The following is a 72,089-nucleotide window of genomic DNA, read 5'->3' on the forward strand; positions in this document are numbered from 1 at the left end:
GTACCTTCACGCTATTGGTTGTAGCGTCCGCAGTAAAATTCTTTTTATTTCCGTGGTCATGGGAATCGAACCTGCGACCTCACCATACTCAGGCTTAATGAGGGTCTCAGTAACTAACCACCGAGATAGGGTGACCAACCCTTGTTTTATCCTTTTCCGATCACTGGCTGACGAGTTATTCAACAAAATGTTAAACATCGGCATTATAATATTTCTTGATTTACGTTTACTGCGCCATTTAACATTTTGCTAGATTTCTCAGTACCTAGTGATTGTAAAAAGACGATTTATAGCTCGTTGGAATCGCCTCATCGAGACGAATCGAATGGTGGTAAGCTCATCTCTCTGTGATCAATATTGACGGAGTTATTACTTAAAAACCATTTAAATTTTTTAATTTCGGAAATTGATCTAGTGATTGGATTTCGATGTATTTTATACCATTAGATTCGTCGCATCAAGACGAATCAAATGGTAGTAAGATCGTCTCTTTAGGATCAATATTAGCAGAGTTATTACACAAAAACCATTAATATTTTTTTAATTTCGGAAATTAATCTAGTGATTGGATTTCGACGTATTTTATACCATTAGAACCGTCTCATCAAGACGAATCGAATGGCAGTAAGATCATCTCTCTACGATTAATATTGGCGAAGTTACGATACAATAAAGTTTTAAGTATAATTCTGGCTAAAATTATGTTAATTTTTGGCCGGAATTATGATATACAAATATAAGAAATTTTTTATATAGTCACATCTCTTTATAATCACCAAATATGGACTGTCCCAAATGTGTGACTATAAAGAGAGTTGACTGTAATTAAAAATTTCTCACATTTTATTTTTCTATCAGATTTCTTTTAATTAATCATAAAAATTGTACAAATATTTTTTTAAAGTAATAAAATTTTAAAATTTTATGTGTTTAAAATGACTTTATTAATTTTATTTACAAATTATTTATTGATTTTCATTTACATATTTATTTAATAAGTCATTAACATTGTAATTCAATATACCCCTACCATTTGTATCATCAACAATCTCATCATCTATTAAAACAATATTTTCATCATTATTATTCTTTTCATTATCAATAAAATCATCATCTAAATCTTTAGGTATATTACCAATACCATTCAAAATTAAATCATTTGATAAATCAATTTCATTTTCAATCCAAATATTTTCAATTAATACAATAAAAAAGCTGATCTGATCTGATCCATTTTGGATCAGATCCGCGGATACGAATCAGATTGGATTTTTTTTGGAACACTACTTGAAGTGGTCCATCTAGTTATGCAATATGATTTAAGACCACCGCCTTTAATGCCAGATTCTTCAATCAATTTTCAAAATTTACCACCTATTTTATCAACAATTAATTAATGTAATTAATATTTAAATGTTGAATCTTTTGCTAATTCGCAAGATTAAAGTATATCTCTTACCAGCCATATGTGAATTGCGAAAAAAGGTGGTTAATATATTTACTCTACGAAGTAATCTATCTGCAAAATTGTAGCTAACTATATCACATGCAATTAAATTAATGCGGTGTGATATACACCGAATGCTCTCAATTTTTGGATACTTTTCATTAATAATCTTTCTTGCTTTTCTAATATTGGCTGCATTATCTGACACGATTGCAAAAATCCGTTCAAATCCCACTTTTTTGATAACTTCTTCAATTTGTACAGCCAAATACTCAGCTGTATGCGAATCTAATGATAGATCTGAAAGTTGGTACAGATACTCCTTTCGTGATGGCATGAAAAGTATAAAGTTCCAGATAAATTGGTAACGTCCAAAAGTCCATCCATCCAGAGCTTTACAATAAAAGAAATAAGAAAATTTAAAATTAATAATATAATATAATAGAAAAGGTAAAAGAATTATAATTTACTTACTGAGAGTCAAATTATGCTGATTCATAATATCCTCATTCATCTTTTTATAAACATTACATAACTCAGTTTCAAGTAAACGGCCAGATAAATATTCTCATGTTGGAGGATCGTAACCAGCGTTAAGTTCTTTCAAAAAATCAATAAAAAAAGGGTGCTCCACAATTCTATACGCTATCCCACAACAAATGAAAAATTTCACAAAAGCACAATTGATTCGATTTATCCTTGCTTCTGGAAGGTTAGTTGAATCATGAAAAGCCATTATAGTGGTTCAACTGACCACAGACTTATCAACCTTTCTTTTTTTGTTAGAAGTATTTCCCGATTTCTAACCTTCTCCATATATTCATGTAAAACAAGTTGCAGCACATTTGAGCAATGGTTCGCAAGATGTTCCTCTAAAATAGGTGTTTTGCCACGTTTTCATGTTTTTGAACAATATTTACACTCAGCTTCAAATTTTCCAGGAGAAACTGCGATTTTTTTGATGAAATGCTGCTAAATTGGTCCTAAGGGTCATCCACCTGCATGTTTTTCCTTTCCAGATCTTTGAGTTTCTAGATTAATAGGTGTTATTGAATCCATTTAAATAAATGTTTAATAAAAAATTAAAATTTGAAAAAAGAGATGCGAAAAAATTTTTTTTAATGAATAATATAATTTATAGTAATTTACACATTGTCACATTGATAACTTAGCTATTATTATTATATAGTATTGACTATTAAGATTTGGTTTGAATAATTTAAATTAGTAAATATAATACCAAATAAATGTGGCAAAATTATTTAACTAAAAATGTAAATACATACCTGCCATTGTACTAAATAAAGCTTTGGCCTTTGTGTTGTGACGGCAGAATTTCTTTTAAATTAATCAATAAAGAGGAATTATTCATTTTTGTTAAAGGGGATCTTTGTTTGACCGCAAGTCTTTGTGTATGAGCAGTTTTAACTGGTACAAAAGCAAGTGTATTAAACAATTTGCGTGCAGTACCTATTAATAGCTCACTCTCTTAGTCTCCTTAACTTACACAAAGTAAATATTGCTAACATAATTTTTGCTAATGTAATGTATTGCTAACGTAATATTACTAATGTATTGCTAGCAAAGAGCAACATTTTATTGAAAATGAGTTTTGGTAAATTAAAATATTCTGATCAATAGCACCTGATTATCAAGATCGTCACATTTTATTGGCTAAAACATTTCGCCACAGTTTCAACATTTCACATAATTTCAACATTTCGATATTGTCAAAACGTTTTGTTACCAGTTTAAACATCATTAAGTAAAGTTTCAACATTTTGCGAAATCTCAAATGAGTTTCGCCTGGCAACCTTAGTATAATCATTTTAATTGATTATAAAACAGTATGTAAAATTTGAGAATATGTTATTTATAGAATTATTGAATAAATATACTGTTACACAAAATGCAGATCATTTAGTTAAAACACTAAAAGATTTGTTGGTTGCCGATCGTACTAAAATAGAAAAGCTTGATTTGAAATGTATTTATATAATCAGCAAATCAATACCAAAGATGGGGGATCAGCATCTTAAAATGGAAATCACTCAAAAACTAATCTTATGTTAACGTTAAGTTAACGTTAACCTATCATGACATGTCAATCATTTCAAGTCATAACAATAACGTGACGCGCCACCCACCCACCCATAGGGTGATATTGCACTTATATAGAATGATCTTTCTTGCTTAAAAATTATGGGATAAAATTTTTAGCAAATCATGTGAAAACTGAATAATTTTTTTGTTAGCCAAAAATGATCAACAACCGGATGACAAATTTTAATATTATGTAAATAAACAATTTGTTTGTATTACTTATTTAAATATAGATACATTTTTTTTTTATTTTGAACCAAAAAATAAACAATAATCAAATGGTAAATTTTCATTATCGTCGTCATTACATTATCGTTATAATTAAAGTTCCCTGCCGAAATTAGGGAGTTTCGGCATGTCAAAATTGTCAAAACTATTTTGACATGTCAAAATTGTCGAAACCTAAAAATATTACATTTCACGTAATAACTCGGCGTCCAATGATCATAGAAAGATGCACCATAGCTCGTTGGAATCGTCTCATAACGACAAGTTGAATGGTGGCTAAATCGTCTTTCTACGATCATTGGACGCCGAGTTATTACGTGAAACGTAATATTTTTAGGTTTCGACAATTTTGACATGTCGAAACTATTTCGGCATTTCGGCATTTCTACAGGTTTTAGTTTCGACATTTCGACAATAGCCTGTAGAGTTTTGGCAGGCAACTTTAGTTATAATGCTATCATGAAAATTTTTTCAGGGTAGTAATTCTAAAAATGATTAACAATCAGATAATAAGATTGTTGTTTTATTATAATGTTATCATAAAATTTTTTTTTCTCAACAATTGGATGATAAAATTAAATAAATGTTATATCAAGTAATTTTTTATTTTGAAACAAAACAATAAACAACAACTAAATGGTAAAATTTCATTATCATTGTCTTATTATTATGATATTCAGTTATCATAATTTTCCAGAACTAAAAATGATCAACAATCGGATAGTAGAATTGTTTTATTACAATATAATCATGAAAAATTTTTTTCCAGAGCCGTAATTCCAAAAATGATGATAGTAAATATTAAATAAATGCTTTATCAAGTAATAAACAATCTTTCTGTATTGTTATTTAAAGTTAATCACATATTCTGATATATATATTTTTTTATTTTTAAACCAAAAAATAAACAACAATCAAGATAATTAACCTTAAAATGATTAACAAGTGAAATAACTAAGCCAAAAATGATTAACAAGCAAAATAAACCGAAAATGATCATCCTTTACCAAATGAGAAAAAAATTATGTTAATAGCTAGTTAAGAGTAATTTCTCATTTTTTTTTATAGATATGTTAAATATAATCAAAAATTTTGCAAATAAAGTGAAAGTTATGGTTTGGCTAGAAAAGCCCGGCGAGCGAAGCGAGCCAAATGAAATTGCATCATCATAATAAATCACATGAATATTTAATACACAATCACATGATCTACCAGTAATTTTTCCACCAGTTAAAATTTAGAAATTCTCTTTAAATCTTAAAAACTATTTATCATAATAATTATGATACTGTATGGTAGTATAAACCAACTTAATTAAAAAAAAAGTCAGAATTATTACAGTTCTAATTATACTATGACTATAGCTCCCTGCCATGTTTAATGTTAACTTGTTAATATGTAAAATACTAATTGATATTTTGAAATATTTTACATAATAATATATACTAAAATTTTACAGGCTATTTTATATTCTTTAAAAGTAATTATATATTAAATTATATTAAAATTGAATAGTTATTGAAATACTTTTACTATTAACAACTTTTAAAAATTAGTCAAATTATAAAATTTGTTAAATATTGTAATAAATATTTAAAATATTATTTTATTAAAACATGTAATTTGCAATTAAAATTGTATTTATACAAAAAAATTAGCAAATATTTATATAAATTTGTAAGTTTAATATTGGCTAATTTTTGCTAAAATTGTAAATTTAAATTTACCATTAATTTTATTAAGAAAATTACTTTTATTTATTAAGTAAACTGATTTCTCATAAAAATTTACATATATTTATATATTTAAAAGTAATATTTACCTTTTACCAATAAGTTGCATCTGGAGGTTGAAACTATAAAAGTTGGCTCAATATAAATTTTTTATAAAAGTATTATATTTAAAAAAAAAAGCATTTAAATAAGTAAATTAGTTCCTAAAGAACAAAAATATATAAAGTTTTTATAATATATAACTTAAGAAAATTTATGTTAATATAAATACAAAAAATTACTATTTATTAGTAATTATAAGAGAAATGAAATGACCACTGACTGATAGGTAAGTTTTGAAAATAATTTTTTAAACCTTTTAAAAAAATGTTTTTAATGTTTTTTTTTAATATTCAATTATAAGGAATTGGTTATGTTGAATTCCATAGCTAGGTAAGTTTTGAAAAAAAAATTTTCAAAACTTTAAAAAAACGTTTTTAACATTTTTTTTCTAATACACTATTATAGGGAATCGATTACAATGAATCCCATAGGTGAGTTTCAAAAAAATTTTTTGAAACTCCTTTTTTTTATTATTTAATTATAGGGAATCAGTTATAATAAATCCCATAAGTTCCCTATAAAAATAAGTATCACAGGTCAAAATCGAGGCTATCGGTTGCATATCGGTAGAATATGTATATGATATGTATATGATATGCAACAATTACACACATATCGGATACCTGATATCTGTAATATTTATGCAGAAGTTCAGTGATATATATTATAGATATCATGCACATATTACACATATATCGGGTAGTATAATATCGGGCACATATCTTATACATGTCATATAAATATCATATAGATATTGGTCAGTATAATATCAGATACATGTTATATAAATATCGGATAAATATAGGATACATATCGTACATTTATCTGACAATACGATAGATAATTTTTTCATATAATATTATAATTTAATCTGGGCAAAATTATAATTTCAGATTAATTTTTAATTTTAATTCGGGCTAAAGTAAAATTTTATTACACAAATTTTATTATTTTCAATTAAACTAAAAGTTTTATTGTTTTTTAATTAATAATAAAAAAAATTACAAAAAAATATATTATTCTATATAGCTATATAAATAATTAGATATCTGTTATCTACAAATAGTGCTTATTTTTATCTGTTTAATATTTAAAAGAAAGAAATAGTATTTTAGTAATAAAGATATTAGTATGAATAATGTATTCGTAAAAGAAAAAGAATAGTATTAAAAAAATGTTAGTAAAAAATGGTTAGTAATAGAAAATGTTATTAGTATGTTTAGTAGTAAAATATATTAGTAAAAACAAACGTTAGTACACTGGTCAAAATTGATGTTATCGGGCACATATCATCTACCCGATATGTGCCTGATATGTATGAGATATATGTGCGATATTTAACAATACTACACATATCAGGTACCCAATATGTGTAGTACAAATGTAGAAATTCGGACACATATATTATACATATCAGATACATATCGGGTATATATCAGGTAGTAAAATATCAGTTACATATAGTATACATATCAGATACCCGATAGATTCTAATAAATATCGGACAGATATTACATACTTATCGGGCACATGATATGTGTAGTACAATTGCAGAAATTCGGTGACATATAGCATAAATATCAGATAGATTTCGGATAGATATTATACATTTATCTGACTAGCATTCTATATATACCAATAACGTATAATACATATGGGCTGATTTGTCTACCTTTAATTAAAATATTGATTTTATTACATTTTTATTATACAAAATACTATATAATATACAGTAAATTGGGGATGAGTATTAAAAAATTTTTATTTAATGTTATTATACTATAATTTGGTAAATATTTCTTTTAAATTAATATAATTCTTAGCACTTACTATATATGTTAAAAATTTGTATTTCAACTTTAAACGTAAATATCTCCAGATCCAGTGATCCAATCGGCAAGCTCTTTTTTCGTTCATATTGCCCAGATCAAGGGCTTTCCAAAGAGCCTAAATTTATAAAAAATGGATTAGTGGATCCCAAGATATTTGCATTTAAGCATGTTAAAAAGTTCGTACCTCAACTTTAAATGTAAATATCTCTGGATCTAATGATTCAATCGGCGAGTTCTTTTTTCGCCTATAACGTCCAGAACAAGGGCTTTTCAACGAGCCTAAAATTATAGAAAACGGATCAGTGAATCTTGATATATTTGCATTTAAAGATAGTAATACAAACTCCGACATAAAATAATTATTTTTATTGTTTAAAAATATCTATTATGATACCATCTTTTATATGATATTTTTATTATATTTTTATAAACATTTATAGCTGCTAAGACTATATAAATTTTTATTTTACTTTATATTTTATTAAAATATACTTACTTTTTAATAATATATGTTAAAAATTCCATATATATAAGAAATGGGTTTTTTATTAGTGAAATGGGTTTTTTCACAGCTTTTTTACATTTAATAATTTAAGTTTCGCAAATTTAAATTTTTGTTCAACTTATTATTTAGTCAAGTGATCATCAATCAGATGATTTTTTGGTATTACAAAACAATTTTGAGTAACAAAAATTATGAAAATCAATTTAATAACTCCTTTTAATGCAGAGTAAACAAATCAGCCCATATGATACACATTTCAGATAGTAGTATTTATGCTAATTTAATAGATTTATAATTTAAATTCAATTGTTAAAAGTTTTATTTATATTTTTTAAAAATATTACAAAAAAAAATTATTATTTTATATAAATTCAATTAAAATTATGTAGATACTAATTTATAATTAATGTGTTCACTTGTTTGTTGCTTAGTATTTGTATTTTCATTTAATAATTTGATATTTAAATAATAATAAAAAATGTTAAAGAGAGTGAGAGATTAGTGTTAGAAAATATTAGTATAAATATTAGTAAATAGAAGTGTAGTAGAAAATGTTAGTAAAAACATTAGAAGTATTAATAAAAAATATTTAGTAGTAAAATATAAAAAGAAATGTTAGTAGAAGTGTTAAAAAAAGTTTAGTACGTAGCATAGTAATAGAAACATTAGTAGGAGAAAAACATATTAGTAAGAACATTAAGAAAAGAGATATAACAGAAAATGTTAGAAAAAAAATGGCAATAAAAAATATACCTTTGTATTTATTTTGGACAAAACAATAAAATAAAAATTTTTAAAAGAGAAAAGATTTTAAGAAAAAAAAAAAAAAAAAAAAAAAAAAACGCGAAAGACAAATAAATAAAAAAATCGTATTACCACGTGATTAACAATAATTATTAATTTTTATTGGCTATTTAGGTAATTATTGATTTTAAATTGGTTTGTGTAATGCATTTATACTAAAAGTACATTCAATTACACTCAATTGCACTGCAGTTAAACTCTTTATCACTTTAAATACAAAATCATACATTTCTACGCTGTATATACCAATTAGTCATCTATCGGTCACCTATCAGCACAGGTCAAAAAGTGAAAAATCAGGCACCAATCGGTCACCAATCAGGTAGCTGATTGGTGACTGATTGGTGACTGGTTGGTACCTGATTGGCATTTTCGCCAAATACCGTCACCAATCAGGCAGTTTGCTAACTTTTGATCCAGTGATCAGAAAAAGATGAAATATAGCTCATTGGAATCGTCTCAACAAGACGAATCTAATGGTAGTAAAATCGCATCTCTAGGATTGATAGTTAATAAAAAATTAAATAAAATATAAATGATACATTTTCATTTTTATATTTTACTTAATTTCTCATCAAGTATTAATCCTAGAAATGCGATTTTACTACCATTAGATTCGTCTTGTTGAGACGATTCCAATGAGCTATATTTCATCTTTTTCTGATCACTGGATCAAAAGTTAGCAAACTGCCTGATTGGTGACGGTATTTGGCGAAAATGCCAATCAGGCACCAATCGGTCACCAATCAGGTACCTGATTGGTGACCGATTGGTGACTGATTGATGCCTGATTTTTCACTTTTCGACCTGTGCAGTCACCTATCATGCATATACCCGATACCCGATTCATCCAAAATTCAAAAATAAAAGAAATATAATTTATGTTTCTTTAATATATTAAAAAATTCCTAAGCTTACAATTTCAAGTCTAGGTTCATCCAAAAGTCCGGCAACCTAAAAAAAGAAGAAAGAATCGTTTAGTAACATTTCTTAAAGAATAAAATAAAAAAACTACCCACCCTTTTTTTACCTAAATTCCAAAGTTCAGGTTGTATTATTCGTCCGGCAACCTAAAAAAAAGAAAAAGAGAAAAGAGAAGCATTAAAAACGTTTCTCTTAAAAAAAACAAAAAATATTACTCCGCTTATCTGGGTCATCTAAAAGTTTTTTGAAGGTAAATACCTTTGAATTTTCATTTCACCATCCCGGAGACCTAAAAATTAAACCAAAATGTTAATTACGTTTTGTTGAAAAACAAAAAAAAATAAATTTTTTCAAAGATAAATAAATACCTTTGAATTTTCATTTTACCATCCAGGAATCTGAATACCTATAAAAAAATAAAATCAAATATTAGTTACGTTTCATTGAAAAAAAAATAACAAAATTAGAAGAATTTTGAAGTATACTTTGAAATTCTATCCAAGGATCTAAGGATTCTGCTAACCTACGCCGATGCCTATAAAATAAATGAAAATAAGGTTGGTTAGTTAAATAAAAAAAAATTTGAAATAAAAAGTTTAGAAGCATTTATTCGCTTCAAAACTTACCAATCCAAAGCCTAAAGAGTAACTGAACCGATACCTAAAAAATAAAATAAGAAAATAAATTAAATTAACTTAAAAAAAAATAATAAATTTCAAAGCTTTTGCTTCGAAACTCACATATACAATGCCCATCACAAGGATATCCGATATCTACATACAAATAAAAAAAATTAATTAAATTAAAAAAAAATTATTTCAAATAAATTTCAAAGCAAAATGCTTTGAACTTTGAAGCTTACCTATCCAATGCCTATCCAAGGGTATCCGATGGAATTAATAACCTATAAAATAAAATAAAATAAAAATTATTAATTAATTAAAAAAAAATTATTTCAAAGTTTTCAAATTTACCTACATCAGGAAATTTGTTTAGGCGTAATTTAGTGTAATATTTTGAAGGTGGTGTAAAATTTCGAAATATTACACTAAAAACGTAATATTACAAAAGTTTACGCTCTTAAATTTGAATAATTATAGTAATTTAAGAATATCTCGCTATCTACTGATCCAATCAAGACGATCTATAGCTCATTGGAATCAGCTCATCAAGACGGATCGAATGGTAGTAAAATCGCATTTCTACAGTTGATAGAACGCTCTATAGTATGCAGTAAAGTTTTAAAGTAATAGAAAATCATCTATCGAACGTAAAGATACGATTTTACTACCATTCGATTCGTCTTGATGAGCTGATTCCAATGAGCTATAGATCGTCTTGATTGGATCAGTAGATAGCGAGATATTCTTAAATTACTATAATTATTCAAATTTAAGAGCGTAAACTTTTGTAATATTACGTTTTTAGTGTAATATTTCGAAATTTTACACCACCTTCGAAATATTACACTAAATTACGCCTAAACAAATTTCCTGATGTATATATCCAAAGCCCAAGAGCTAAAAGCCAAAACCTAACAAATAAAGAAAAAAAAATCAAAAAAAAAATCATTTTTTTGTTTTAATAAAAAGTTTCGAAGCTCTTCGAAACTCACATATCCAAAGCTGCTCATGTCAAGAGCTAAAAGCCGATCGTGAAACCTACAAAGAAAAAAATTAAAAAATAATTATTTTTTTTTTTAACAAAAGAATTTTTGAAGCTCTTCGGAACTCACTTATATCAGGACCCCAGAAAATGCTTATATATGTAAGGTACCAAGGTGCTTAGCCAACATAGAAAAATTTTATGATGTAAGAATTTTATAATGCTTAATTTTAAGAAAATTTTATACTATGTAAGATAATTAAATTGCATATTTTTGGTATTATTTTAAAATACTAAGAGTTTCTAGTTGCTTATTTTTCATATTTATAGAACTTTTTAAATTATTATATATTGAATTTATAATTAATTTTTATTTATTTTCACTAACGGTAAGTGTTAATTTTGTACTACATTTCACGATTTTATATAAATACATAAACAAAAATTTTTTTTGATGGAATTTCAGTTTTTTTTTTCAATGTTTTATTAATTATCTTTCAATAGTATCTTTTTAATTTTTATTAAACTCAGTGTATTATTTTTAATATAAAATTACTATATTATACATGTTTATTTTGTTAAATAAAATTACTGTAAATATGTTTTACTTTAAAATATAATTTCACTACTTACCACTTTGGTTATATCAAATTATCTTTTATGCTTAAGTAAGGTTATTCAGCAAGTTAAATCTACTTGTATTTTAATTTTCATAAGGCTAAGTATGATATTTATATAGAAAAGCATATTTTTTTTAACGGTAATAACTTTTAAATTTTTCACTTTTCGTTTATAACTTCAGAGCGTAATTACACCACTTCAGTCAAATGAAATCGACTTTCTAAATTAATTGAATGTTGTTCAGCAAGGTCGAAACTACTTATATATTAATTTTTATAAGTGTGGGTATAATACTTATGGAGAAAAGTGCATTTTTCATAACGGTACTAACTTCCGAATTTTTCATTTCTCCGTTTACAACTTCAGAGCGTAATTACACCCCTTTGGTCAAATGAAATCGACTTTCTAAATTAATTGATAATTGTTCAGCAAGGTCGAAACTACCTATATATTAATTTTTATGGGTGTAAGTATAATACTTATGGAGAAATTTACATTTTTTGTAATAGTATTAATTTCGAATTTTTCTCTTACTGTTTATTAACTTTATTAATTGAATATTATTAATCTACTTGTATATTATGTTTAGTTTTATAGCTTCACAACATATTTAAAATTGGATTTAATAAAATATATTAATTAATAAATATATTTTATAAATTATATGTGTTATAATAAAAATTTAATTAGGTTAGAAGATTGATTTGCTTATTTTTATATAATTTTTAAGGTTAGATATCAACAATGCTTAGCGATCATAGTAAAAACCTGTGCTTAGAGCTACTAATAAAAAATATTTTTGGGACCTTACCTATATAAGTATTTTCCGGGGTCCTCTTATATCCAAAGCCCAAAATAAAGAAAAAAATTAAAAAAAAAAAGTTTTTTTAATAAAAAGTTTCGAAACTTTCAAAACTCACCTATATCCAAAGTTCATGAGCCAGAAGCCAATATCTAATTAAATATAATATAAATTAAAAAAAATATTTTATAAAAAAGTTTTGAAGTGAATTTCACTTTGAAACTTACCATTCTAAAACTTAAAGACATCGTAACTAGTGCTCTGAACGAGTCGAGTTGAATCTGAGTCTAAATTGATACTCAACTTGACTCGAGTCAACCCAGTTCAGCCTGCTTAAAAATAATGCTTTAATAACTACGTTTTTAGTTGCAATGAATACACCTGCACACACCCATTTATCTCTATTCCTGATCACCGTTCTGAAAGAAGAGACCGTTCCTAAAAAAAATAAGAATAAGGTGAGTAAAAAAAAGAACAATAAAATCAAAGAAAAAAATGAAAAAAAAATGAAAATATACTAACCTCCTGCCTTCTTAGAAGTTTACCGAAATCACCGTTCTGAAAGAAGATACCATTCCTGCTGAAGAAATAAGAATAAGGTGAGTAAAGAAAGAATAATAAAATCAAAGAAAAAAATGAAAAAAAATGCAAATATACTAACCTTCCGCACCTCTTGCATTTTTAGAAGTTGCCATTCTAAAAGAAGAGACCATTTCTAAAGATATAAGAATAAAGTAAGCAAAAAAAGAAACCCGAAAAAAAATGAAAATGTACTAACCTTCCGCACCTTTTGCATTCTAGAAGTCCACCGAAATTAAAGTTGCAGCTCGAAAAAGCTCAAGCCGGCTCGCCTACAAAAAAAAATCAGTTTCGGACTTTCGGTCATATGACTTACCGAACTGATTTATCAGTTGATAATCTTTTTTTATTACAGTAAAAAAAAAGATTATTAAAAAACGGGTTTATTTTTTTTATAATGAACTCGGCCTTACACCCTTAAACTGAATGCGAAAGGTAAGCGGATTTATATTTTTTTTTTTAATTGATTTAAGAACGTTACTAACGTTCTTTTTCACCTTTTTCTTCTAGAAACACCTTCTGGGACTGGAATTTGGCGAAATGGTAGGTTGAGAAGACTGCTGAAAAGGGGGGGAGTGTTTTTTTTATTGTAGAAAAGCTACTAATGTTCTCTTTCACCTTTTTCTTTTAGGAAAACCTTCTGGAGTAGGATTTTGGCGAAATGGTAGGTTGAGAAGACTTCTGAAAAGGGGGGAGTGTTTTTATTTATTGTAGGAACGCTACTAACGTTCCTTTTCCTCTTTTTTCTTTAAGAATACTTCCCAGAACTAGAATTTGGCGAAATGGTAGGTTGGGAAGACTGCTGAAAAGGGGGGAAGTGTTTTTTATTGTAGAAAAGCTACTAACGTTCTCTTTCACCTTTTTCTTTTAGGAATACCTATCATTTCAGCGAAATGGTAGGTTGAGAAGACTTCGGGAGTGTTTTTTATTGTAGGAAAACTATTAATAGCGTTTCTTTTCCTTTTTTTTCTTTAAGAATACTTCCCGGAACTAGAATTTGACGGAATGGTAGGTTGGAGAGGAGGAGGAGTGTTTTTTTTGATCGTAAGAACGTAACTAATGTTCTTTTTTTCTTTTCTTTTTTTTTTATAGGAACGGATCTATCGGCACTATTTCTAAAGGTAATTTAGAGGGAAAGGGTCTTTTTTTATTTTGATAAGAACGTTACTAATGTTCTTTTTTCTTCTTTTTTTATAGGTGCCGTTAGAATTCGACCGGATAAGAGTTTCTATGATGAGATTGGTGGGAATTTTGGAAAAAAAATATAATTTACTATCGTATTATAAGATTGACCAAATTGTCCGGGAATATATATCTCTAAAATATAATGTATAATTATAAAGATATTGTAATAATTTATAAATTTATATTGTTGTTTCGGAAATTTGATGTATAAATTGTAATTATAATTTATTAAATTAAATCGAATAAATAAATAAATAAATAAATACGTTAAATAATTAATCAAAACAAATTAATAGCTCGAGCCCAGCTTGGCTTGAGCCGAAATCTATCAAAGCTTGACTCAGCTCATTTGTTTCGAGCTAAGAATTATTATAGCTCGACTCGTATCAAGCCGAATCATAGAAATTTTTGTGACTTGGTTCGGCTTGGCTCAATATAATCTTCAAGCCGAGCTCGAGCCAGACCCTGGCTCGACTCAAGTCAGCTCATGCGGAACTTTAACCAAAATTGCTGTTCTGAAAGAACCGTTTAGTCCGTTCCTGAAGAAATAAAAAAAAAACAAAAAAAAGATCAGATAATCAAATGATTCTATTTGAGTCGATCTTTTCCCGATTTGAGTCAATTCTGAATCAAAAATTTAATAAATAAAAAAAAATTTAAAATACCGGTACCACATATCATACAAATATCGGGTGCCTGGTATACATATCGGTGACTAATAGTTTAGCTATCGGGGTCTAGGCAATTTACAATTTTAGGAATTTTCTAAGATGTAACAAATTGGGTACCCGATATGTAAAAAAGCCCAATATGTACCCGATTAGTTACCGATATATAGGTACCCGATATGTACCCGATAGTATTGATTTTGACCAGTGGTAGGTTAGAAAAAAAGAAAAGAAGTGTATAATATAAATAAAAATTAGTAAAAAATATACCTTTGTATTTATTTCACCTCTTTTTTGAAGTTTGCTGTTTAAAGAGAAAATAGATCTTGTTAATTATTTTTCTTTAATAAATAAAAAAAATAAATATTTAAATTACCTTGATGTGCGTTACTCTCATATTCTTCTGAAGATATATGATTAGATCTTCTTTTTCTTGAGTTTACTATATATAAACTAAATTAATTTTTGATTAAATTTTTTTAAAAAAAATGCTTAGATTACCTTGATATGTGTTGCTTTCAAATTCTTTTGATTTAGAGTTTTTTTTCTTGAATTCGCAGATATAGGATTACCATCTTGACGCACAGTATCAAAAAATGTCCGCCCTTGATGTGGAAGGTACTTAGGAACCACCTCGTCTCCCGATTAATGAGACCCTAAGTCAGAGGAGGCTAGCCTATCGGGTACAAGTACCCTACAACTTCATCCCTAGTAGGTAGTCAAAAATCTCAGGTGGTTCCAGACCACAGCGTACTACATGATTAGTCTTTGGACATGTTGGGATTTGATAAGTGAGAGAAAAAATAACTCCAGCACCAGCGTTTTGTAAAGAATAATAAAATAATATTTTTAAGTTAGTTCTTTCTTTATTAAATTTTTGAAAAAGTTTTATTTCTTAAAATCGTAAAAAAATGCTGGTTGCTACAACTGATGGACAATGACAAATTGTCAGGCTACCCCGGACAAAGTAATTGGAAGGCAGAAAATGTCATAAAATATCCAGTCCTATTTCATAACATTTTCCTCCAGGCTAAAGCAAATATTACAAAAGAAATTGCAAATATATTTAACAAGCAATAGATACATGGCAGTTGAAAAATATATTCACACTTCATATTGTAATACCACAGTCTAACAAAGAAAGCAAATATATTTAACAAGCAATAGATACATGGCAGTTGAAAAATATATTCACACTTACATCAGCAAGTTTGAAAAGCGTTGATTCACACCAGTATACGCGTTGATCAACACCAGCTAGTTGTTCAACATGATTAACAATATTAATCAACACCCATATATTGGAGTATATCAGCGCATAATGTTAATATACGCGTCGTTCAACTCTAATTTGTAGTGCAACACATTATGCATTGTTGTTCAACGCACTGTATATTAACGCATATATATGATTACATGTGTATATTTTAATTAAATTATATTTATTTATTTATTTTTACTCACCTTAGGAACCGAACCGGTTACCTCAACTTACAATATCATATCTCACGATCTAACCACTGTACTATTTAATTTAAGTATAATATACATTTATTAAAATTAGTATTTAAAAAAAAATCATTTCGTCAATACTATAATGGCCGTACTCTATATCACATGTATCACGTGATACTGGATTACCGCTGCGGACTGTGGTATAGCAAAAAAAGAAATTAAGCTTTTTTTAGCAAAGCTTAATTTTTTTTTGCTTTTCTTCGTTCTCCCCTTCCCTTTCGTTTTCCCATTACCCCTTCGTTCTCCCCTTCGTTCTCCCCTTCCCTTTCATTTTCCCATTACCCTTTATTTCTCCCCTTCCCTTTCATTTCGTTCTTTTCCCTTTCGTTCTCCCCTTTCTCCCCTTTCCTTTATAAAAGTTTTATCCGTTATTTCTATAAAAACTCCGTAAAAATGAGCCTTCACGGATCCATTCACAGAAAATGTAATAAGTGGATAAATTCCGTAATATAAGGTCATTAATTCCGGAGATATGAGCCTTTTACGGAAAAAAGTTTGGTGAGTTTCACAACGAAACGTTGCGAAACTATTTATTCATTTTTTAACGAAACATTTTTTAACGTTTCGAAATATTTTTTTTAAAAATTCTTTTAATCGGAATGTTGGCTAACGTTCTGATTATTTTTTTTATTTCATTTTTAATAGGAACGTTGAAAAACGTTCCGAAATATTAATTTTTTTTTAAATTCTTTTAATCGGAACGTTGGCTAACGTTCCGATTAATTTTTTTACTTCATTTTTAATCGGAAGCGTTGAAAACGTTCTGAAATATTGTTTTTTAAAAAATTCTTTAATCGGAACGTTGGCTAACGTTCTGATTTTTCATTAAAAATATTTTCGAAACGTTTTTTAACGTTTCGAAATATTTGTTTTATTTTTTTAATCGGAACGTTGTCTAACGTTCCGAAATATTTGTTTTTTCATTTTTTTAATCGGAACGTTGCTAACGTTCCGATTTTTCATTAAAATTATTTTCGAAACATTTTTTAACGTTTCGAAATATTTGTTTTATTTTTTTTAATCGGAACGTTGGTTAACGTTCCGATTTTTCATTTTTAACGAAACATTTTTTAACGTTTCAAAAATATTTTTTTTTCTTTTTTTTAATCAGAACGTTTTTAACGTTCGAAACAATTTTTTTTAATTTTTTTAATCGGAACGTTGGCGTTCCGATTATTTTTTTATTTTACTTTTTTAACGAAACGTTGAAAAACGTTTCATTTATTCTTTTTTTTAACTTCTTTAATCGGAAGCGTTGTCTAACGTTCCGATTTTTTTATTTTTCATTTTTTTTAACGAAACGTTTTTTAACGTTTCGAAAATACATTTTTTTTTTATTTTTCTTAATCGGAACGTTGGCTAAGTCGTTGGGCTGGTAGTGTGCCTCGCTACGCTCATCCCATTTCGGCCTCAACGGCCTCGCAGTACCTACATCACCCCTCCGTGGGGCAGGTTTACCTGCCACAGTACCATGGTCTGCCACAGTATTTTTCCACTTATTTTTTTTTCTACATTTTTTCTTATATATAACTTACTATGACAACTATGGCAACTATGGCAGACTACTTAAAAACGGAATAAAAACGCGAATAAAGCCGAAATCAAACAGAATCTCCTGCCATAGTACCTGCCATAGTACGAAAAATCTTATAATAATACTATGGCAGCCTTAGTCAGCCCCTCAGACCCCAAAACCCGATTCACGCTATGATTACCCTTTATATACTCACCTAGACCCTCCAAGTATGATTCCCTATGTCCTGAACTATGGCACCCGAACTATGGCAGCCGAACTATGGCACCCGAACTATGACCACTTACCCCCGTCAGAAAAAATATATTCGGCAATTGAAGATTAGGTAACTATAAATTAGTACTCGATTTGATAGAACAAAAAATGGCCGCTCAAGTTCCAGCAATCTTTAACCCCAACAACCATTTCTTCTACGATGACCTTCTTAAAAAATGTGTAGGTACACACACGAAAGAAAGCGTCAATTCAGCAATCTTGGCTTCTGTGGCTTTCATCACCACAAAATCCGGCATGTGGATTAGAAAAAAGAAGGCTTACAATGGAAGCATATACTTCGAGTTCGCCGCAGATCTTAAGGGGATTTCTACTAAGCACAAGGTAATTATTCGGTCAGATACCGGAGAAGACAGTGACGTGACCACATCCATCAAATTAAAGGATCTTCTTCTCCAAGCATCAATCGCAAAGATCTGTTATACAGATGTAAACTTCATGCCTTATCCCCAAATGCGCCAAAGTATAATCCTGAATTCTTCAATCTCTTCCTAGGTTTCAGGGCCCAACCCGCTAAGCGCATCAAACCAAACCTAGTTAATCCAATCATCCGACACGTTCATGAGGTATGGTGTGCAGAGGACAAGCAATTAACTATATACATCCTCAACTGGCTCGCATTTCTAATTCAAAATCCAGACAAAAAACCCGGTACAGCAATTATCATGCGCAGTCCCCCCAGATGTGGTAAGAATATCTTAACCGATTTTATCGGAGAACGTATTCTCGGCCGTGAAAATTTCCTCTCCACTACTCGTCTTGAAGATGTAATGGGAAGGTTCAATGTGGCTGTTCGTGCCAAAAAACTTATCATCCTCAATGAATGCGATATGTCAGGCAAGGAATGGCACGGGGCAAACAACTGACTCAAGAGTTTAATCACCGAGCCTTACATCTCTATTGAGGAAAAGGGGATAGATGTGAAGGTTATTGATGACTTTGCTGGCTACATGATCCTCAGTAATCATGCTATGCCAATCCGCATAGAAATGGGAGATGAAAGATTTGTAGCTCTCAACGTCTCAGCCAAATATAAGGGCAATAGAGAATACTTCGGTTCTCTCGTAAAAGTATTAGAAAATCCGGATACAGCCAGTTCCTTCATGTCCTATCTACTTAGCCGAGACTTAACTGGCTTCAATCCCCGATCTATTCCTGATACTCAAATGAAATGGGAGTTAATTGAAGCAAGTATCCCGAATCCCCAGCGTTTTATACAATATTACCTTGAAATGATGTGGCCCGACAATTGCGACACACTTGAAATCCCGTGTACAAATTTCTATAGCACTTACCAGAATTGGTGCAGTGAGAAGGGTGAAAACAAAACACTAAGTGACAATAAATTCGGTATGGAGATTAAACAATTTGCCCCTAAAATGCGTGTAAGCCGCTCAGGTACCTGAATAAACTATTACATACTAGATAAAGCAAAAATCGTGGAGAATTTTAGTAAAGTAATCCAAGATGTACAAGACGTACAGGAAGCACCAGTAGAGGGAGTAGAGTTAGTTGCCGAGAAACCCGCTGAGGAAAAACCCGCTGAGAAAAAACCCGAACCTGCTGAGGAAAAACCCACTGAGAAAAAACCCGAACCCGCTGAGGAAAAACCCGCTGAGAAAAAACCCGAACCCGCTGAGGAAAAACCTGCACCTGTAATTCGCAAGACTCCTCCACCGCTTCCACCCAAGCCTGACCACTTAAAAGAACGTCCACAAGAGTTAAGAAAAGAACAACCAGATCCCGATGAAGATACTAATGAGTCAAACACCGATAAATCTATAGATAACTTCTCAGATTGTTATCTATCTGACGAGGAACCCGACCAAAAAGAATCTATCCCCGAGCCAGATAACTACGACGTTTTAGATGACTTGCTATCTGACTCAGATTTTACAACTGTGAACCCAGCTCCTGAACAACAACCCAAGTATCCCGCAGAATCTTCTGCATCTGTCACTAAGCCTGACCCAGAACCGGCTTCTGAAGAGCAATTTATCCCAGAACCCGACACAGAACCAGAAGTTGACCGGGATCCTGAACCAAAGGAAGGCACTCGAGCGCACTGGGCTTGGCAAGAAAGACACCGATGGGATCGCAAACCATGGGTTAAAAATTTAAAGGACCAGGTCTTCAATGATCTCTACAATACAGGTAAGGAATTATGGGCCAAGTACCAAGACGCGTCAGACGAATATGACTGGGAAATACTCGCGTTTGAAATAGAGGAATGTCCCACAACGCGTATTGAGGACGAGTACCAGTACTACCTTATGGAGGTAGTAGACCGCTTCAAGGACTGGATTGAATATAATGGATACTTACCTAAAATACCTAGCCGTAAAGAACTCGCAGATTTAATAAGAATATACAAGGAGAATCGTAATGCCGAGATTATTCCCATCCCCTCTGGTTATGAAACTATGAGGGCAGATAAAAGTAAAGCGCGAGAGATCCCCGAGGAATGTCCAAAAACTGATATGGAACGTGAATGGGAGGCCGCCAATGGAATCATTGATGACTGGGACGAAGAGGATACTGAGGGCGCTATCAACGACATATTGTAAGCGCTATTTGAGATTATTTCTTTTTTTTTTTTGTATATATATAGAAAGATATTATTTATAGTTGAAGACAAATCATATACATAAAAATGCAATACTCAAGAATTGCCCACACTTTACCAACACGACCTGACATCAAGGAACTTCAGTATTCCGGTGCTCGCTTTTCCAGAGGAGCTATCGCCAGACTCGGTCAGACTCTCCAGACGCGATTTCCAGATAGAAAGTTCCAGATCCTACTTCCCTATGAAAACTGGAAACCCGGTGGATGGACATCAGGAAACCAACCAGCCAGCCTCTTTTCACTATTAGACCATTATGATGAAGCACAACTACCGGATGACGCAGACCCTGATTATTTTGAACGATTCATAATTTATGCAAGAGATAGTCCACCGGCCACAGGAGGATGCAATGGGGAGCTAAATGATTGCCTGTATGAATGCCTAAAAAATATTTACGGCACATTCTCTAAAATGCCAAAGTCAATCGAAAAGCCCGAGTATATCAAAAAGGCATTAAGTCTCAATCGCGATGCTCCCATCCCAGTTTCATGCATGGACAAGGTTGAACAACTCGCAGGAAGTCTCGCAATTAATATTGTGGGGGACATTACCCGAATCTCTAAGAGTAAGTCTGATAGACGTGCGACTCTCATCCTATCAGAAGGCCATTACTCCCTCACGTTAAATCCTGGAAGACTCCACCCCAGTAAAATAGATAGAAAGCGTAATTTACCCATTGTATACTATGAAGATGGGACCAATAATGTAGTCACAATATACAACGGCAAAACAGTTAAGTCTTGCACAATTGCGCAGTTTCAAAAGACTAAGAATTCCAAGAGTTCTTTCATCCCCGTCGAGAAAAACTGTAAGACTGGAGTATATGAAACTCTTGAAGAAGCATATCAGAGAATCCACGAGGAGCGGGATGTCTTCTTACAAACTACAAAGAAGTTCAGTTTAGGAATCGACTTATCATACCATAACTGGTCTTACAAAAGAACGGCTCTCTGGTTATTCGAACGATTAAGTGTAGGGATTCCAGCCAATGATCCTCTTGACCCGATAGAAGCAGAGTGGTTAAGTGATGCAATGATGGGAGGATTAATCTGGGCAGTTAACGAGTGGAAAGGCTATGGAAGACAGTACGATGCAACAAGTTTATACCCGAGTATCCAACAATCGAACGTGAACTTTCCAATCAGACAGGGTAAATTCCAGACACTTAATGACTTTGTTGACCACAGGGGTTATGCCTTGTATGGATTATTCCATGCTAAGGTAAGTGGGAATAATATTCTCTTCCGACAGAATAAAAGGGGAATCTATACATTCATCGACTTACAACGAGCAAAAAAACTTGGTCTCAATATACAGTTAATACAGGATGGGAAGCCAAATGCATTGATATATGATAGAGAAGCGAGAATCCCTGGAACTGTAATATTCGGTGAGTATGTACACTTCCTCTTCAAAATTAAAAACCAGGGTGGCGTAGCTGGCCGCGTGGCAAAGCGAGTCCTCAACACATTATGGGGAGCATTATGCCAGAGGAAGCGTAATTACAAGACACTCACCGCAGATCAAACAGACCCATTTACATTTCCAGAGGGCCATACACTCGACTCTATCATACCAGTAGGATCTGACCAGTGGCGATTCCAGTTCACAAACCCGGGTAATCCCTTCAAAGGTGAGTATCCCAGGATCGCCCCATTCTTATTAGCACGTGGTCGCAAAATCACATCTGAGGCAATTCAACCATACAAGGATAAAGTACGACATATCCATACGGATGGATTTATTTTAGAAGAGCAGCCAGATAGCCCCGCGCTTTTCACTTGTTCAGAGAATGCAGATACGACTCTAAAGACTTTCAAGTTTGAAACCGCGGGATACTGCCATGTGAAAAATGCGAACAAGGTTATCTGGACATGATTGCTAAGAACTGGTAGGTTTATTTTTTACCGACATACCGTGATAGCATAATTGAATAAACCTATAGAACATGTAATCTTACAAGATACCCAAATGCAAAACACCGACGGATTAGGTAGACAAGACGATGAAAGTTTCCACACGTGGGCTAAGCGCATTCAGAATGCTGTGCAATATTATGAGACTTGTAGTAGAATAGGTTTTCATAGGCGGCTACCTTATCCAAGGTCTCGTCAAGCTGTATATGCTTATATTGTGCACATTAGGAGAATAGTATCACGACTACCAAATAGGTGGTACTGTACCTACTGTAAATCTTTTATTGATCGCGGATGGGGAGCCGATGCTTCCATGGATCAAGCGGTACGACTACATTTATATAGTTGCTCGAAGCATTTTAATTTCGACTATTATACTCATCATGCTGAAACGATCCAAAAAGCCTTTAGGAGATATATAGAAAGAAGGAACAATAAAGCGGCTAAGATTATCCAGAAAGTCGCTATCCCCTGGTTATATAGACCAGGCTCTCTATTGATACAAAAGGCTGAGCGACGCTTCTACTGTCTTGCAGTATCCCAAGTGTAAACCCGAGGTTCATATTTATTTTTTCTCATTCGAATGAACAGGTAACTGAAGATTTATATTTTTTACAAAGTACAAAGAATCATGTCAACATATACCGAATTCGCAAGCATTGTTAACAGCACTGACAGCACTAGTGAGGAGATTATTTACGAGGCATCGCGCATTCAGCCTAGTGTTATCACTGATGAAACTGTCCCCAAGATTATTCGCGCATTAAAAGATACTATAGTAGTCGCATTAGTATCTGGGTTTAGCAAAACCAGTTACCTCGTCCAGGACCACGTGAAGTATATCAAGCGAATCCAGACGGCAAATTCTCCTGTATCATATGTGAAGTTCGTGGCCAGAAAACTCTTCCCAGATAATGCGGCATATACTGCTAAAATAGCAAAAATCTGCGAATCATACAAGAATAAACAAGCTCTCCTAGATAAGCTTGAGGCCCTCTTCGAATTGTATTATAATGCGACTAAGGACTCATCAACCGGTCCCCCAAAGCGAGCTATTACTAAAAACGAGGCTGAGAAAACCTTAACAGAACTTCTTGCATAAGCGGCTCCTGTACGAATTTAGTTTATATTTTTTATCTATTTATAATGGGCATACAGTAATTGAAGATAGCTATAGTATAAGTAACATAACATCATGTTGGACCGATTACCAGTAGAAATAGTCGAACGCATTGTCGCAAAGATCCCGGATACTGACCTTATTGCAGTGAGTAAGGTAAATAAAGTGTGGTGGCAGGAAGTTCGTCAAGAGGCATATAAGAGGTGGAAAAATTATGCCACTACGATCGGGTATGTCCGAGCTCTTGGAAAGCCATTCAAAAAAGGGAATGTTGACTGGATAACACTTGAAGATGTAAACGACTTCTATAAAAGGCCTCACCAAGGATCAGCTTTATATTATGGAGAAAATGCTTAGGAATGGGATGGTCGTGGACTTCCAAGAGAGGGAAACCATAGAGCATGCATTAAGTGAACATAGATGGGGAGGCGATCCTTGGGGAGTGGTATGAATAAACTCAACAGGAGTAAGCATTTTGTACTTGACTTTCGTAAGAATTACCCTGCAGAGTCATATTTTTTAGATCCGGCCGGCATTACCGCGTAATCCCGAATTACCGAAAAAGGAAATTTATGTTACACAAGATTACAAACGCATTTTTACCAAAATCGATTTTTTGTGGAACTGGTATCGCCCAAAAAGGAAATGATCTACGTACCCGCATGAAGTCACATGACATCGAAATTATTAGATCGAGAGATCGTGTCCCGATCTCAAAGTTTAGCACTTTTTTTATACACTGTACTGTAAAAAATTCCACGGTTTTTCCATGAATGCATTTTAGGCCAATAATCCAATAACTTATTCATCAGGTATCCTCGTGTTTCGCGACAAGGACTGATGACCATGTAACCTCATCATCAGGTATCCTCGTGTTTCGTGACAAGGACTGATGACGATGTCACTTGGTTATTGTAAATTGAAGATAACAATTAGGTATGTAGACACGTACAGAAAAAAGCGATGTCTTACACTTATATAACTAATCCTATAACCGGACGTCCAATCCGTGTTGGTGGAGATACCTTTAATCGAATAGTTATGGAATCCCATGATTATATCGATGGAAGGCTTGTCCGTAGACAAACCGCACCGCCTCCACCCCAAGAACAACCTGTATATTTAAATACAGATACAGGACGCTATATTCAACACGGTACTAGAACGTATCATAGATTGGTTGAGAGTGACTACGAGGTAGTTGAGGACTACTACCTTGTTCATTCTGAAGAGGAGGAGCTTATAGAGGAAATCATCAATGAAACGCGCTATAATGAGGAAAATTTTGATGGCCAGCGGTTAACTTTTAATGATATACAACAAATCAGGGCCGCTATTCAGGCTGACCAAGATGAATATGATGATTTTATCTTACAGCAAGATACGACTAACGGGACACCTTCCTCTGGTCCTTCCGGTCATCTACGAACTTTGGAGGACCATGTCCCGAGACTTGCAGAGCTTAATATTGAGTTGTGTAGGGAATGTCTCATGCCTGTGAACCCAAGTGACTTAACGGACAAGTTGTGCAAGGACTGCGCTTCCTAATGGTCAGTCCTCCGGTCCTCCGGTCTTTCCAACGGTCGATCCCTTAATGCCAGTTATTTTTTTTTATACAAATGACAGGTATTTAAAGATAACAATATATAAAAAAGATTGTAAAGGATACTAAGTGAGCGAATAATCAAAGAAAGATAGCCATGTCAACATCAATCGTAATAAACCAGTGTCAGAACTGTGGAGTATTCTCTGCAAAAGCGGCATATAGAGGATTATCCAGCGTGTTGTATAGACAGATTATAAAGAAGATTGGTGACGAGAGTGAACCTTTACAAGCCTTGGGACTTGCCAGGGATAAGTTGGTCCAGATTATTTGTCGGGCAAGTAATGCGGATTTTACGCAATTATTCACACAAAGACTGGATATGAAAATTATGGACGGAGATTCATACGAGGATACTAGGAAGTGGCTTCTTGAACAGCTTATAGCCATTGGATGTGACAGTGGGGAAATTACCTTATATCAGTTCTTACGAAATACATACCCGGATGGTATTGACGAACCCTTTACTACATTCTATGAGAACTATGTAAGTCATATAAGTAATCCGATGACTAAGAACTTTGCTTCTCGAGCCTTAGGAGCTATTGGGTTAAAAGCTAGGATGTTACGGATTGACTTTGAAGGACATAAAAAAAGCGCCATGATTCTTAGGGCTTCTGCGGAAGAACTTCGCGAGATTCTTACAAAATACTATTGATCCCTACTCGTAATGCTCGACGGTCCATGTGGCCCTTAGAAAAGATCTGTAAAAGGACCCCGATGCCTTCTATTATTTTTTTATTATCCAAAGGGTGACTAGACTTCAGGGTTTCATACCGGGAGAATAACTCCTTTACGGTCTCAGGTTTTGGAATTTCAGTCTTCGCGGTCCTATCCCGTACTTTTGCTAAGAATTTTTGGAAGTCTGATCCCAGGGTCTTACCAGATAGTCCGTAGGCTTCCCGAAAGACGTACTTAATCCAGGTATCTGCATTCTTAGCTATAACACCAGATACGAGAAGGTGTTTTCTCTCTTTAGGCGATGGATATTCCTGAGCAAACTCGATTAGCTGGGAGGACTTTTTTGCTTCAGCTACGGCTTTCTGGCCATAAGGACTAAACTTCGATCGAACTGGGTTCAAACTCGGATTGAACGGGGATCGAACTGGGTTCAAACTCGGATTGAACGGGGATTGAACTGAGATTAAACTAGGATCGAACTGAGATTGATCGGTGATCGAACTGAGACTAGTATCCCATCTAACCCGAATAGATAACGGATCGCTCTTGGATCTTCTAAGATCAAATACTATAAATTCGCGTTGTAGAGTAAGGTCATCGATTACTGGAGCTAGTGACTCCGATTCTTCTGTATACTGGCGGATGATCCTCTTAGTATCGGTCAAACTTCCGTGACCTCCATGTAGGGAAATATAATTCACATTTTCACGAATAGCCTTAGGAATGGTAAAAAATCTTTGGGCTACATAAATACACGAGATATTTTTGTGACGCCCGTGTGTAAAAAATCCAGTGATGAGATCCTGGGTTTTTTTAGGCGCATCCATCAAATCCTCAAAGATTACCACAGTAGCCTGGGTGGAGTTGAAGTCCTTAACATTTGGAATCTCACTATGGGATACTGCGGTAAACGGAATTTCTTCTTCTTTGAAAAAATCACGTACGACTGCCCACTTCGGTTCATCGAGGTATCTGCCAACTAGAATTACCGCATCACATAATATGTACCTTTCGCCATCCTCCTTTGCCTTCTTGTCTCCCATTAACAAATTAATGATCATAGTTGTCTTACCCGAGTCAGAACTTCCTGCTACGGCAAGACGGAAAGGCCATGATGGGGCAAACTCATTACCCTGTCTCGAGTCGGTCGTGTACTCGTCCAAATTGTATACATAAAGATCCATTTGAATTTTATTCTAATTTAGTTTAAATATGATGTCGACACCAATTGCAATTTATACTCCTTCAGAGCCTACTGGACCGCCTCCTAGGGATTTGCGTGATATGAATAATATACCATTAGTTGCGGTAATTAAGGATCTAACAGATTTTTTAACTGTCAGTGATCGCATGGTTGTTAATCGAGATGTACAAAATGCAAACCATCATCTTAAACATGCTCTTAATTTATTAATTCATCGCTGTAGAGAAACATACGAAGAACGCGATATATTAAAAGCGGAACGCGATCGATCTCGAAAAGAACGTGATGAATTACAAGACGAACTCGAGGTTCAAACAGGTTTGTTAGGTCTTACACAAGATGAGCTAAATATCGTACAAGATACTATTACTGGTTTAGAAGCTAATTTGGCTGAATTGGAACGTGAGTTTGGTGGTATGCGGACGACTAATCATCGTCTTCAGCAGCAATATAATCTTATGAGAGGAGAACGTAATAGAGCTATAGGTGAACGTAATAGAGCTATAGGCGAGCGTGATGTGTCACGAAATCGGCTTGTATATGCCAATAATCGGGTTCTTTTTGGAATTTGGACATTGGGACGTCTTAGGAATCGACTTTTCCAACAAATAGCCACTCTGCGTATCCAAGTACAATGGTTTCGGATTAGACAATTGAACCCTCCTCCACCTCCTCTCAACCATCCACAAAATACGATATGGCTGCCGTTGGTATAGCTGCCCCTATATTTTATGGTCGGGAAGATGAAGATCTTAATCTTTTTATTGATAACTTTTTAGGGTATATTAATACTGTTGGTATTGATCCATTGGACGATGCCGGTGCACCTCCGGGTCAGGTGCGAGCGATGGGGGTTCTTCGTAGCTGTATGAGAGATGAAGTGGCGAGGTGGTTTGATGCAGAACTTACTGGAAAAAATTGGGAACTCTCGAATATTCGGTTAGTAGCTACTGCAAATGGTGGAGCCAGTGCTACTCGCCGAGCATTCAGAGCTTTGGTTGTTCCTGAAAATGCTGGTGCTGGACGACTACATCTTAATATTTATGTGCCTGGATCTGCTGCTCATGCATATTCTCTAGTTGCGGCTAATGCGGCGGTAACTATTGGAGACGCATTTTTCCCGTCACGCGCTGATATCGTTAGAACGAATTTTAAAGTTGAAGAGCAGTGGAGGCGTGCGGGCGGACGTCCTACTCATCTACCCGTTAATGGGTTGGGAGATCATGGAGGTCCATTCAATGCTGCTGCCCAGAATCAACCGATAGTCTTACAGGGGATTCTCCTGGATCAAGCATTTATGCATATGCGCACAAATTTTCCAACCGTCGTGGAAGAAAGACTTCAAATACGATTTAGTAACCTTTACCAGGAACAAGGTGAACCTGTTCGATCTTACTACAAGCGAGTTGAGAGGGCTGGGGATATTGTAGGATATAATCGAATTATGGTTACTGACCAGTTCTATAGAGGACTTTTGCCGGAAAACGTTATTGAAGCTTCCAGAATCGGGGCGGCACCTCTTAATACATTAATCGATAGATTGAGTGATCTTGAGCGACGAAAGGGTGAAATGTTCTATGGATTACAAAGGCGTCAGGGTATTGAAAAGGCTAAAAAAGAGGAATTGGCTGGCTATACTCATCCCGTGACTCCACACCAAGGTGCTGTAATACAAAGGTCGACTGACGTTATTACTCAAGAACGATTACAAGAATTGCTCAAGGCACAAGCCGAGGAACTTACCAAGAATTTCCAGGCACAATTTAAACAATTACAAGCATCTAAGCCAGTTCGTAAACCACCGGTCTATAGACAACAGATTAAACCTGTTCGGCAAAAGCCACGGCCACGCGTTGTTCAGGATCATCAGGATCCTGATTGGGATGATGGTTATGTAGATCATGATTTTGGTGATGACCCTGGTGACCCTGATGCTCCTGAGTGGACTAGTGAGGATGATCAACATGTTATTGATCTTATTATGGGATATGAGACGTCTAAAAGATTTCCAAAGAGACTTCAGAAGGCTAAAGATAGACGCGATGATCTGGAATTAGCCCGAGCAATGAGAAACCTTGATCTTAATGATGATGCTATGGATATTGATACTAATACCGCGAGTTTTGATGACTTGAAAATTGTTCCCGATGAGGAAGGTGGTTTTCGGATTTGTGCGGTTCGAAGTACAAAAAAAAAGTAAACTCAGATAAGGGTGTAAGTATCTCGAAACTTCTTAAATCTGTTCCAAAAAAATCAGTTAAAATGACTCCTATTAAGATTCCTGTGAAGATTACTAGTAGTAAGCCCACACTTATAAAAGCCGTCACCAAAAATGATTCATTAAGTTTATTAAGGTCTGCAGATTTTAGAAAATTACTCCGTGAGATTCTTCGGGAAGAATTAAAGTCTGCTCGTAAAAGTACGGAGATTCTGGAAGACCTAGTTGAGGAAAAACAAGAAGAGGATATCAGGGAAGATGACCCGATGGATATTGACATAGCTCGTTTGGAGAATACTAAAGATCTTTTAGCGCTGGATGGGAAGGTCAATGGGATAGCAATTCAGTGTTTAGCAGACACTTGTGCTAACGCGTCTTTTATTCAGAGGGAAGCCGCTGAAGAATTAGGGTTGAATATCGACAAGAGTATTACACATAACATATCCGGCGCTCCGGGTTCTGGTAGGACATTCGGCATGGTAAAAGGTGTGTCAATCAAACTAACCCCTGATTGTGTAATCACTGAGAATCTCGCGGTTTTAAGCGATTACAAGCATAGGGAGATTGGATTGAGCCGGACGTGTCTGAAACGTTACAATTATGATGTCCATGAATCACGTGAACATATCGCCCTTACTTGTAATGAGAAGAATGTTTTTATCCCGATAGTTTCTGACGTGAATCGAGGAGACAAAAAATAGGGAATATTTATTTTTTATTCCCAAAATTTGCGAATTAAATCGGGAACATCCTCCTCCAACCGGTCAGCGGGTTCCTAAGTGGCTTCGGTATCTGGGTATCGTTCCCACTTGATTAGATACTGGTCTTGACCCTTCCTGATGCGATGCCGGAGTATCCGCTCAGATACAAATCTTTCAGGTTGCCCTCTTATCACGGAATCAGGTGGGGGATATTCATTTTCTGGAACAATCTGCAACTCTTTTCGGGTGTACGCACATCTGGATACACCTAGTCGCCCATGTGGTCCATCAAGAAGATATGTAGGAGGTTGTTCGGGTGAGAGTATCATTTTTTTGATGACACGGATATTGGGATTCCATCTTATGTCTCCTGTACGAAATTTTCCATGAAGTTTATTACCGAGTACTGAGATAGGTTCATCTAACTTTACTCGGACTCGCATTCCTTCAGAGAGAAGTTCCGTCTTTTTTGACACCTTGGGTGACCCAGTCGGAATGTCTGGAGGATTTCTTTGCCAGATTTCATCTATTTTACTAACCACATCATGGAAATCTTCTGACCATTCCACGGATGTCACCCCAGTCTTCAACTCCTGTGCCACCATTCGTTTTAGGAGAGGTTCCTGGATTGCTTGGATGGCTCGTTCAGCGTATGATTGCTGTTTGTGTCTTCCTGGTTCGCCGAACCTCATCATCACCCCTAGGCTGTTCAGGAAAAAATCACGTACCTGATCATTGGTGAATTCTGATCCGGAGTCTGTCTCTATTCGATGTGTTGGTGGCTTAATGCGATTTCTTCTGTAGATTTTAACAAATCCATTGAGAACCTTATTTGCGGTTTTATCCTTTAGGGGCTCTGCATCGACTCGTTTACCCGTGACTTCTACCACTACGAGGAAATAGTGAAATCCTTTGGGGTCGACTGGCATCTCTGCGAGATCTGCCTGATGCGTCGCATTTGGTTTCCATACAACTACTCGTGGACGCTCTGATGACTTCTCCTTTAGGGGCTTTTTGTATAGGTTGTAGTGCTCCTCACCTTTTAGAATTCGTGCTGGTACTCCAGAGAGATTGTAGTATTTGTAATAATTCTCTAAATGCGACATATTACGACAAATTAAAGGAAAGATTTTGGACTTCAAATCTTAAGATGACACGATTTTACTGCCTAAAGTGTAAGAAGGAAACCGAAACTGCTAGTGAAATACAAGATATGACCACAAATGGGCGTTACCGGCTGCATGGTGATTGCACAGTTTGTGGTATGCATAAGAATACTTTTACTGGGATAGACTGGGTTATCAAAAAGAAAACCAAGGAGAAGAAAAAAGAAACTGCGGCTAAAAGACATCAGACGGCGTACAATCGGCAATGCAAAAAACTCGGGCAGAAAATCTTAGATTCTGATGACACGTGTAAGCAGTGTATTGATAAATGCTTTAAGGAGGCAAAAAAGAGGAAGACGGATTAGTACCGCCTTCTAAAAGTATTCCTCATCATCTGAGTCATCGAGAGATACCTCTCCATCATCTGATTCATCATCCGAGTCGTCAGGAGTGTGACCTTCCTTAAGCAATTGGATGTTGTACGTTATTTGAGTCCATTTCTCCCAGTCGGACTCTTGCGTTATAAAGCCGCATCTGAGGAGTGCTCTTTCTATTACTACCATCCCTGCAAACCTGGTGTATTTTTTCTGATCGGCTTCATTGAAATTGTCAATGGCTTCCTTGTAGTAGTCTACTGCCTGTTTGTATACCTCTTCGGCTTCTTTATGCCGCTTCTACAACTCAGCTTTACAACAGTTATACCAGAGTCTGTTAATCTTGAGATGTTTTCCGAATTCTTTAACCGGAAGGTTTCTGACCATCTCTGCTACTATGTCCGGGTCATTGAGGGGTGATGCCCGAATTTGGATCCATTTACGGATTCCATAGATGTCTACAAGATCAAGCCCGAGGTCTTCGGCAAGAGAAGTGGCGGCGTGTAAGTTTATCATTGTATGTTACTTATAGTTACCTAATCTTCAATTGCCGAATATATTTTTTCTGACGGGGGTAAGTGGTCATAGTTCGGGTGCCATAGTTCGACTGCCATAGTTCGGCTGCCATAGTTCGGGTGCCATAGTTCAGGACATAGGGAATCATACTTGGAGGGTCTAGGTGAGTATATAAAGGGTAATCATAGCGTGAATCGGGTTTTGGGGTCTGAGAGGCTGACTAAGGCTGCCATAGTATTATTATAAGATTTTTCGTACTATGGCAGGTACTATGGCAGGAGATTCTGTTTGATTTCGGCTTTATTCGCGTTTTTATTCCATTTTTAAGTAGTCTGCCATAGTTGCCATAGTTGTCATAGTAAGTTATATATAAGAAAAAATGTAGAAAAAAAAATAAGTGGAAAAATACCGTGGCAGACCATGGTACTGTGGCAGGTAAACCTGCCCCACGGAGGGGTGATGTAGGTACTGCAAGGCCGTTGAGGCCGAGGTGGGATGAGCATAGCGAGGCACACTACCAGCCCGATGACGCTAACGTTCCGATTTTTTTTGTATTTCATTTTTAACGAAACGTTTTTTAACGTTTCGAAACTTTTTTTTTTGATTTTTTCTTTAATCGGAACGTTGGCTAACGTTCCGATTTTTTTTTATTACATTTTTTAATGAAACGCTTATTAACGTTTCGTAATTTTTTTTCATTTTTTTTTCCTTTCTTCTTTTAGGTCAGCGGGTGGGCTTCCGAGTTCCGAAGAACGGAAAACCAAGATTCGTAAGATAAGTACGAATCTTGGTTTAATTTTTTTTTCTTTTTTTTTAATATTATTAATGAACGGTTACTAATAACCGTTCTTTTCTTTTTTAGGTTTCGGGCAGCTTCCTGGTTCCGAAGAACGGAAAAGAACCAAGATTCGTAAGTATATACGAATCTTGGTTTTGTTTTTTTTTTGTTTTTTTTTTAAAAAAATATTATGAACGGTTACTAATAACCGTTCTTTACTTCTATTTTTTAGGTTTCGGGCGGCTTCCTGGTTCCGAAGAACGGAAAAGAACCAAGATTCGTAAGTATATACGAATCTTGGTTTTGTTTTTTTTATTTTTTTTTTTTAATATTATGAACGGTTACTAATAACCGTTCCTTTCTTTTTTATAGGTTCGGGTGGACTTCGGACAAACGGGAGAACCAAGATTCGTAAGTACGAGTACAAATTTTGGTTTTTGTTTTTTTTTTAATATTTTGGAACGGTTTACTAACCGTTCCTTTCTTTTTTCTTTTATAGGTTCAGGTGGGCTTCCCAAGAACGGAAAAACCCAAAGATTCGTAAGAATCTTTATTTTTTTTCTTTCTTTGTTTATTATTATGAACGGTTTACTAACCGTTCTTTCTTTTTTCTTTTATAGGTTCGGGTGGGCTTCCCAAGAACGGAAAACCCAAAGATTCGTAAGGTATGGTACGAATCTTAACTTTTTTTATTTTTTTATTATTAAGAACGGTTAACTAACCGTTCTTGTATTTTTTTTTATAGGTTCGGGTGGGCTTCCGAAGAACGGAAAACCCAAAGAATCAGTAAGTTTTGAATAAAACACGTTTTTTATTTTTATTTTTTTTATTTTTTTTTAATTTTCTCTTTTCTTTTTGTAGGTATCGATTCTTTCGGCTTTGGGACTTGGATATGCCGATATGGTAAGTTTCGATATTCGAAACTTACATTTTTTTAATTATTTTTTTTAATTTTATTCTTTAAGAAACGTTCTAACTGAACGTTTCTCTTTTTTTGTAGGCCTAGATTTTCTTTTCGGCGCTCTGGATTTTTCTTTTGTAGGTCAGCTTGATGGTTATTTCGACCCTTGAGCGAATGAATAATGGAAGATAATTCCTCAATCCTCAATGTGAATATTAAACCACTTGATGTTGTTAAGACACATATGACGAGATTTGGTTTTGATTTTTATCATGAAGGAGCATAATATTAATATAATTATCGAGGGAAAGTTCATATTTCCACCTTGTTATGGTTGTGTCACCAGGGGCGCTATGTCAACGGAATTTTAGTACGTTGATCGCTTAAAAATCCGTAGCAATCCAATTATAACAAGAGGATGAATTTTTACAATTTTACATGATTAGATATTGTATTTGTATTGTACTGTATTCTATAAATAAATTTACAATGTTTTACAATTTAAAAATTTTAAAATATACACGTTAATAATATACAATAATATATATGTTAATAAATTACTAATACTACAATTAAAGTTAACTATCGTACGATGACTAAAAAATACCATTGCTACCGTTGCTATACGTGTTTTTAATATCAATATACGTCGTTTTTATACATTGTATACGTCGTTTTTAAACTATCGTTGTTTTACTATGTGTAGCTTTACACTTAAATGGGTGTTGTTTTACACGTTTTTAAACATTTTTAAGTGGTGTTGATTGACAAAGGGTTCGTTTCCCTACGTTTTTTGGCGTTGAGCAACACATGGTGTTTTTCAACACTTTATACGCCTGTTTAAAACTTGCTGATGTATACCACAAAGAAAGACTCAAACCACTATTGTAAAGAAAAATATGAAAAATATGTGTATATCCTATTTTCATACCTTGCTTAACAGTTTCACTATTTATTTAAAAGAGACTTTTCTCTTTTTTGTATGTGGGTAGGGGTACATTTTTTCCTTTTTTTTATTCTTTTCTTTTGTATATGGTAGATGAGTACGTCTTACTATATTAAATATATAAACTAAAGTGCCAAAGTATTGTTAATATTGTAAAAGATAAGTAAAGTATACTTGGATAAAAGAGAAAAGAAGAGACGAACCGTAAAGCGTTAATAAAAGATAAGTAAGAAGAGAAAAGTGTACAGTCAACTCCCTCTATAGTCACTCCCGTTATAGTCACATTCTACTATATAGTCACACCAGTTGAATGTTCAAAACACTTTATTATTAAAATCTATCCTATATAGTCACAATCTATCTATAGTCACTATCACACCTATCCTCAAAAATCTTATATTAAAAAGAACTGTTTATAATCACAGTTATATAAAGAATATATTAAATAACTTGGCATCTAATAATCGTACAAAGTTGTATCATAGCTTGTTAGAATCTTCTCACTGAGACGAACCGAATGGTGGTAGTTTTATCCTTTTCCGATCACTGGCCGACGAGTTATTCAACTAAATGTTAAACATCGGCATTATAATATTTCTTGATTTACGTTTACTGCGCCATTTAACATTTTGCTAGATTTCTCAGTACCTAGTAATTGTAAAAAGACGATTTATAGCTCGTTGGAATCGCCTCATCGAGACGAATCGAATGGTGGTAAGCTCATCTCTCTGTGATCAATATTGACGGAGTTATTACTTAAAAACCATTTAATATTTTTTAATTTCGGAAATTGATCTAGTGATTGGATTTCGATGTATCTTATATCATTAGATTCGTCTCATCATGACGAATCGAATGGTAGTAAGATCGTCTTTCTAGGATCAATATTGGCAGAGTTATTACACAAAAACCATTAATATTTTTTTAATTTCGGAAATTAATCTAGTGATTGGATTTCGACGTATTTTATACCATTAGAACCGTCTCATCAAGACGAATCGAATGGCGGTAAGATCATCTCTCTACGATTAATATTGGCGAAGTTACGATACAATAAAATTTTAAGTATAATTCTGGCTAAAATTATGTTAATTTTTGGCCGGAATTATGATATACAAATATAAGAAATTTTTTATATAGTCACATCTCTTTATAATCACCAAATATGGACTGTCCCAAATGTGTGACTACAAAGAGAGTTGACTGTATTTTTGAAAATAAACAAAAAAAATCGCACATTAATTTTAGATATCACATGTATGTAATCAAAGCGATTTTAATTGGTTATTAATATACATGCATAAATGTCATGTGATTTTAGTGACCTATACAAAAGATAAAAATTATTTTACAAAAAAATACGTTTCCAACCTTCCAACCAGTGTATAAAATCTGGAAAAAAATGTGCACACGTGCACATAAGAATTTTTTTTTTTTGTGCACGTCACGAACTCAATTTTTAAAAATTTTTGTGCACAAAAATATGCACTATATTAATTTATAATATAAAACGTCCTAACTTTTAAATCCTAAATTCCTAATTATATTATAGATTTTATTTATAAAATATAATTAATTACACTAAAATGTTCCAAAAAAATGAAAAATAAATCACTATAATTATTAAATTGCCCGATCTTTAAAAGCCCAATGATTGTAAGCTGCTAAATAATTGAAATTTTCAAAATTTTGAGGGCCATTTAAAGAAACATGTAAATGCATATTAAGAGTATCAATATGCACTCTGTTTCAAATGTCAGTTTGTTTTGATTAAATTTTGCCTAGAAAATACACGCTCCACCACAGTGTTAGAAAAAGGTATAATTAATAACAAATCAATAAGAATAATAAGATTAGGGAATTGGTTTCAGAAATGAGTAGTATTAAAGATCTTATACCAACATTTAGTAAATTTACATCCTTTGGCAAATCTATATGACGCAATTAGATTTTTAGCCAAATCCCATTCTTTCTTAACTTCTTCGTCATCAATTAATGAATGCTCATCATTCATCAGCAAGTTTTAAACAGGCGTATAAAGTGTTGAAAAACGCCATGTGTTGCTCAACACCAAAAAATGTAGGGAAACGAACCCTTTGTCAATCAATGCCACTTAAAAACATTGAAAAATGCGTAAATAAACACTCATTTAAGTGTAAAACTACACATAGTAAAACAACGATAGTTTAAAACCGTGTATACATTGTATAAAAACGCGTATATCGATATTAAAAACGCGTATAGCAACATATAAATTTTATTAATCGTAAAATATTGTAAATTTATTTATATATATATATAGTAGTAATAGTACAATACAAATACATTCATTATCTATCTAACTACACTACATACAAATTGATATTTCTCAGTAATGTAAATTGTCAAATGTTTAAAACTCTTGTTATAATTGGATTGCCACGGATTTTTAAGCGATCAACGTACTAAATTTCCGTTGACATAGCGCCCCTGGTGACACAACCATAACAAGGTGGGGTTTTGATTAAAAAAATACAATATTAAAAGTTTCGTTAACAAAACTTACACGATCTGATTCATATTTCAAAAAGCCTACAAAAAAGAAAAAAGGAATCGTTAACAAACGTTTCCTAAAAAAGTCAACTATAAATTAAGTTTCGCAAAAATTGCGAAACTTACCATTTTGTCTACCAGAAAATCCGTAGACCTACAAAAATAAGAAAAGAAACGTTAGTTAACGTTTCTTAAAAAAAAAATTATAAAATAAAGTTTCGCAACATTTCGTTGCGAAACTTACCCATTACCATCCGCAATTCAAAATCTGAAGCCTAATAAAAAAAAGAAAATGGAAATGTCAGTAACATTTCCTAATTAAAAAAAATAAAAAAAATGGGTTTTGTACCGAAAAAATGTTATGAACTTACATTTAATATCTGAATTTCCATATTCCCAGAAACCAAACCTACAAAAAAAGGAGAAACGTTCAGTTAGAACGTTTCTTACTAAAAAATAAAACAAAATGGAAGTTTCGTAATGAAATGTACAAAACTTACCATTTTCCAAAATTCCAAGTCCCGGAGGTTGGCCGAACCTACAAAAAATAAGAGAAACGTTCAGTTAGAACGTATCTTAAAGAAAATAAGACAAAAAAAAATGGAAGTTTCTTACGAAACTTACCGTTTAAAGACCCTTTTCTAACATTGTTTCCTGAAACCTAAAAAAAGAATAAAGGAAACATTAGTAAGAGTTTCCTAATAAAAAAAATTAAGTTTCGTAATGAAACATTACGAAACTTACCCAATCATTCTTCCGTTCCAAACTTTCCGATCCTACAAAAGGATAAAGGAAACATTTAGTAAATGTGTTTCCTAATAAAAAATTAAAAACATTAAAATTTCGAGGGAAACCCTTCGAAACTTACAATATCCAAGATCCGAAGTTTGAACACACCGAAGGTCCTACACAAAGAAAATATAGGAAATGTTAGAAACGTTTCCTTATAAAAGAAATTAAAAAAAAAAATTTTTTAAAAAGTTTCGAAGCAAAATGCTTCGAAACTTACCCTTTCCTCCGTTTTCCAAAAAAAACCTACAAAAAAAATAAAGGAAACGTTAGAAACGTTTCCTTATAAAAAACTAAAAAAAAATTTTTTTTAAAAGTTTTGAAGCGTAAAATTACGCTTCGAAACTTACCCTTTTTCCTGTTTCCCAAAAAAAAGACCTACAAAAAGAATTTAAAGAAACGTTAGTAAACGTTTCTAAAAAAAAATTAAAAAATAAATGAAGTTTCGCAATGAAACGTTGCGAAACTTACCATAACATTAAAATTCTTCGAAATCCCATTTAGAAAAAAAAATCCGCGGACCTAAAAAAGAAAGAAAAATGAAACGTTAGTCACGTTTCGTTAAAATAAATTAAAAAAAAATAATTTTACCTGTCCGTGAATCATCCAGGAAGCGGTCCTAAAAAAATAAAAAAATGAAACATTAGATACGTTTCGTTAAAAATAAAAAATTAAAAATTTTGAAGGTTTACCTTCAAAATTCCCGTCTGTGAGCCATCTGAAAGCCGCTGTAAACGGTCGAATATCAAGCGTGAAAAGATGATAAAATTCAACCACCAAATGTAATTGTCAAATATTAAGAACGAACAAATTAATTATGAATTGGCGTAGATGGATAAATAATTAGCCGAAAAGGATAAACATTTAGGAAGAGTAATGATCTACATGATGTAATATTTGTCAAATGATTGACAAAGAACCAATAGAATAATTAGAGTCAATTAATTGCGGCTTAGCAATCTTTAATAATAAGAACAATTAGAAAGAATAATTATAAGCCACAAAAGATAGATTATAAGCAAAACACATAAAGCGAATTGAAAGAACATATAAAATAATGTCAGAAAGATTAAAGAACATAAAATAATATAAAAGATAATATAAAAAGATAGTATAAAGATGGAATATAAAGGATAACATATTAAAAAGAACATATATAAAAAGATAGCATATTAAAAGATAGCGTATTTAAAATATAGATAGCATATTAGAAAGATAGTTCAAAGATAACATGTAAAAAGAACATAAAAGATAGTATATAGATAGAATAGAAAGTAGCATAAAAATTTGTATAAATAGAGAGCGGAATTTAAAGTAATTCCACAGTTCTCATCCACAGAACTCAATAAAAATATAAGTTTCATTTAATTATTTGTTAGTGAAGTTTAATGTTAATTAAAGGTAATAGGTTTGCCCTAAACTTTAATTAATGTTTGCTTAATTAATTTTAATTGAATAAATGGAAATTTTAAGATGAATTAAATATACACTTTTGGAAAGTAATAATTCGTAGCGAGAGCTATCGAAGTTTGAAATTAAAGGTAAAAGTGGATATAATTTGGGGAAAATTTAGAGAAGTTAATTTTATTTTATATCGTTTGATGTTTTATATTACTAACGCTATTTATGTCATGAACCAAGAATGTTGTTATATATTGTTCGTTGATTATGTTGTTTGTTAATTATGCTGTTGATTATTTGCTCGTTTATTCAATTGTTCATTTGTTCGTTCATTTGTTCGTTCGACCATGGGAATGCCCGTTCGATGTGGCAACTCTGTAAGTTGATGACAGAGGGAATTGGGGGATCTCATATGGTGCATGCTCTGAGAAAGGAAATGGTCATCATCACATGATTATTATTATATGAAAATTTAATTTCGTTAGTAAGTCACTGATAGGTATTATTAATCAATATTTTATTTTAGAATTTATTTTTAGATTTCAGGTTTTAACAAGTTCAAAAGGAACCAATAAATCAATAAGGATTTAATTGAGTTAAAAACTTGAAAAGGTGAAAGATTGGAGTTTGTTGTTGTGCAAGTAATCACTTAATCGATAGAAAGCACAAGAATATTTCTTTCGGGAATAAAGTACCTGAGAAATTTCATAAGGAGATGTGGAAGCGAAAGATGGATTTTGAAATAAAGATTAATAATGGGAGAACACCAATGTATTATCCGGGGTTCATCTGTGTCGTATGGGTTACGTCTGAGTTTGAATTTTGGATAAATGCTCGAAATTGGAAAATTTTTATTCTTCGACATTAAGGATTATAACGTATGGGTTACGTCAAATCTGGATACCCAGCTCAATAATGCGCAAATTGCTTTGGGGACGGGGAATGAAAATTGTAAAGACACCTACTATCAAGAAACATTGAATGGATAAAATGGGACAAACCTGTAAACTATCATGCTTTTACCCAATGGGAAAAAGATAGAGATAAGCCCAGTATAGGTCCACCAATTTGAGGAAAGATAAGTTGGCTTAGATGAGTTTTATGGATAGCAGATGACTTTTGAAACTGGATTTCGGAAGGTTAGATTCACCCGTTAAGAGACAAGTTGGCTAACGAAAGAAGAAAAGACGGATACGTTGTATTGTTACAGGTCCTAGGCTACATTTCAGATGAGGGTTCTCGGTGTAGTGTGCTAGGTCACGCTTTCATCACAATGTTCTGTTAAAAAAAGATGAAATAGAAAGATATTTACACATTAACGAGCTGTATAATGAATATTATGTGCAGTATTTAATAATAGAGTAAAATCCGAAAAGATGGATATTTTATTAAAAAGAAGGATACTTATTTAAAAGAAGAACATTTATTCGAAAAGAAGGACATTTATTTGAAAAGAACGACATTTTGTGTACTACAGATTAATTCATATAATATAGAATATATAGTAAGAAGGATTTATATGGACGATAAGAAAGATTGAAAATTCACAAACTTTGAAAGTTATGAAAATTTTGGAGTTTGTGATATGTGAAATTATGGATCTTGGTGACAAAAAGATGTGATATGTGAAATTATGAATATCGGTGATAAAAGATAAACTTTGTGGTGCAGTAAAAACCTCCGCAGTCTGAGGAGATCGTGGACTTAGAATAATTTTTGAAATTTTGAGGCGCAGTAAAAATTAATAGTAAAATATGGCATAGCAAATACATAAAACTGAAAGATAGAATCTAAAGATTGAAAGAAGTAATCTATTTAAAGATAAAAGAGTGTTTAGAAGATTGAAAATAGAAACGATAAGAGTGAAATGTATATATAGAGAGATAGGAATCCGATTGAGATTCTGGATGGATATTCATAGCAACTTAACTAAAGCATATAATGGAATGGTACCATCAATGGGAAAGTGAATATAGAACACATAAAGAGGAACACAAATTAGGAACAGAAGAATTGGACGAATGTTTAAATTGTGAATTATGTCATCCAATAGAAAATGAACCAATAGTGTTCAAGAAATTTTGGGACGCATTATTTAAGTTCGAAGATACAATAATAATATATAATAATGTAACGATCAAGGGAGTAATAGATTTATTAAGTATGAATAATTCGGAAAGAGAAGATACAATACATAAAGGAAAATGTAGGGACATAATGGATAGAATAACAGAATCAATAAGATATAGAATACAACCAAAAATGAAAGAAAAAAGATTACGAACAATTATATTAGTAATTGTAAGAGATTGTATTGAAAGAAATCTGGGGAATGAAGTATTTGATAGATTAATTGGAAATCCCGAATTAATAGAACACAAATATATTTTGGAAGATTGGGATGTTGAAAGAAGGTTTGAGAAATTTTGGCAATGGTATAGAATCACATCGAAAGAAGTTGGACCATTACGAGTAAAGATGGGAGCAATAAAGACATTTAGGGAATTACTATATGAAGAGGTAGGAATAGCTATGAATGAGGAGAAAGTAAAGGAACTAATGTTCTATATAGAATATGAGAACATAAATATAGAAAATGTTCACAAATATCACAAGAATATGGTGCAAAAGATAATAAGGATATTTATAGATACTAGGGGTTTTACAAAAGAACTGGAAGATTCAGAAAGTGAAGATAGTCCAGCAAGCTACGAATTAGAAAATAGTTCCGAGGAAGAATTAGAGATAATAATAGGAGACAAATCATGGAAATTTAGTGAATTAAAAAGAAAGACAAGCTCTATAGATGAAGATCAATTGAGATACATTTGGAAGATAGGAATAAAGTTGATGATAGAAATGGATATATTGGTAACGAAATCATTTATAGATAAAGTCCAAGAGATAGAGGAAATGGATGTAAGGGAAAAAGAATTGAAGATAAAAGAATGGTTGGAAAAAGAAACAGTAATATGTAAAAGATGTGGTAATAGAAGGTTCAAAATGGACAAAACAGATAATGAATGTGGGGAATGTATTAAAGAAAGGTGGAAAGATGAACAAGATGAGTTAATAGAATTAAAAAACAACTTAGAAAAGTTAGGATACGAAATAGATGTGTCAGAAATTCAAAGAATAAAGAATTTTGGGGTTAATAATCGAATAATAGTAACAGAGGAATTCATAGAAAGGTATCTGAGAATAATAGAATTAGAAGATAGAGAGTTAAGAAAAGAGGTGCACAGATGGTTAAACGAGAACACAACCTGGTGTGAAAGATGCGAAATAAGATGGATGAATGATATGTTTAGATTAGGAGGAACTGTATGCAAAGATTGTGAGGAAGAAGATATCGATGAAATTGATGATCGGGTAAAAAGATTGCAGAAGATTTTTGAAGATATTGGAACAATAATAATTGAAGAAGAATTGTTGAGATTAACTAGTATGGGATATACAGATGGAGAAATTTTAGATAAAGAATTCATTGAAATTTTTCAAGAAAATAAAAATGAGTCAGAAAAAGAATTGAAGAAAAAGTTAGATAAGTTGTTGAAAGAACAAGCAGGAATAATAGATAGTGAAGAAAGTGGTGAAAAGAGTGATAATGAAACATCAGAAGAAGACAATACAGATGATTCAGAAAAAACTGGAGAAATATTAAGTCCAGATGAAATATGGGATGAAAATATTGAAAATTTTAATGAAGATGAGTTTGAAGATGAAATTGAAAATGTTATAAATAGAGGAGGTAGCGACTTAAGTCAAAACTCAGATACGAATAGTTCATTAAATATCAAAAATTCTGACAACGAAAGTGAATTATCTGATTACAATTTACAAGATTTATTTCAAGAGAATATATCAAATATGGCAACTGAGAATCAAATAAAAAGATTGATAGAGAATGCTTTAGGTTTTCCAGCTAATACTTTGAATGCAGCAGTAGGAGCAGGAGCAAGTTTGATAGATAGAATTGAAAATGCAGGGAATGAAGCAGGGGGAGTAATTAGTGTACCACTTTTTTATGGGAAAGAAGACGAAGATGTTAACGATTGGGTTAGACAATTTGAGGTAGCATTTACAGCAGTCGGAAAAGCAGCAGGAGCTAATGGTACAAGACAAGCGGCATACGCAGCAGCACATTTAAGAGGGGCAGCAGCACAATGGTATAATGAAATGAAAGAAGTAAATGTAAGTCACTTAGTGAATTGGGCAGATGTAGATAATGATAATGATTTAAAACATAGAATAAAGAGGAGATTTACCAGAGAGGATGTTAGAAGAAAGAAAATGCTAGAATTAAGAAAAACTCGACAGGAAGTAAATGAAAGTGTTGAGGAATACACAAGAAGATTTAGACAAATATTAAGAATAGCAACTAGAGAACATGCCTTAGCAGAGGAATGCCAAGTAGATCATTATATTGAAGGATTAGAACCAACAATAGGGTATCAAGTTAGAAGACAAAACCCAGCGAACTTAAATGGGGCAATAGATATAGCAGTAAGGGAAGAAGGTGCAAAGGACGAATTTTTTAGGAAAGTAATAGGTACACCAATTAGTGCGAGGATAGACATCGGAAAAGATGATAATAGACAAAATATGTTTGCGAAACCATTAAGCGAAAATTATGAGGACGAATTAGTTAGAGCGTTTGAAGAAAAGGCAAGAATTAGTAAATTAGAAGGACTGGTATCAAATATAGAGAGAAGATTAAATAATGATAATAGGAATAGGTATCAATCAAATATGGGAAGGAGATTAAATAATGGTAATAGGAATAGTTATCAATCAAATCAGAATAGGGTACCAACATGTTTCAGATGTAATAGAGTGGGGCATTATAAGAATAATTGTCCTGAAGGAAGGAATGCAAGAGTAAATATGGTGGACGAGTATTATGATCAAGAAGAATATGATTATGATGAATATGGATATGAGGAACCACAATATAATGAAGTATATTATACATAAGGCTATTACGATGATTATGAAGATAGAGAATTAAATTACCATAATGAATTATACGCAAAAGATAACGCAGTAAAAACAAGAAGACAAACAAGAAGGTCGAATCCAATAGTGGGATATAAAAATAATGGTGAAGAAGGAAATTTACAAGAAGAATTAAGAGAAGCAGGAAATAGAATGGATGATAGAGAAATACCAAGTGGTACAACGGCACCAAGTTATACACCTGAACGAACTGAACAGAATTGGGATAGACCGATAGGACCAAGAAAAATGAAATGGAGTAATAAAAGGCAAGATTATTATGACCCAACAGAAGGACTAAGAAAATGGAGAGAAGCAGGGGGACCAACAAAACTCAGAGTATATGGACCAAGATTAACTGACAAAATACCACCTTACGACATTATAGGAGACGTGAAAAATTGTAGAGCGAATATAACATATGGACAATTAATAAATGAGAATACTAAGTATCATAAACAATTGAGGGAAGGAACATATAAGCCAAGAAGTGTAAATGAGAGAAATTGACTACACTCGGTGGGAACTATGAAAAATGAAGAAAAGAGAACTACAGCAATGAGAACAGAATTAGAAGTTGAAGATCAATTAGTGAATGTAATAATAGATACTGGAGCAGCAGTAAGCGTGATAACAGATAAATTAAGAAGAAGATTGAATATACCTATATTTGGAAAAAGTAAATTTAGATGTACAATAGCAAATGGGCAAAAGATAGCAGCATTAGGAAAGGCGAATATAACTTTGAGGTACAAAGATGAATTAGAAATACTGAAAGAAGTTGAAGTAATCGATTCAGAAGAAGAGGATCTAATTTTGGGAAATGACATATGGAAGTTGTATAATGCAAAAATAAATTTTGAAGATCATACCTTAAGAATAGAAGAACAGGGAGAAATAATAACGATTCCAGTAGGATACGAAAGGGAAGTAGTATATGAAAGTGAGGAGAGTGAGGTCGATGAAGAATATGAAAGTAACGACGAAGGAGAGGTATTCAGAATGCACCAGAATTTTAAATAGAGAGTCTTGGCTCTGAAGAGAGAGAGATGGAAAAGATGCTCGAACCAAGTGAAAAATTTATGCAAAAACTAAGTATAGGGGAAGTAGAAGAACCAATTTGGGAAAATATGGTAAAATTACTATTAGAATACCAAGATATTTTGGAATACGATGAGGAAATAGAAGGAAGAATAAAAGCAGCGCAACATGAGATAAAAATAAAAGATGGGGTAGAACCAATAAAGCAAAGAAGATACAAAGAAACGGATGAAAAGGCAAAATTTATAAGCAAAGAAGTGGATAAATTGTTAAGACAGGGAAGGATAAGGAAATCAAAAAGTCCATGGAGTTCACCTGTTACACTAGCAGGGAAGAAAACGGGAAAATATAGATTCTGTATTGATTACAGAAAGTTAAACAAGATAACTATAATGGATAGTTTTCCTTTACCAAGAATGGATGAATTATTAGACAAATACAGGAAAGCAAAATGGTTTTCAAGTATAGATTTAGCGGCAGGATTTAATCAAGTAGAAATGAAAGAAGAAGACAAAGAAAAAACAGCATTTGTATGTTCAAAAGGATTATTTGAGTATAATGTAATGCCGTTCGGTTTAACGAATGCACCAGCAACATTTCAAAGATTAATGGATGAAATATTAGAAGAATACATAAACGATTTTGTAGTAGTATATATCGATGATATTATGATATATTCAGAAAATTTGAAAGACCATATGGAACATGTGGAAAAAGTATTAAAGAAGCTACAGGAGAATAATTTAATAATAAAATTAAAGAAATGTAGATTTCTGGAAAGAAACATAGAATTTTTAGGACATATAGTAGGAAATGATGGATTAAGGCCAGACGATAAAAAGATAGAAAAGATAAAAGAAATGAAGGCACCAACAACAGTGAAAGAAGTAAGATCATTTTTAGGACTTTGTTCATATTACAGAAAATTTGTGAAGAATTTTTCAAAGATAGCAAGACCAATAAGTGATTTGAGAAAGAAGGGGATACCTTTCATTTGGGGAAGAGAACAACAAGATGCATTTGAAAAATTGAAAGAAAAATTAATACAATATCCAATATTGCGGCATCCAGATTGGAAGAAAGAATTTCTATTAATAACAGATGCATCAGGAAAAGGATTGGGTGCAGTATTAAGTCAAAAGGATGAAAAAGGGAAAGAAGTAGTAATAGCATATGCAAGCAGAAGCTTATTACCAGCAGAAGAAAATTATCCGATAACAGAATTGGAATGTTTACTAGGAATAGTTTGGGGAATTCAACATTTTCATAAATATTTAATCGATAGAAAATTTAAAGTAATAACAAATCACAGTGCATTAAAAGGATTAATGAATGCAAAGATACTGAAAGGAAAAAGAGCAAGATGGGTAATGGAATTACAGCAATATAATTTTGAAGTAATACATAGATCAGGAAAAGAAAATACGAATGCTGACGCATTAAGTAGGTTATTAAAGATAGTAGAGGATCAACCAGAAATAGTAATAATCGATGGAGTAGCACAGGTCGAAAAGTGAAAAATCAGGCATCAATCAGTCACCAATCGGTCACCAATCAGGTACCTGATTGGTGACCGATTGGTGACTGATTGGCATTTTCGCCAAATACCATCACCAATCAGGCAGTTTGCTAACTTTTGATCCAGTGATCAGAAAAGAATGAAATATAGCTCATTGGAATCGTCTCAGCAAGACGAATCTAATGGTAGTAAAATCGCATTTCTAGGATTAATAGTTAATAAAAAATTAAATAAAATATAAATGATACATTTTTATTTTTATATTTTACTTAATTTCTCATCAAGTATTAATCCTAGAAATGAGATTTTACTACCATTAGATTCGTCATGTTGAGACGATTCCAATGAGCTATATTTCATTCTTTTCTGATCACTGGATCAAAAGTTAGCAAACTGCCTGATTGGTGACGGTATTTGGCGAAAATGCCAATCAGGCACCGATTGGTGCCTGATTTTTCACTTTTCGACCTGTGTAGATGGATTAGGAAAAACAAGTATAGTACAAAATCTAATTAAAGAATGGGAAAAGCAAGGATTAAAAGTAAGATTCAACACTTATAAGAGAAGAAGAAAAGATAAAGATGAATTTTATGAATCAAAGATGGAGACAGAATGGAAATTCAGAAAAGAAGTAGTGGAACAAATAAACAGAAGAATGTTAGAATATGATGAAGATACAGATATAATAATTTTAGATAAATCACCATATTGTGAATATTATTATCAAAAGACGAAAAGTTTTGACAGAGGATTAATTACTCCACATGGAAATCATGAGATGGAAAAAGAAATATTCAGATTGAAAGAAACGATAGATAAATCAATAGTGATATTTCTAGAAAAAGATGGCTATGTATGTTAGAAAAATTACATCGGAAGAGAAACAAAGAAGATGGAAAAATCATCATATCCAACATTAAAGAAGGATGAATATTTGGACATGGTTAAAATGTTTGAAGAAAATCAGAGTGTGTACAAAGATACCAAAAGATACAGTTGAGTAAAAGTTAAAAACGACAATAGTAGCTGGAGAAAAGTATTTAAAGAAGTGGAGAAATGGAGAAGAGCACAGGACTAAAAATATAGAACACATAACGAAAATAACAAATTTAGAAGTGAAATCAATTAAAGAAGTATTATGGAAGAAAATAATTACAAGATAATAATTGACAATATCGAAAAGGAGAATAAATATGAATTGAAAGAGGGAATTCTATATAGAGTAAAAGGACAAAACAAATTTAGAGTAATCAGGGATTATGAATATGAAGGATTGATGTACATGATGCATGATAATGAATTATCAGGACATTTTGGAATAGAAGCGACATTAGATAGAATAAAAGAAAATTATTGGTGGAAAAATATGAAGGAAGATGTAGAAGAATATGTAAGGACATGTTGGAATTGTCAGATGAGAGGAAAACCAAGATGAAAGAACGAATTAACGTCAATAAAGATAAATGAACCATTCGAAATGATTGGGATAGATATAGTTGGACTATTAAAAGAGACAGAAAAGGGAAATAAGTACATTGTAGTAGCAATGGATTATTTTACAAAATGGCCCGAGGCCGCATTACTAAAAGAAGCTACAGCGAAAGAGGTAGTAGAATTTATTTGGAGGGACATAATTTGTAGACATGGGTGTCCAAAGAAAATAATTAGCGATAGAGGGACTCATTTTAACAATAAAATGATGGAATAATTAGTAGAAAGATGTGGGATAAATCATAGATTAAGTACACCATATAAGCCACAAACGAATGGTTTGGTCGAAAGATTCAATAAAACTTTATGCGAAGGATTAGCCAAATTAGGAGAAGAAAATTGGGATAAACATATACCATCCGTATTATTTGCATATAGGACAAAGAAGCAATCATCAACAAGAATTAAACCTTTTTATGCAACATACGGAAGGAGAGCGAAACTACCATTAGATAAAGACGAAAATAAAATAACATTAGCTGACAGAGTAAAGATATTAATTGAGGAGCTACCAGTAATAAGAAGAAAAATAAAAGAAAATGTGGAAGAAGCTCAAGAAAAACAAAAACAACAACATGACAAAAGAGGAATTAGGAAACCTAAATTTGAAATAGGAGAAAAAGTATTATTATATGAAGCATGGAGAGAGAAACAATGGTCTGGAAAATTACAGAACAAATGGAAAGGACCATATTTAATTCACGAAGAATTTGGAAATGGAGCGTACAAACTCAAAGAATTGGACGGAAGAATACTAAAAACACCACAAAATGGAGAATGGTTAAAGAAATTTTATGATCGAGGGAGATTTACACCAAAAATAGTAATTAAAGGAAAAGAGGTATTCGATAAGACCCGAGTTCGATTCGATTGAAATTATTATGGATAAGACACGAGTTCGATTCTATTAAAGTTATTTGTGAGGTCACAAATAGCGAAGAGGGGGATAATGTAAACGGTCGAATATCAAGCGTGAAAAGATGATAAAATTCAACCACCAAATGTAATTGTCAAATATTAAGAACGAACAAATTAATTATGAATTGGCGTAGATGGATAAATAATTAGCCGAAAAGGATAAACATTTAGGAAGAGTAATGATCTACATGATGTAATATTTGTCAAATGATTGACAAAGAACCAATAGAATAATTAGAGTCGATCAATTGCGGCTTAGCAATCTTTAACAATAAGAACAATTAGAAAGAATAATTATAAGGCACAAAAGATAGATTATAAGCAAAACACATAAAGCGAATTGAAAGAACATATAAAATAATGTCAGAAAGATTAAAGAACATAAAATAATATAAAAGATAATATAAAAAGATAGTATAAAGATGGAATATAAAAGATAACAAATTAAAAAGAACATATATAAAAAGATAGCATATTAAAAGATAGCGTATTTAAAATATAGATAGCATATTAGAAAGATAGTTCAAAGATAACATGTAAAAAGAACATAAAAGATAGTATATAGATAGAATAGAAAGTAGCATAAAAATTTGTATAAATAGAGAGCGGAATTTAAAGTAATTCCACAGTTCTCATCCACAGAACTCAATAAAAATATAAGTTTCATTTAATTATTTGTTAGTGAAGTTTAATGTTAATTAAAGGTAATAGGTTCGCCCTAAACTTTAATTAATGTTTGCTTAATTAATTTTAATTGAATAAATGGAAATTTTAAGATGAATTAAATATACACTTTTGGAAAGTAATAATTCGTAGCGAGAGCTATCGAAGTTTGAAATTAAAGGTAAAAGTGGATATAATTTGGGGAAAATTTAGAGAAGTTAATTTTATTTTATATCGTTTGATGTTTTATATTACTAACGCTATTTATGTCATGAACCAAGAATGTTGTTATATATTGTTCGTTGATTATGTTGTTTGTTAATTATGCTGTTGATTATTTGCTCGTTTGTTCAATTGTTCGTTCGCTCGTTCATTCGTTCGTTCGACCATGGAAATGCCCGTTTGATGTGGCAACTCTGTAAGTTGATGACAGAGGGAATTGGGGGATCTCACCGCGGTCCTAAAAAAAACAAAAAATCGAAACGTTAGACACGTTTCGTTAAAAACAAACAATTAAAAAAATTTTGAAGGTTTACCTTCAAAATTCCCGTCCGTGAGCCATCCAGAAAGCCGCGATCCTAAAAAAAAATAAAAAATTGAAACGTTAGGTACGTTTCGTTAAAAAACAAACAATTAAAAAAAAAATTTCGAAATGTTTTTTAATGTTTCGTTAAAAAATGAAAAAATTGGAATGTTAGCCAACGTTCCGATAAAAAAATTAAAAAAAAAATTATTTCGGAATATTAAAAAACGTTCCGATTAAAAAATTAAAAAAAAAAATATTACGATACGTTAAAAAACGTTTCGTTAAAAGAAGAAAAAATAAAAAAATCAGAACGTTAGCCAACGTTCCGATTAAAAGGAATGAAAAAAAAATGTTATTAACGAAACGTTATAAACGTTTCGTTAAAACAAGAAAAAAAAATGTAAATCGGAACGTTAGCCAACGTTCCGATTAGAAAAAAAGAAAAAAAAAAGTTATTTACAAAACGTTTTTCAACGTTTCGTTAAAAAAATGTAATAAAAAAAAATAATTGGAACGTTAGCTAACATTCCGATTAAAAAAAAAATAAAAAAAATTTATTTTCGAAACGTTAAAAAATGTTTCATTAAGAAAAATGAAAAAACAAAAAATCGGAACGTTAGCCAACGTTTCGATTAAAAAAAAAAATAAAAAAAATTTATTTTCGAAACGTTAAAAAACGTTTCGTTAAGAAAAATGAAAAAAAAAATTATTTTCGAAACGTTAAAAAATGTTTCGTTAAAAAATGAAATAAAAATGTAAATCGGCACGTTAGCCAACGTTCCGATTAAAAAAATATGAAAAAAAGAAATATTTTGAAACGTTTTTTGACGTTTCGTTAAAAAATAAAATAAAAAAACAAATCGGAACGTTTATTAGCCAACATTTCGGGATGAAAATGAAAGGGAAAATGGAACGAAGTGAAAGGGAAAAGTGAAAGGGACGAAAGGGAAGAACGAAAGGGAAGGGGAGAACAAAGGGAAATGGGGATAATCCGTTTTTATATTCCATCTTTCCGTAAAGACTCTTCTCTCTGGAATTAAATAACCTTAATTACGGAATTTATCATTTTCCGTGAATGGATCTATAAAAGGCTCATTTTTACGGGTTTTTACAGAAATAACGGATAGAACTTTTTATATGGATGAAGGGAGAACGAAAGGATTATGGGAAAATGAAAGGGAAGGGGAGAACGAAAGGGCAATGGAAAACGAAAGGGAAGGGGAGAAACGAAGCAAAAAAAAATTAAGCTTTGCCAAAAAAAGCTTAATTATTTTTTTTGCCATACCGCAGCCGCAGCGGTAATTATTAAATCCAATATCACGTGATACACGTGATATAAAGTATTCCGAAATAAATGTTTTTTAGATATTAATTTTAATATGTATATATATATATTTAAATTAAATAGTACAGTGGTTAGATTGTGAGATAACTAATAGTATTATGTTGATGTATTCGGTTCGGTTCCTAAGGTGAGTAAAAATAAATAATATAATTTAATTAAAATATATATATATATAATCGTGTTAATATATGGCGTTGAACTACACATTAGAGTTGAACAACGCGTATATTAACATTATGCGTTGATATACTCCAGTATACGGGTGTTGATTAATAATATTGTTAATCGCGTTGAATAACTAGCTGGTGTTGATCAACGCATATACTGGTGTGAATCAACGCTTTTCAAACTTGCTGATGTTATTAATTCTTTTTTTCTTTCCATAAAAATGTATAAGATCCGAAAGCTCTTCTTCACATAGTTTTGTAAAGCATTTTTATCATTTTTATCAAGCGGCACTTCATGAGGATCAAAAATTCGTAAAGAATAATATAAATTTTCATTAGGAAATCTTGTTCACAAATTTGTAATAACTTTTTCAGCATAATGTTTAATAAAATTTAATTAACAAATATAATTGAGCAAAAATTTATTAGTAATTAATTTAATAAATAAGTTAAAAATAAAATAGCCTGGCAAATCTTCAGGGTGTAATTCTAACTCATCTATTAACTTTCGCAAATGGGTACCATACTTCGGTAAGACATCTGCAGATCCAATAAAATTTGCGGTTATAGATTCATATGCCATTTCGAGTTGTGATCATAAAGAAATATAATCAAATTGAAAAACCAATATAATTTTTTTTAAAATAAAAAAAAATATCAGCAAAAAATTTTGTAATAATAAGAAATTCGGTATCCACATTGCATTAAATAAGAATTTAGCCGTATTAGATGAATTAATATCATGTTGTAATGCTTTTTGAATGGGTTCAATTATTTGGTGAAAATTGTTAATTACATTAGACCATGATAGCCATCATGTATCACATACATTAAGAATTGTTAAATCAGAAACTTCCATATCTTCTTTGATTTTTTTTAATTCATACATTCGCTTATATGAATTAGAAAAATAAGAATAAATTCCTTTAATTATAGTTTTATAATGTGCGAAATATGGTGTTTCATTTGCAGCTTCTTCTGAAGCTAAGTGTAAGCGATGTGCAACACAATATGTTGATGTAATAAAATTATTAAGTTTTTTTAGTTGAGTTGCAACACCATTACGAATGCCTAAGTAAAATGATAAAAAATATATATATATATATATTATTAAATTATATATTTTTGATTAATTAATTATTATTTAATAATTACCTGTCATGGTTGCAGCTCCGTCACTACCAAAATGTCTTAATTTCGTTATATCCAGTTCTTTTTGAGTTATAAAAAGGTTTATTACATTCATAATTCCATCAGCCGATGCATCTGTTATTTGTGTCAATCCAAGAAAATGAAAATAGGTCCACCATTTACTAAATGTTTCGAAACTAATGCAATAGTTTTTTCAGATATAACATTTGTATTGCTTTCATCAATAAGTAAACTCTAACATGGTGATTCTTTAACCTTAGCAACAACGCTTTCTTCAACAATAGTAAATATAGAAAAAAGTAATTCTCTTTCTGCAACTGCATTTTTATAAAGTGCATAATTATTAGTTGAAGATGATGAAGTTGTAATTTCAGAATGATTTTGAAGAAGAGGTGGATGAAGATTTTGGATAAAATTTTCATCCCCAGTTTGATATTGATAATTAATTTGATATGTAATTAAATCACAAAGAGATCCATAATTATTAAGTGCTATATTACGTTGTGTTAAATAATATACATTACGCATACAACAAATAATTAATGCTTGATTATGGTTCATTTGTTGCATAAAGCCTTCTTTAATTGTCAACTGATCTGAATTTTTTGCATTAATTGCTTTTATATGCATTTCAATACAATCTTCCTTTAACCACTCCAAACCAGTAGTTGTCCACACACTAGAACTATTTGCATTTTTGCATATTTTACAAAACATAACTTCTTTTCCATTTCTTTTTTCACAATATAACCATGGATATTTGAAAGGCCAAGATGGATTCCATTTAAGGTTATCTTTTTCTAAACGTGAATATTTATTTTTTTTTATTTTTATTTTTCGCCTTAAATAATCTCATTTAATTCTCCTTCACTATTAATTTCATTATCTTCAACATCACTAATTTGAATAACCTCTGTATTTTTATCATTTTGACTTCTTTTTTTTGTTGGTTTGTCAGTTTTTTTCTCTTGAGGAGTATAATTATTTAGATATTTTGTGATATCTTCCATTCTTATTATGCTTAAAAAAAAGAAAAATTAGATTATCATATCATTTATCTAATACAAATATATATACGATGTATATCAAATTTTTTTGTGCACGGAATAAAATTTTTTGTGCACGAAAATGTGCACTATTATTTGTGCACTATGGATAAACCACATGTGAAAAAAAATTGGTGTATGGCAGTCTGCCAGATGATCAGTAATTGAAAGGAACCAATAAATTAATTAGCATAACGAAAACAATTTTTAAGAGTATTGGATATCATTTAAGGATCTTATAGAAAAAGCTTTAATTTTTAGCAGCGCTGAAAATTTTGATGATAGTCATGTATCAATTATTAAGTATTATTTGATTCTTGCATCAAATCATTAAGTTTAGCATTATTTGAAGACTTTTTTATTTAATATAATAATTACAAACATGCTATTATTTTATGTATTTATTATAGCTTTGAAGGATATCGGAATGTGAATTATTATTCTGTGAATGAAAATAAAAAACTCATTAATCATTATTGACTAAAAAAGGAAAAGAAATTAATAAATTTTGTATTTACGACTAAAAAAGAAAAAAAAAATTAATAAATTTTGTACTTACCATTTCGATCTTCTGTATTTAGAGTATTCGTATTTTGAGTATTCTGGCTCTCATGTGCTATAAAATAATTAAGAAAATCAATAAAAATTTATAATTTGATTAAACTTTTATACTTTACATACTATTCCTTCTGCTTCGTCTGCGTTGAGTTATATTAACACCAATTGAAGCCTGTACAAACTGATCATCTAGAAACATATTAAATCATATTAAATAAAACAATTTACCTCTTTAATATAATCATTTTGTTGATTATATAATGTTGTTAGATTTAAAAGTTCTTACCTGGTTTCTCCCAAAACCGTGTATTCATGACTTCAAAAAAAATGGCACCAGCACGGCTTCTTGCTCCTCTTGGATCGTTTGCAATCACTAATAATTGATCCTAAAGTATTAAGTGTTAAATAAGTATTAATAAGTATTAAAATTACTATTACAACAAATTTTTATTAATATTTAACTCACGTGATAACCGGTCACTAATCCATTGAATTTTGTTTAGCACTGTTTGCCCGAATAATTGCTCCCACACCTCTCATTTACTTTATTCGCAACGGAATTCCAGAAATTTTTTCTACTTCTTCCTGCAATTTGATAATGGTACTCGAAGTTTCTTGACCTCCGCTGCTCAATCAAAGCAGCGATTTGGTCATCCGACCACTCCACCCGGCCAGAAGAATAAGTTATAGTGTCAAAAATGGAGGTAGTATTGACATTGATAGTATTGGTATCATTGACGGTGGTTGAATCAGTTGAAGATGAGGACATTGTTTGAAATTTTGTTAAAAAATTGTTTAGAATATTTGGAAACATATTTGATAAAAAAAAATGTATTGATTATAAAAAAAAATATGTATTGATTATTAATTAGTATTGATTATCAAAAAAATGCGAGAAAGTTCTTGTAACAATTCTAATTATGCCATTCAATTATCATGATATTACATCATTTCATTTTTTAATTATTAGTACAATTTTTAATGTAACACCATTTCAAAATGATTTCGTTGATTCATGATATTATATCATAAAATTCACAAAACATAGAATTCGTAAAACTCCGTCTCTTGTCCATTAAAAGTGATTAAAATGTCGATCTTCCATTGTTTTCCATCGTACAAAAAAAAAAATTAGCCATTAAAAGTGATTAAAAATTTTGTAAATTAGGCCCGGTATTATTCTTACGTAAAAATTAACATTTATTTATTACGACTTACTAATGTGAAAAAAAATTAATTAATTTTATTAATTTTACATCTCGGATTGATTTAATGTTAATTTTCAAATGTTGAATTAATGTTGAACGCGTTAAATGAATTCGTTGAGCAAAAATTATGCTTATGTAATATGCGATTAATAATTTTTCATTTGATAAAAGTCACGAGACATACTATCTTCTTGCTTATATTATACACGATTATCACTAAGCTTGAAATGGAAATCAAATGTGTCATCATTTTCTTTATTTGGTGTGGCATACTACAAGTTAAATCTTCTATTCAAAGGTATAATCGACAAATATTTTTGTTTTCCTACCGTAATATTTCTAAATTTTGTAGCTCGACATAATATCCTATGAACTGCTAACAGGGAATCACAACCTTCTTGAAAGTATTTGGCTTTCCATAATTCAGTATTTGATATTTTTGGCTCCATAAAACTATGTTTAAACCGAATACTAGAAGAAGGTGCAGGTTTATACCACTTGACATATGCTAGGAGTAGAGCTCCGAATCGGATCGGGTAAAATGGGTCACCCGATGGGTTAACCCGAAAAATTCAGATTGGGTAGGTGAAATATTGATCTAATATCAGGTCGGGTCAAGCCTTTAACCCGATCCGGATAACCCAAGTTAGAGTATATAATAATAAATTCAATTAATTGCTGATCGTTTGATTATTGTATACTATAAATAAAAATTAACTAACCAAATAAGTAAGTTGATTTACTTGATTATTAATATATATCAATCTAATTTTTTTTTTCACACGTCGCTTAAAAATATTTTTTTACAAAATGTAATATTCTTTTACAAAATGTCTAAGCGTCGTTATCGTGAAATTAATGCAGATATAGAAGAAGAAACAACTGAATTTGCTCCTACCGAGGAAGAAAATCTTAAAGAAGTTGAATCAGAAGATGGATTAGAAAATCAAGCAGAAGGCGGACTACCGGATAATTCAAATTCAGGTTTAAGTACTTTAGACGAAAATGATAGAAAAGGAAGCTTTGTATGGAATCACTTTGATAAATTTAGAGATAATAATGGTGGTTTATGGGCAAAATGTCAATATTGTGGGTAAGAATTAACACAATAGTCAATATATATTTACTAGTAATTGAACAAATTAGATAATTGTTACAATACTTAATAGAGGTGGTAAATATGATATGAGTAAAGGTGGATCAACTGGTAATTTAAACCGTCATCTTAATAAAGTACATCCAGAAAAAATCAATCCTTCTATTGCGAAGCAAGCTGAATTTATGAAAAAATTTATACAGTCAAATGAACAAATAGGAAGTATAATTTATATTAATTTGTTTTATTTTAAAGTAATAATTAATAATTAATTTATATACATTTACAGAAATTTTCTAATGAGATCTTTCGTAAAAATCTTGCTGAATGGATTGCCGCTGATGATCAGCCGTTCACAGTTGTAGAATCTCCCGAATTTCATCATGTAATACATTCTTGCAATCCAATGGCATTCATTCCTTCAGCAGATACAGTGAAAACGGATATTTTAAAGTTATATAAAACCCATCAATCAAATATGCAAGATTTACTACAGGTTAGTAAATATCAATTGTGATATATTGATATTGATATTACAATTAATTTGATTAAACTACTAATTTATCTTTAATTAAAGAATACTCCAGGAAAGATAAGTTTTGCAATAGATGCATGGACATCACCTAACATTATTGGATTCCTCGGTATAACTGGACACTTTATTGATGTTGATTGGAATAGGACCCCGGATATCTAATATAAAGGTCATAATGGACTTTTGGCCAAAAACACCCCTTTTTGCTGAAACTCAAAAAATCGTTTTTTGTAAATATCTCAGCATCCAGTAATTCAATTTTAATGAACTTTTTTTTATTTTGTAGCCCTCATTTAGCTCTACAATTTAAAAAAATGTTCTTCAATATTGGACCACTGGATGCCGAGATATTTACAAAAAACGATTTTTTGAGCCCCTGAAAAATGGGCCAATCTGCCGAAAGTGTGACTTATGACCTGTTTTGGAGATATCCGGGGTCCTATTGGAATCTTAGGAATGTTCTTGTAGATTTCATTGATCTTTCAGAACCTCATTCAGGTGCAAACTTGGCAAAGGCATTCGCAGCATGTCTTCAAGAAAAAAAAATATTAACGAAGGTAACTAATAAGTTGGTTTGAAATTTTATGTATTAAGTAAAATAAAAACTTTTAAATTATTTATAATTAGATTCTTGGTATCACTGCTGATAATGCAGCAAACAACAATACTTTTTTAAAGTCATTTGAACATACATGTACTGAAAATCGAATCAATTTTCACCATAAACGAAATCATATAAGATGTATAGCACATATCATGAATCTTACAGTACAGGAAATATTAAAGCAAATTAAAGCTGAAGAAGCACAGGATGAAGACATGATCTTGGAAGAATTTTGCAACAGCCGTACTACTCATACATATGAAATGATACCTAAGGTAAATATAATAATAATATAAAATAAAATCAGAATAATTAATTATAAATTTCTAACTTCTAATAAATATTTAGCTGAGAAGACTTATCGTAAAAATACGCGCTTCTCCACAACGTTGTGCAAAGTTTTCTTCCCAATGTGATCTTTATGAAGATGTTAAAAATCTAAATCTCGTTTTGGATGTTAAAACAAGATGGAACTCGACATACATGATGTTAAAATGTGCTCTTGAACTTCAAAAAGCAAGTATAATCTTGAAATTTTAAATTATAATTTATAAAAATGATTAACTAAATATGTTAATAATTTTATATAGCCTCTCCATGATACAACAATGATTGAACGTGAATTGGAAGAATTTTCTATTTCTACAGAAGAGTGGAATCAGATGAAAGAATTATGTCATGTATTTGAGGTAAAGTGTTTATTAGATTTCAATGTAATTTTAAATTAATTAATAAATTATTTCTAAGTATAATTTTATAATTTTAGATCTTTCATAAAGCTACTGTAGAAATGTCAAAGGCACAATATATTACCCTTTCTTCATCAATTCCTGTTTACAATATTTTATTGGATCATTTAGAAAAGCTTCTTGACAATAAAAACAAAGAATATTGTACAATTTCCAAAATAAGAACTGCTATAACAAAAGGGTATGAAAAGCTCAAAACGTATTACGCCAAAACAGACGAGTCACATGTTTACCCGATTGCTACAAGTATTGAATATTTTATTTTATTTTATTTATTGTTTAATAATTAATATGTTTATGCATTTATTAACTTATTATAATTTTTTTTTAGTACTGGATCCACGAATGAAACTAAAGTATTATCTTCAACAGGAATGGGAGCAAGAGTATATTGATGCTGCAATAAAAGTTATCAAGGATACATACAATGAACATTACCAAAATGATCCTTTATTAAATAATAGCAACTTAGAAGTTCAAGAAAATGATCAGGAAAATTTTTTTAGCTTATTTGAAATTGGTAATGATTCATCTGAAGAAGATGAATTGGATGAATACCTTCGAAAACCAGTAGTTAGTTTTAAGATGAATCCTTTACAATGGTGGAAGGCAAGTACAGTCAAACCTTGATATAGCGAACCCTTGATATAGTGAATTTTTCAGACAACTATAATAAATTTCCCCTTGCTATAACGAATTAACCAATCAAATCTCTTAAAATCTTCACTATAGCCCTATAGCGAAGTTGAGGTCTGGAACCTAGGGTTCGTTATAACAAGGGTTGACTGTATATTTGTAAAGTTTTATCTGAATAATATATACATAATTTAAATAATTTAACTATCTAAATATTCTTTTTAGGTGCACGAAGCTACTTATCCGCGTCTTGCAGCTATGGCGTGAGATTATTTAGCGATACCAGGTAAAATGTAAATTAAGATTATTTATTTAATTTTTAATTAATTATATTATTAACAATAGTATGATTTTCGATTTTAGGAACCAGTGTACCTGTTGAAAGAATTTTTTCAGGTGGGGCCGATTTGATAACAAAAAAGCGTTCTAATTTAGGAATTGAAACAATTCGAGCATGTATGTTGCTTAAAAATTGGATTAAGTATTCTAGGCCGTTTAGCAATTAATATTAGCACTAGTATTTGGTAATATAATTAAAATTTAATCTTTTTTTAATATTAATTAGTAATTACATTATAATAATAAATAATATAACGATATAATAAATTATAAAAATATGATATTTGCAATTTGCGATTTAAATTGATTTTATATATTAATCAGGTTGATTTGACCCACGGATCAGGTCGGATAAATCATAAATTTACATTGGGTTACATTTAGTCTGACCCGAAAAAAAAATATTGGGTCAGGTCAAGTCAAAAACCCGACCTGACCTGACCCATTCGGAGCTCTAGCTAGGAGGTGAGTTTTCGTTCCTTCTGGAAATCTAAGAGCATGCTCGAAATAATATTGGACTTCACCTGGATAAGTTTCAACTGAATCATCATTAGCTGCTTTCCATTTTGCAAATATATTTGCATTTTTTTCATGGCGACCAGAAATCATAGATCCAAATATTTCGGCGCCAATTTGTAGTCTTGCATGCTGATTCATATGCAAATCCATAAATCCTAACACATCTTCTTTTTCCCTTTCATATAATATTGCATACCATTCACATAGAAATCCTCGCAACTCCAAAGGTATAATGACATTGATATATGATGGGTTAAGCATTTGGCCAGGTAATGGTTCAGTGCCATATATTTTGGAAATCATAGACGTATTATGTCTCATGAATAGAAAATGCTGCAGTTCCTCCCTTTCTGCTGTGATTGCTAAACTTCCTACAGCTTTTTTTGGTACAAGAAGATGGAGAGATTCATCTAGAAGGCCAGATGTCCATTTACATGATAAGTGATAATCCACCAAAGTGTTTTTAAGAACAATTTTCATTAATTCGGGTTCTATTTGTCGGTTACTATTAGGATATGATTCTAAATAACAGGAATTTTTTTAATAAGGGTACTAAAGACAATTGAAAGACACTGAAGTAAATTTACCTATATATCCATTAAGTCTTTCAAACGGGAAAAGCTAAAAACTATATATAGGACCATAATCACGACAGCAATCAGGGATATGAAGTGCGAGATGTATATTGCTTGTTATAAATTCTGGTCCATATGTATATTCTATAAGGTAGGCCATATCTTTTAACCTCTCTTACGTCTCCTTCAAATCATCATCTGTAATAAATCTTGCTACTAAAAGATTACAAGCTCGAACAAAATGCCCTAAGATTTTTCTATCATTATCATCTAGCATATCCCATAATATAGATGTAGAATAAATCATAATAAAGGTCTTTCATTGATCAGCAGTTAAGTTAGAAAACCCATCATTTCCGATTGCAATCTTTGGAGGAATTCTACCAATGTCAGAAGGTAAATCAATATTATCCATTCTGTTTTGTGCTACACGAAGTTGTTTCATAGTTAATTTTTTTTGGTTTACAAAAATGGATTTGATTATCCATTTTGCAACACCGAGGAAAAGACAATGCATAGGATCCACTACAGCAAATTGTATAGGATCCATGTATAGTAGGCGAAGCACTTCAGTCCATCTTATACCATGTACTTTAAAATGTGCTTCTCTGGAGGACTTTGAGTTACATTGCAACCATTCATGAGCATATTGCCTATGTAATAAAAGATCTGCAGGCTTTGTTACCCATTCATTATAGTCTTGCATTCCTCCGTAATGAGTTTTTCTAAATTCCTCGCTATAAGTGATACGTTTATCACACCTATAGCATTTCATTACTACAGATCCATGACCAAATAACTTTCGTGTAGCTGGAGTATCAGACAATCCAACAATTAACGCAACTTTTATTTCTAAACTATTGGAAAATTGGTGAGTTTTTGGTACTTTCTACCCCTTTCAAAGTTCTAATAACTCATCTACAATAGGAGCTAAATAATGATTAATGCGTTCTAACCCTGCCTCTTTTGGTCCTGGTAAGAAACCTAAATATATAATATTTTCGGGCTTATTCCTTTCTGACCTTAGAAGATTGCAAATAGATGCATAAATAGCGCCAGTACTATGCTGCGTGTAGGAGAATGGTTGGAACCAATCAAGATTAAGGAGAAGACCTAGATGGGTTGTGGCAGTCTCTGTTGTAAAAAAGGTACTACCATCAAATGGAAAATTTTTCCATACCTTACCATCGTAAATATCTGAATAGATATTATTTTCGTTTCTTTGAGTCCCTGATAATTTTAACATGTTCTCAAAATCTGGTCGTTGATATAAAATGCTCAATTGCTGATGAATGTTTGGCTTAGGATAAAGCATGCGAGGTACCGCAATTGTTGCATTTTTATTTTTTTTGAGAAAGGAAAGTGGATTATTGCATTGGTGATTACGACTTGATATTGGATTATTTGGATACTCTTTATACGGGCAATTCATTATAGCAACTTTTCCTTCTTCCTTATATGCAATAATATCTTTAACATTATGCAATTTATGGCAATCGGTACATGCAGCTAATTGCATTTTCAGTTGAAAAATGTTTAACCATATTTTTGCCATATATAATGAGGTAGGAAAATTTTCAAATTGCAACTTATCAAAGCGCATAAGAATTATATGAAAAATTTTATTAAGGATTCAAGTGCAATATCAGGCAATCGAAATCTTTGTTGAAATTTAAATAGCCATATTATAATCTCAGTATTAATAGAATCACTTAAGCTTTTCACTATAAATGCTTTTTCATTGTCATTGTCAATCTTAGGAGATGCGAAAAAATCTTCTACATCATCATTCTCCTCTCCTTCATCCACATCATCATTCTCTTCCTCATCCATATTATCTACATCATCATTCTCCTCTCCTTCATTCACATCATCTAAGGTTGCTTGCCTAAACCTCTTCAAAATCCTATGATTAGTTTCATCAAAATTTTACTATAGATTTATTATAGTTTCGGCAGAGTTTCGGCAGTTTCAGCATTTATAATAAGTTTCAGCAGTTTCGCCATTTTCCAAAGTTTTGCCAGTTTTTTAATATAACTTTAATATAGTTTCAGCAGAATTTCGCTTTTCGGCGAAACGCCATCTTGCCTAAACCCCTAGGTTTCGGCAAGCAACCTTAACATCATCATTCTCTTTCCCATCCATATTATTTACATCATCATTCTCCTCTCCCTCATCCACATCATCATTCTCTTCCTCATTCATATTATTTACATCATCATTCTCTTCCCCCTCATTTATATTATCTACATTATAATTCTCACCAAAATAATTGATTTCATCATTATTTTCATCAATTGTAGGTGCTGGAATACGAAAACATGAAGGTTTTGATGAAAATAATGTTATATTTTCTTCAATATATTGGAAAGAGGGACCAGGATGGGAAGAGTCCTGATCTGGACTAGATGTACTGGAGTAATTATTTCTTTCTCGCTTTTTTGATATGTTCAATTTTATTTCTGTATTTATATATGTATTATTAACAGATGATGTTTTTTTCTTTCTTATCATGATGGTATTTTCCTGATTTTTTCTAGAATCTTTTGATCTCGATTCCCACAAACTATCATCATACGTATGTTTCTCTTGAGTGCGAGAATCAACTTCTGCACCTTTGCAACGAGCACAATTGCAAATATACAAATACTTTTTTTTGGGCTTTATTAAATCAGCCACAAAGGTTTCAGAGGTTTCAACTTTACGTTTTTTATTACTCTTTATTAATTCAGATACAGAGTTACATTTTTTATTACTCATTTTTATTAAAATGTATAAAATATATTTTTTATTCTATCACTTTTAATAGTTAGTAATCAAGACGTTCAGAAATGAGCTTTTAATAATCCTTATCATACAAAAGAATTGCACAAGAATTTTATGAGCGCATTACTTTTACCTGGTGAGAATTGCGCAAACGCGTTGCTACCTCTGAGCCTTGATCTGCATCCTGAAATCTCCGAAATCATTATAAATTTGCACACAATCAACTTTTTTCACGTTCTGAAATCTCTACTTTATACGGGATTTTTTTATTTTACAAAATAACAAAAAGATTTTATACTTCGTAACAATGAATAGTGATAATGTATCATCTAGTGATGAATCATCATCATCATCATCCTCCTCCTCCTCCTCCTCTTCTTCTTCTTCTTCCTTTTCTAAAAGTTCTTATAACACGATAAAAGCAAGTATTTGATTATTTTATATATTATTTCTGCTTTTATCCTATTTACATTTATCTATTATTTTACAGAAAGAAGTGTTTATTTGGAGCGACTCTAAGCTAAAAGACATATACAGTATTAACTATGAGCTCACATTGGCTGAGCAAAAAGATAATATAGTCACCAAGTTGCTTCCACCACTTTACAAACTTGTAAATAAAAAATATAAAGTCTCAAATAGTGATTTATTAAAGATGTTATATGGACGTTGGCGATCTTGCCATCGCGTTAGTAATATTAGAAAGCAAGGGGAAGCCCAAATAAAACGTAACAAAAGAAGAGCAATGAAGAATTCAAGGATGCAGAATGTAAATTATTTAATTAACAGAAGCTATTAAATTTAGTTTTTTTTTTAAATTAATTATATTGTGCTTTATAATTAACATTGTTAGAAAAAAAAAAGAAGAACAAATGCGGCCAATTACCTAATACAAAACAAAGATAAGTACATTTGCCGATATTCTGAAAAGGATCTAATTCAAATTTTAAAAGATTCAGGCTACCATTCCGAAGAATGGGAGGAAACTGACGAAGATGATGAAGATGATGAAAATGATGAAGAAGAAGTAGTCACAAAAAAAAATTCGATATATATTTATGAAAGATGGTGGAGATCTCCTGCTGTATGTATATTTTATTATTTTTTATCAAAGTATAAACACTAATTTATAGTTTAATTTCTTTATTTAAGCTTCAACGTTTATTACATGATCGCATTAATCCAACGGTAGAGTTATTAAGGAAAAAACTACCAAACTTAAAATGTAAAAGAGTTCTAGACAAAACAGAAACAGCTAGTGTGCCACCTGCCGGTGCACCAAGCTGGTGTTTAAATAGAGAAGCACTTGAAAAATTCAACCGTTTAACCAAAAATATTCCGGTTTATGATTATGATACTGATGAAAGCATTATTCAAGACAACAATGGTGCCGATGATGATGTTGATAATAACGTCGTAAATAACAAAAATAACAACAAAAGGAAAAAAAAGAAAAATAAATCTAAATCAAAAAATAAAAAATCAAAAAAATAAATTTTACAATTATTACACTTTTGCCTAAATAGGTTTATCGTAAAAAATACTAATCAGACTTTAATAAAAATCAGAATTCAAACATTTTCATTTAATTTTTTTAAAAATTAATTGATTAAATTAAAAATATCATGGTTTGATAAAGCTATAGATTACAGTTTATTTTTTATTAATAAACAAGTTACGGTACTGATTACTTTATTACAGTAACAATTTAATTACAGATAAGGTATTTAATAAGATATCAAAAACTGATTAATAAAATTTTCTATATTAACATACGATAAATTAGATTAATGACACTGGTCAAAAACCAATATATCGGGTAGCAGATATGTATCAGATATGTACCCGATATGTGTAGTATTAATGCAGAAAATCGGGTACCCGATATGTGTAAGATATATGTAAATATATATATCATATACATATCGGATACCGATATGTATATGATATGTAAATGATATGTAGACGATATATATATTTACACATATCTTACACATATCGGGTACCCGATTTTCTGCATTAATACTACACATATCGGGTACATATCTGATACATATCTGCTACCCGATATATTGGTTTTTGACTAGTGTGAGCTAAATACGATAATATTATTTTTTCAAAAAAATTAAAATGAAAATATACACAAATTTTTGTTTTTGGTATGTAAGTCAAATTAAATTACTATATGCTTAAATCATAACTCATAACCCAAAGTTGAGGATTAACCGGCAGTGTTGGAAATTCAGATTTTAAATCATGTGCAGAATGCGCACATTATTTGAAATTTTTATGTGCGCAAATTCATATGCAATGTGCGGAAATGTGTAAAATATACAAGAATGTGTCAGATATGCAAATTTTTGTGTGCGCAAAGCGCACACAAAAATTTTTGGTCATGTGCGGAGTTTTTAAAATTTGTGCGCGCGCACACTCCGCACATTGAATTTCCAACACTGTTAACCAGATACCTTGCTTTAGATTCAGCGACACTTCCCAAGTCAGATGAGGTACCACAGGTACGCTTTAAGAAAACTCGCTATGATAATAAGGATAAGTATATTCGAAAATACCATTTATGAATGAACATAGGATACGATGAATAATCTCAAATAGAAAAATAAAAAATAAAAAAATAAAATAAAATAAAAATAAAAATATAAAAAATAAAATAAAATAAAATAAATATTTTCAATTAGACAAAGTATCCTCGTTCCTTCCTGAAATTCTCATTTGACTAAATTATTATTGTTTGTAATTTGATCCATTTGAATCCACCATAAATTGCCAGACAGGGCGAACCCTTATTAGACAATTATAGCTTCATCACCAAATGGCTGCGATGTATTTAATGATATGGCAACCTGTTTAATTCATTTTTAAATGAGCAAACGTGGCCATAAAACTCATTAAAAAGGTAGGCTACAGAGTGCAATGCAACCTACCTAACCTAACAAGTAGGTCTAAGGGTTAGGGAATAAAATATACCCTAAACCCACGCAGTTGGTATGGAAATAAAAGTTTATAAATGGAAGTTTCAGACTGTGCCTGATGACAAAATGGGTGAGGTGCAATCAGGACTTTTTTCTCTAATCCAGCCCGGAATTATAGAGGCAACATTGTTATCGTACAAAGCACATCGACGAAAACGTCTCTCAAAGAAATTAATCAATAAAGAGTATACTTGGGCAATAGCCGATCTTCATTGTCATCCTATAAACTCCAAAAGGATAGGGATCAGCGCAGGCATTTTGACTTACGTATTTCTTTAAAAATTAATTAAATTGAAAGATAGGATCCAAATTCAATATGACTGAATCGATCGCCTCCGGTTATCAAACTTCCATCAGAAGTGATCGCTAGAATCAAAGATACCAATAATCACCCTTATCAGTAACGATCGAACTAAAGATGTTGGAGAAATAAAATCTGTCATTTATATGGAATTAGTTTGTATTACAATTTTATTACGATTTGGGTAAAAAAATATCTCCTTAAAATTTATTTTTTTTCAGGTATCCTGGCTATATGGAAAGATTCCTAATATGGTAATAGTACAATACACCTTATACGCCATTTTGCAAATTCAGTGTAATAGTTTACAAAGAAAAAAAGGGGAACGTATACAAAATTGTTAAATTAATGTTAAATAAAGAGTTTAAGAATATAAAAAATATATACCGTAATCTGCGTGTCCAAAGATCCTGATGAAGCCGCCTAAAAAACTAAAACACCAGTAAATGTTTTGTTAAAGAATCAAAATCTCACATGTCTAAATATTTGAAGACTACTAAAAAACAAATGAAACAAATTTACAAAAAGAAAAAAAATGAAATTTTAATAATTGATTCATTAAAAAAGTAAAAAAAAAAATGGTATTAAAGAGAAATTTAGGAATCTGTATCCAAAGAGATTCAAAGCAGCCGCTAAAAAAAAGTAAAAGAAAAACAGGGAAAGGGAAAGGAAAGAACAAGGGAAGGGTGAGAAGAATAAAAGAAAAAAAGAAAGGAGAAAGAATTATAAAAGGAAAGAGAAAAATAATGAAAAAAAAAGATTTTAAAAGCTTAAAAAAGCTTAGTCTTTAATAATTAATAATCACTGTTCAAATTTCGGGGAAAGCCCCTTATTTATATAAAATTATGTATCACGTGATTAACATGACAATTTTAACAGATCAGCCACGTTTTTTTTTAAACTTTAACAAACCTTTTTCTTTTCTCACAGTCTCACCCTTCTCTTTCCCATCTTTTGTTCTTCCTCTTGTTTCACCTTCTTTAATAAAATCTTTAGCAGAATATTTAGCAACATTTTCAGTTTTGATATTTTTTCTTATTAGAAAAAATAATTGCATTATGCAATGAAAATTAAGAGTTCATAACGAAATTTTTTTTTAAAAAAAAAAATAATCTTAAATGACAATATGACTTCAGTAAAAAAAATGGATTAAGAAAAAGCTGGATTCGTTATTTTAAATATGATGAATTTAAATCGAAGAAACTGGTAGAGAAAGGGATATTAGGATTTCGGTGAGATCCCCCAATTCCCTCTGTCATCAATTTACAGAGTTGCCACATCAAACGGGCATTCCCATGGTCGAACGAACGAATAAACGAACGAACGAACAATTAAACGAGCGAGCAATTAATCAACAACATAATTAACAAACAATATAATCAACGAACAACACACAACAACATATAACAGCAACATTCTTGGTTCACAACATAAATAGCGTTAGTAATATAAAACGTCGAACGATATAAAATAAAATTAACTTCTCTAAATTTTCCCCAAATTATATCCACTTTTACCTTTAATTTCAAACTTCGATAGCTCTCGCTACGAATTATTACTTTTCACAATGTATATTTAATTCTTCTTAAAATTTCCATTCTTCAATTAAAATTAATTAAGCGAACATTAATTAAAGTTTAGGGCGAACCTATTACCTTTAATTAATATTAAACTTTACTAACAAATAATTAAATGAAACTTATATTTTTATTGAGTTCTGTGGATGAGAACTGAGGAATTACCTTGAATTCCGCTCTCTATATATACAATTTTTATGCTACTTTCTATTCTATCTATATACTATCTTTTATGTTCTTTTACATATTATCTTTGAACTATCTTTCTAATATACTATCTATATTTTAAATACGCTATCTTTTAATATGCTATCTTTTAATATGCTATCCTTTTATATATGTTCTTTTTAATATATTATCTTTTACGTTCCATCTTTATACTATCTTTTTATATTATCTTTTACATTATTTTGTGTTCTTTAATCTTTCTGACATTATTTTATATGTTCTTCTAATTCGCTTTATGTGTTTTGCTTATAATCTATCTTTTGTGGCTTATAATTATTCTTTCTTATCGTTCTTATTGTTAAAGATTGCTAAGCCGCAATTGATCGACTCTATTTATCCTATTGGTTCCTTGTCAATCATTCAATAAATATTACATCATGTAGATCATTACTCTTCCTAAATGTTTATCCTTTTCGGCTAATTATTTATCCATCTACGCCAATCCACGATTAATTTGTTCATTCTTAATATTTAATAATTACATTTGGTGGTTGAATTTTATCATCTTTTCGTGCTTGATATTCGACCGTTTACATCGGTGAGATTTTTTTCATCTTTATTTTTTTAATGAATAGTTCTAATGGTTCATTTTTTTTCTTTCTTTAGATGGTTTCAAGTTACTTTGGGAGATATTTTGGTAAAGATTTTTATTTATTTCTTCCATCTTTTAACGAATGGCTCCTAACAGTCCATTTCTTTTTCTTTTTAGACGGTTCTTTTGTATTTCTTGTGGTAAGTTAAAATTTTTTTTTCTTTCATTTTTTTTTATTGACAAGATATTAACAAATTTTATTTTTTTGTTTCTTTCTTTTTTATAGACGGTTAGGCCTTTGGACGCATGAAATTTCCAATGGTTGGTTTATTATTATTTTTTTAAATTCTTTTTAATTAACATTTGTTTTCTTTCTTTGTTTTTAGACGGGTCAGGCCTTTGGACATGTGAAATTTTCAATGGTTAGATTTTTTCCTTTTTAAGTTCTTTCAGATTAAATTTTTTTCATTTTTATTTAATGAAACATTAACTAGTAAAGTTTCATCTTCTTATTTCTTTTTTTAACAGTCATGTGTTTTTCTTTTTTAGGTTCTACGTTCCCTTATCACGAAAATTATTTACTTATAGGTTCTGTAAAGTTTCGTATGGTGGAATAAAATATTGGAATCTTGAAATGGTAAGTTTCGTAATGAAATTTACCTTTTTTCTTAGTATTGGAAACATCCTTACTTTTTAATTTTTTTTTGTAGTTATAGAAGGGCTTTGATTGCGTACCTGGCTGGAAATTGGAGATGGTAAGTTTCTTTGCGAAACTTAATTTTTTTTTGTTTTCTTTAATTAGAAACATTAAAAATGTTTCTTTCATTTTTTTTTTTAGATCTTGGCTTCTTCAAACCTTCTTATTATTGGACAGATTGTTTTTTGGAGTCCTTAAACAAGTAGAATTTTGGTAGGAGGCTCCCTTTCTTGGGATTATTTTGTTTCAGTTAAGGAAAAGTTTCATTTTTTTAGACTTTTTCAAATTACCTTTATCTAAACATGTATATTAAATAATTTTACTTTTATACACTTTATATAAAGAATTATGTTATCAATACTTAATAGTGTATAATTTTTTTTTTTTTTTTTTTTATTTTATAAACGTATTTTAATCATTTTATTAGTAAATAGTAACGCGTTACATCAAACTAGTAAATACAAAAAAATACATTGAAGTCAGTTATTTCTAACTACACCTCTCCATATAAAAACTTTAGAATTCATTCTAAAGTGAAAACTATCGTAACCAGCGTGCTATTCACGTTACATTCTTGCGGACTAAGTATTAACTAGATTACTAATTACTTGACTAGCTATTTTAAATCTATTATGATCTTCTAATCTAAATACGTTTGTTCTTCTAAATCTGTTTTTAATAATTTTCTAATTTTTTTACTATTTTTAGTTTTTTCTAATTTTTCAACGTTCAATATTTTCCCATTATCGTTACTTTTAATCCTTTTTCGTTTAGTATTTTTAAAAATGCCCATTTGTTTCTCTAACTCAATTGTCTCATTACAACGCTCAATCCAAATCTTTTTATGAACCTCGTTCAAATACTCGTTAAGAATTAATAAAACTAGCTTTCGTTCTTTAACTGTGTTGTAAGAATTTAACCATTTCTCATTAATTAATCCTCTTGTTACTTCTCTAATTATCCCTTCCGTTGTCATTATAAAAGAATGGCTTGAAGCTATATTTAATAGTGTATCTATAAATTCTTTACATGATATATCATCTTCCAACATGTCTTGATTATCCAATAAGACTTGATTGATACTACTATTAAAAATATTCATTTCTGTTATAAAATTATTTGAGTCGCATGTCCAAATATGTTCCCATGTCTCGTCCTCTATTGAGCATCTAGGACATTTACTATTTGGAATTCCAAAAACTCCTCTTTTCCACAACGTCTCATATGTTGGTAAGATCTTTAAAAAATTTTTAATACGCCACGTTCTTATTCCCGCATCTTCTCTATTAGTTGTATTCTTAGAAATAATTATTTCGTTATTGATCAATTTGAATGTTTCCTTCCAATTAATCAGAATATTCGCTCCGTTCATCTCAATAAAACAATCTTTCAAATAATCTAATAATATAATATCGATTTTTGTTATATTATTATTTAT

The 72,089-nt window shown here is 31.4% G+C and overlaps 9 protein-coding genes across 9 annotated transcripts, besides 2 other annotated features; 6 read left to right on the top strand and 3 right to left on the bottom strand.

Moving 5' to 3' along the window:
- Positions 1-15,416: 15,416 nt before the first annotated feature.
- Positions 15,417-15,442: a sequence feature (Short protein (OCT59_000264, UZN98981.1) was converted to a misc_feature.).
- A 780-nt stretch (positions 15,443-16,222) lies between these two features.
- Positions 16,223-16,253: a sequence feature (Short protein (OCT59_000264, UZN98981.1) was converted to a misc_feature.).
- Positions 16,254-18,725: 2,472 nt separating this feature from the next.
- On the top strand, positions 18,726-19,326 carry OCT59_000265 (uncharacterized protein; the record flags this gene model as incomplete). Its single annotated transcript, XM_066138709.1, has 2 exons — positions 18,726-18,784; positions 18,888-19,326. The coding sequence occupies 2 exons, from the start codon at positions 18,726-18,728 to the stop codon at positions 19,324-19,326; spliced, it is 498 nt and encodes a 165-aa protein (XP_065988180.1).
- A 123-nt stretch (positions 19,327-19,449) lies between these two features.
- OCT59_000266 (uncharacterized protein) lies at positions 19,450-21,027 on the top strand (the record flags this gene model as incomplete). Its single annotated transcript, XM_066138710.1, has 2 exons — positions 19,450-19,810; positions 19,886-21,027. 2 exons carry the CDS (start codon positions 19,450-19,452, stop codon positions 21,025-21,027), a joined length of 1,503 nt encoding a protein of 500 aa, XP_065988181.1.
- Positions 21,028-21,113: 86 nt separating this feature from the next.
- OCT59_000267 (uncharacterized protein) lies at positions 21,114-22,967 on the top strand (the record flags this gene model as incomplete). The annotated part of the gene is made up of 1 exon (XM_066138711.1): positions 21,114-22,967. The coding sequence occupies one exon, from the start codon at positions 21,114-21,116 to the stop codon at positions 22,965-22,967; it is 1,854 nt and encodes a 617-aa protein (XP_065988182.1).
- A 93-nt stretch (positions 22,968-23,060) lies between these two features.
- On the top strand, positions 23,061-23,555 carry OCT59_000268 (uncharacterized protein; the record flags this gene model as incomplete). The annotated part of the gene is made up of 1 exon (XM_066138712.1): positions 23,061-23,555. One exon carries the CDS (start codon positions 23,061-23,063, stop codon positions 23,553-23,555), a length of 495 nt encoding a protein of 164 aa, XP_065988183.1.
- An 81-nt stretch (positions 23,556-23,636) lies between these two features.
- Positions 23,637-24,107, top strand: OCT59_000269 (uncharacterized protein; the record flags this gene model as incomplete). The annotated part of the gene is made up of 1 exon (XM_066138713.1): positions 23,637-24,107. The coding sequence occupies one exon, from the start codon at positions 23,637-23,639 to the stop codon at positions 24,105-24,107; it is 471 nt and encodes a 156-aa protein (XP_065988184.1).
- A 93-nt stretch (positions 24,108-24,200) lies between these two features.
- On the top strand, positions 24,201-24,482 carry OCT59_000270 (uncharacterized protein; the record flags this gene model as incomplete). The annotated part of the gene is made up of 1 exon (XM_066138714.1): positions 24,201-24,482. One exon carries the CDS (start codon positions 24,201-24,203, stop codon positions 24,480-24,482), a length of 282 nt encoding a protein of 93 aa, XP_065988185.1.
- A 7,530-nt stretch (positions 24,483-32,012) lies between these two features.
- OCT59_000271 (uncharacterized protein) lies at positions 32,013-32,528 on the bottom strand (the record flags this gene model as incomplete). The annotated part of the gene is made up of 2 exons (XM_066138715.1): positions 32,013-32,211; positions 32,341-32,528. 2 exons carry the CDS (start codon positions 32,526-32,528, stop codon positions 32,013-32,015), a joined length of 387 nt encoding a protein of 128 aa, XP_065988186.1.
- A 5,128-nt stretch (positions 32,529-37,656) lies between these two features.
- Positions 37,657-38,974, bottom strand: OCT59_000272 (uncharacterized protein; the record flags this gene model as incomplete). The annotated part of the gene is made up of 11 exons (XM_066138716.1): positions 37,657-37,724; positions 37,812-37,839; positions 37,937-37,960; positions 38,057-38,094; positions 38,186-38,223; positions 38,332-38,346; positions 38,430-38,461; positions 38,554-38,590; positions 38,695-38,720; positions 38,825-38,852; positions 38,946-38,974. 11 exons carry the CDS (start codon positions 38,972-38,974, stop codon positions 37,657-37,659), a joined length of 363 nt encoding a protein of 120 aa, XP_065988187.1.
- Positions 38,975-71,291: 32,317 nt separating this feature from the next.
- OCT59_000273 (uncharacterized protein) lies at positions 71,292-72,023 on the bottom strand (the record flags this gene model as incomplete). The annotated part of the gene is made up of 1 exon (XM_066138718.1): positions 71,292-72,023. One exon carries the CDS (start codon positions 72,021-72,023, stop codon positions 71,292-71,294), a length of 732 nt encoding a protein of 243 aa, XP_065988188.1.
- Between the last annotated feature and the right edge of the window lie 66 nt (positions 72,024-72,089).

The sequence above is a fragment of the Rhizophagus irregularis genome, chromosome 1, assembly GCF_026210795.1.
Source record: "Rhizophagus irregularis chromosome 1, complete sequence".
In the NCBI taxonomy this organism is placed as follows: Eukaryota; Fungi; Glomeromycota; class Glomeromycetes; order Glomerales; family Glomeraceae; genus Rhizophagus; species Rhizophagus irregularis.